Source organism: Vigna umbellata, chromosome 7 (assembly GCF_029865625.1).
Source record: "Vigna umbellata cultivar VRB3 chromosome 7, Vumbellata_1.0, whole genome shotgun sequence".
Classification (NCBI taxonomy): Eukaryota; Viridiplantae; Streptophyta; class Magnoliopsida; order Fabales; family Fabaceae; genus Vigna; species Vigna umbellata.
The window spans coordinates 26,956,641-27,018,421 of NC_142171.1; the positions used below are offsets into that span (position 1 = coordinate 26,956,641).

Genomic DNA, 61,781 nt, shown 5'->3' on the forward strand with positions numbered 1-61,781 from the left:
TATTTTTTTAATCTCTTCTATGGGTTTACTCATTATTTACTTCTATTATGGAGTACTCTTACCAAGTAAATTGGTAACAAAAAAATGTGATAATGATTTTATTAGAACATAAATAATTTAGAAAATTTTAGGTCCAAAACATTAATTACCTTCAATTATTGTCAAAAAGAGGTTGGTACCCATGTGTGAAACTTGACAAGAGAGACACTAATGACCATAATAAATAAAATATAAAAAAGGTTACCATCAATAGTAAATATTCAAACTGGAGAATAAATAACTATTCATGATAACCAAAAATAAAGAAGCCACATGTTCATGCTTAAACACAATATAATGAAATAATATTACTAATATATTAATAATAATCTCCGAACATTTTTAATAAACCAATTAAATATCTCCGAACACCTTTCATTTATTTCTAACATTTGTGAAGACTTCACATTTAAGATGAAACAAAATAAAGCTTTGATGATTACTAATAATATAATAATACATTGTAATACATAATAATAATAATAATAATAATAATAATAATAATAACAACAACTTAATAATCCTAATATAATAATAATAATAATAATAAAATATGACGTAAAAAAATGAATAATGACATGTTAATAAACTAAATAATAAAATATAAAAAATAATACTTAATTTAAAATTATAATACATTTATGTTAAATTTAAATAATAATTTAAAAGATAACTTTGATAACATACATAAGTGTAATAATAAAAAAAACAGTGAAAATTATAAATTTTACAAACTTTTAAAGATCTAAAAATAATTAAGGATTTTAATTGTGATATTTTTTTTGAAAGTAAGATTCATATCATCAAATTTTGAAATTTGAAACATATGATAATAAAGTTTAAATTTGAAATTCGAAATCACACAAAAGAAACTATAAAAATATAGTAACAAAATTTGAATTGAAAATTCAAAATTTAAAATAATTGTAAAAAAAATGATACGTTTTTAATAGACCATTTTAATGTTCGTAAACAAGTTTTACATATTTCTAATATTTGAGAATTTTTGTATTTAAAATAGAAACAAAATCTAGAAGCTAAAGAGCTCAACAGTATAATATTTAATAATAATATAAGAACGTGATAATACTAATATAACAGTAATAAAAATTAAAATATGATATAAAATAATAAATAAATAAATAGTTGAATAAATAAACTAAAAATAAATTAAAAATTAGAGAAACAAATTTCTTTTAATTTATTTCGTGTAATTTTCTTTCCAACTAAATTAACTATTAAACTATCTACATATTGTCATTTGAAGAGAAACATAATAAATAAGGTTTTGAAATAGGAATGTGTTAAATATGAAGACTCCATATTGGATGAGTCTACCAATAAATTATATTTTTAGGGGTGTATTCTTTATATTGTTTAGCATAATGTATTCGTGATTATAAATTATTTATTATTTATATTTGTTTTTCTTTAATTTTATATATTTAGAGAGCGTACTTTTATATATTTTTTATATAATTTAATTATTTTGTAGTTTTATATTGTCCACTTTTCAATTTTTTTTTAGCATTTTAACCTATGGGGATCATATATGATGGATTTCAAGGACCACGTGTCACTATTACGTAAGATTGTTATCTCTAATTGTAGTCCTGTGCGAAACTTGACAAGAGAGGCCCCAATGAACAGAAAAAAAGAAAAGAAAAAAACCTTACAAAGAAAAGTTGGTCCCATTTGAAGTTGATATTTTCTATATATGGGTGAATAAACAACGATTCATGATAAAGAACCACAGGTTCAAGCTTAATCACAAAGCATATCCATGGCGGAGCAGCGCGAGAAGCTTCACATCGTGGTGTTTCCATGGCTAGCATTTGGTCACATTGGTCCATTTTTTGAGCTTGCAAAACTCATAGCTCAAAAGGGTCACAAAATTTCTTTCATTTCCACACCTAGAAATATCCATCGCCTACCAAAAGTGCCTGAAAACTTGCAACCTTTGGTGGATCTGATAGAACTGCCACTGCCCCGTGTTGACAAACTGCCAGAAAATGCAGAGGCCACAATGGACATTCCTCATCACCTCATTCCATACCTGAAGCTGGCTTTTGATGGTCTTGAACAACCTTTGGCCAAGTTTCTGGAGAGATGCAAACCAGATTGGATAATATACGACTTTGCACCGTATTGGTTGCCGCCAACAACTTCTAAGCTAGGAATCCCATGCATCTCATTCTCTGTTTTTAGTGCATCTGGTATGACTACTTTTTTAGAGTCTATTAGAAGAACAACCAGTGGCAGTGAGTCTTCGTGGAGCAAAGATATTCCTGAAGAGCATAATGAGTCAAATGAATCGGGGGTTTCTGACGTGTTTCGAGTCCTTACAATTTCTGATGCTGCTCAAGTTATTGCTTCAAGAAGTTGCATGGAGATTGAAGGTGAGGCTCTCAAAGTTTGTAGAAGTATGTATAGTAAACCGGTGATTCCAGTTGGGTTATTGCCACCTTCATTACAGTTCAGTGAAGACAGGAATGATGAAAACTGGGATACCATACTTAAATGGTTAGACAAACAGGAAGAAGGGTCAGTGATGTATGTAGCTTTTGGAAGTGAAGTGACACTAAGCGATGAAGACTTTACTGAAATTACTAAGGGAATAGAAATGTCTGGTTTTCCCTTTTTCTGGGTTCTTAAAAGTCAAAACAGCTCTAACGTTGAGTTGCAGGATTCGCTTGTGAATAACTCAGGAAAGGGATTGGTGTGGAGAAGATGGGCACCACAGATGAGGATTTTAGCACACAAGTCTGTTGGGGGATTCCTGACTCACTGTGGTTGGAGTTCAGTTATAGAGAGTCTTCAAGTTGGTTGTCCACTTGTTATGTTGCCATTCCAAAATGAACAATTTATAGTTGCTAGGAATATGGAAGAGAAAAGGGTAGGGGTCAAAGTAGAGAGAAGTGAAGATGATGGGAAGTTCACCAGGGAATCATTGGCCAATGCATTAAGATCGGTGATGTTGGAAAAAACTTATAGAAGTGAAGCAGAGGAGATGAGTAAGATATTTGGGGACAAAGAACTGCACCAAAAATATATAGATGAGTTTGTGGAACATATGGAAATCCATAGGCCTGCCATAAAGGATTAGTCTTTCTGTCATTCGATTACATCATTCAAAATATATCACTCTGTGTTGTGTTATTTCTCTTTGTATCTCAGTAATCTCAGTCCATGGCATCTCAGATTTAAATTTGTTTCATCAATGAGGACAATCACTTGTTGGAAGAACAAGTCCTTTGGTGTTGTGTTTTTTCTTGTAATATGTCATCAGCTATGCAAAATTTATGTTGTGGGTTATTATTTGTAATTGATGCATAAGTTTGAAGGCTATTTGTTATTATATGTAATTGATCATAAGTTTTAAGGTTTGTGTGTCATTTCCACTAAAAATATATATTTGATTGAACTGATTTGTAACAGTAAACAATAATATATACTATAACATAATAATGTTAGTCTCCTGACCAAAAAACAAAGAAACTAAAGCATGTAAGGCTTTCCAATTCCATCACTTTGAATATAGATATCCAAATAGCTGATCCTATAAACAACAATAGCTAGTTTCAATCAAGAAAAAAAAAGATATTCAGCTTTTTTAAGTCAGATATGGGTAGCATGGCATTAAATAATGTATAAATCATAATAAATCTCCTTTTGACTTTATCTTCAGATTTCCCAGCCCACTTGCAATGACACATCCTTGTTGTGCTACACTAGACCACATGTTTGCAGTGCTATTTCTCATCTACAATTTAGTAATATTTTTGTTGGGTCATTTTGTTTAATCATTTTCCTTACGTGGGGACTTGTGTTGGAAATGGAGCAATGTCTTGTTTTATTTGTGTTTCTCTCTGTTATTCTGTTATGCTTCTAGAATGTATTCATCATGAGTGTTTCTCCCTCTATAATTTACCGATCTCCTGTATTTTTCTATTTTTCTATTATTTTGAACTGTGTTCATGTCAGAATCATATAACCAAAAAAAATCTTTTTACGACTGTTTGTATGTGGTATTTGTATGTGTTGGGATGCATTTTTGGATTAGATCATTTCTTGGTTGAATAAGATGAAGGTCGAGGCCTCAATCGTAGTGGTTGAGAGGCGCTGGTACTGAGTTGGATACATTTCTGGATTGGATAGGTCGAAGGTCTGGATTAAATGCATTTGTAGGTCAGATGAGAGGAAGGTAGAGTGAAAGCATAGTGATTGAAAGCACCCCAGCGAAAGAGCGGTTGCAGAGCATTTGAAGTGCGGTTGAACGTCCACCGTAAACGCAGTGGGAAGTGCGATTCACATTGCACCACATTTGGAAGCGCGGTTTGTACCATGCCGCAACTAGAACTGCGATAGCCGCACTTCAAAGTATAGCTAATTTGGAATTGAAACTGCGGTGAAGAAATTTTTTGAATTTGGAAATGTGCTCTTTCTTTAATTATTTATTTGTTTTGATTTACTATATTTAATGTTTTTTTAATTTGATTTGTTTTTATTTTTTTATTAGTTTATTTAAATATTTAATATTTTTTAATTTGCATTTTTTATATTTGATATTTATTTAAATATTATTTTTAATGTAGTTGATTTTTTTTTTAATTTCCAAATTTAAATTTGTTTGTTAATTTTTTAATCTATAATTATTTATTAATATTTTATTTTTCAATATGACTTATTATTTAATTATTTGTTGTACTTTTTTTTGGTTTTTTATTAGTTTATTAATTTAAATTTAATTTATTATCTTTTTGTGATTTTTAATTAAACCATTATTACACTTTTGTTATATTTTATTAGATGAAAGGTATAACTGTCAGTTGGAAGATGCAGGTGAAGTATAGGGAGAAGCACTCATTCATCATAAACTAAATTTAATATTTTAAAATATATCTAGAAAAAGTTGTAACCTATGAAAATTAAAATATTTAAAATGAAAATCCAACAGAGAATTTGAACATCGCTTTTATCAACTAATGTATAACTTTGAAAACAAAAATAGTAAACCATTGCACAATCTGCTATATATAACAACCGGGAAAAACAAAGGAAATAATAATCAGGAAAAAAAATAATAATATTTTCCTTTACAACGGCTAAGAAGGAAATTGGGGCATTCAAAAGATTTGTTGGCCACTTGTGTGAAACTCCAAGAGAGGCTCGTCAACAGAGGTGCGAAAAGCTAAAATACGTGCTCCACTTTGAACATAAATGAAAAAATAAATAAGTAAGTAAATAAGAAAAAAACTGTTGTATGAAATTTGTATTTTTATTGAACCGGACTTTAAATATAACTAAAACTCGATATAAAAAACAAGAAGATAGGCTCTACGTATAGGATATGATCCCATATTTACCAATTTTCTAACAATCTCTAACTAAGTTTATTTAAAACAGTTAAACAACTTTAATTAAATAAAAAAAATAAAACAACTAAAATATTTTAGCATGAATGATGAAACGACAGTACAACTTTAATACTCTCTTTGTTTTGGTTGCTACAAACTCTAACAAAAACCTAAAACTTCTTTTTGATAAAACTTTAACGAAGACAAATTTTATTGTTAGTAAATATATAAGCTTGCAAAAAGTAGAGTTGATTATTCCTTCCTTTTGCATTGAAGTGTTTGGTTTTTTCATAGAGTTGTTTGAAATAGAAATAGCAGATTGATTATCAACTACAACTTCAGTGCATCTCTCTTGCTTCATATTCAAATCTACTAACACTTTTATTAACCATAAAGCTTAATTCACACTAGTACTACTTGTAGTGAATTCATATTTTATTGTAAATTGAGCCATCATATTGTATTTTTTGCAACACCATGTCAATGCTCATGATCCGAATAAGAAACAGTAGTCCGAAGTGTTCTTTAGTTCATCATGAGAACCTTATCAATCAATGTCAGAATATCCTTACAATACATAATTTTGACTTTTTGCAAAATTTGATTCCAAAATTTAGTATCCCTTTTGTTGATAGGGGAGGCATGTAGCTAAACCCATATCTCACATATGAGTTTTTATGATGACAACATAAATATTTAATAGTTTCTTGCATAAGAATATGACAAAAATGTTGCTTGATTATATATGTGTATGTGTTTGAACTATATGTGATGTGTATTCCTTGTTTACAAATGAATCATTGCTTAAAATTCTTTGCACATTGCATATCTGTATGAATTAATCGATTACACTGTTTGAATATTCAGTAAAATTCATCAAATCTTAGTATATGCTTAAGAGTGGTAAGACATCAAGTTTTAACCGATTACATTATGAGTATAATAAATTAAAACTCATGGTTATGCCTGCACATGTTTACTGAGTCCATTGAGGTGTTTTTGAATGAAAAAAGTTTTCAAAATGCTTAACTATGGAACTCAACTGATTAAATTAATTCTAATTGGCTAAAATGCGTTTTGTATGAAAATCTTTTCATGAATAGCCATAACTTTCATAACGGTCATATTTTTAAATGTTGTGACTTGTATGTTTTTATTAATCAATTACATGCTCTTCTTAATTTGTTAAATGTTGTGAAATGTAAATCTGTTAATGCTGAAGGAATTCCTTAACCAATTACATTAATTGAAAAATCGATTAAAATACATTAGAGTTGAGAAAATCTATAAATAGACACATTGCTCACTGTATTCAACAATTTTATGATTCGTCTCTTTAATATTTGATTCTTTTGTTGATATCTTATTATAGGAGCATCCTGAAACTCTCCAAGAATCAAGATTACCACATTTGGAAGAAATTGTCAAAGATTCTTGAAGAATTGAAGTGTTGTCATAAGTTGATCATATCTACATAGGTGTATCTTTCCATATCAGAGTTATCTACAATTAAGGCTGATTGTATCCCTGTTGTTGTGGACCGGAAGAGGACTTGGTGAAGTTCTTTGACTTAGAGTAGGGTATCTCTAAGGGTGACAGAAAGAGGTTGTTCTTTCTAGATTGCTATAGTTGATTTGGAGTTCAGAAGCAGATTACATTGAGAGGATTGTTCTCTGTAAGTCTTGCTTTGTAAGAACTCAATTAATATAATGGAATCCTTTCAATCTAAGGTTGATTGAAAGAAGATTGAACGTAGACAGTGACTGAACCAGTATAAACAACTTTGTGAATCTTTCTTTCCCTACACTTTTACATTGTTTTCATTCTTTATTATAATTGCATTCCAATAAATATCAAAAGATTTCAAAAAAAAATTTCAAAAACATATTTTTATGAAGGGAACCAATTCACCCCCTCTTGGTTAAGGCACTTGGCCAAATTTTTTTCTACATCTTTCACATATACTTTAGGACTCTTTTAGCGACAAGAATATGTGTTTTTGCACAATTGGTAAATCTAATTGACTTACTGAATATAAGTTATCAAATATAGTAGTTGTTCAGTATATTAACCTATAAACTATATTTCTATAGAAAGTTTCATTCAACTTCATCTTTTTTTTCTCGGCTCTCCTTTTTACACATTAGATTATCTACTCTCTTGCATTCATCCATTTTGATTTTTGAAATTCCTTAACATACTTCTTTTGAGAAACAAATACTTTCTCTCGCTGACTCAATTTTTTTAGTGTACAGAGCAATGAGATTATGCCCAATCCCTACTTCTTCACAAAATCAATTAAATTGATTGGAGGTCTACTCCTTGCTGTTGTTAGATCTCAATTCTTGTTTCAATCCATTGCATTCCAAAATAAAAAAAAAACAGCAACAACTTCATAATTGAATTTAAGAAAATAGATCCAACACATTCCAGAGCATCAATAGATAAAAAATAAAAATAACTTGCTACATTGAGAAATGGAGTGTTGTAAAGTCCAGACACGTATAAGGTGTCAAGTGACATTTTTTTTTGGCGTTTGAGTTATTTACTTTGGCATATTATAGCTAAAATATTATTCTCGAAATTCCTTTAATACATAAAAAAACACAAAAAAATAGTTAAAACATTTGAATTAAAAAGACTAAATTCATTCATTTTTTAAATTGAAGAACCAAAATATATCATATATATATATATAGATATATATACATCTATATATATAAATATATATATATATATATATATATATACCTATATATATATATATATATATATATATATATATATATATATATTAAAGACTAGTTTAGACACTAATTTCTTTGATTATTGCTGTCAAAATGGGTTGTAATCCGGAAGTAATCCGACTCACCACGAGTTTGAGTCAAGTTGGGTTTGAAAAAATTATAATTTTTTTATGCGGATTAGTTTTCAACTCGGCTCACCGGGAACCCACCTAATTTAATTTAATTATTTATTATTTTGTGTTTCAATATTATTATTTTTTTATTATATTGTAGATAGTGATAAAGAAGAAGATGTTTCAAGTGAAAAAAATATTATAGATTTATCTATTTAAGACTCTAATATTATAAATGGACAAGTAAGACAAAAATTAACAATATTAAAAACTTATTTGTTCGCTTTTGTACATGTTTTTGGATTACGCTTGGATTGTATGATAACTTTTTTTTAATTGTCTTTGGAGTTTAACATTTTTTTAGAGTGATACTAATTTATATTTGAATTAAAAGAAAATAATTTTTTTATTTTAAAAAAAACTTATAATCAAATAAATCAGTGAGTCAACCCGTTTAACCCATCAACTTGTGGTGGATCGAATCGGGTTGGGTTGACTTACTAAGTGATCAACCCGTGGTGGACCAAACCGGATACCGTTTTGACATCTCTACCTTTAGTAGCTAAAACTATGATAGATCAATTCACAAACCAATTATATCTTTTTATTTATAATAAAGATAATTTGAAAAATACCAATAATATTTAATTTATAAATTAGTATCTAAATCATTATTATCGTGACTAATATTTTTCATCTCTAAAATTAATTTTTATTTAAGGATTTATTTGTACTGTTTTTCCCAAACTTGAAAGGAGGGTGTCCCAGTAGTGTTAGAAGATAAAATGAAGAAGGTAAGGACAAATTGGTCATTTCATGCCATGAGATGAAGGATAAAATTATGAAAGTACAAGAAGAAATGAACAACAAAATTACCATGGGTTTTTAATATTGATTAGGATAGAAAAAGTTCCTTAAGAATATTCTTTGAATTATGACTTCTTTTACTTCTTATACTATTGTAGCTACTCCAATTTGTTATACATGAAGTTTTAAACCATGATATTCAATTACACCCTAAAGGTTCTAATATATTTTTATCTGCTTTGAAATTGAGATCTTGTATAAATATATTGTCAAACTAAAACTAAAAAAAAGTTCATTTAATTAAAATGTAAAATATAAAATATATCAACATATATAGAATTTCAAATTACATAAAATTACATTAAAAAAATATACAGACTAAAAGTAATTATATAATTTTTAAAATTTATAAAAAGCACATTTTCTTGCAAAAATATTTGTAGAAAAATATACTTACAAACTCAATTTCGTAGGAAAAAACAGTTGCGAATTTTTTCCGCAAGAAATTACTTCCGAATTTGAATTTGCAAGAAAATTACTTGTAAATTTCAAATTTATAATAAAATTTACATTTGTAAGAAAATTTACCTGTTATTTTTTAATTGATTTTTTAGGAAAAAATGTTATGAATTTCTTTTGCATGAAAATTTCTTGCGGATATTTCTCAAAGAAAACTTTGTTAGAAATTATCTGCGAAATTTTAATTTTCACCGTAGTTAATTATTCACGAAGGAATTATCTACCAATCAAAATTCTTAGGAAATATTGCACAAAACACTTTTCTTGTAAATTTTTTTAAGAAATCTACAGACAATCTCTGGGAAATATAAAAAATTCTAATAGTGAATATATAAATAAAAGAATGAGATATTAAAGATGCTTCAACCCATGTACAATACCAATAAAAACAAAAGAGATGTGAAATTGAATTTATGAATACTATATTTCTTTTTGAACATACAAAATCCTCAGACTAACCGTCAAACCCTCTAGTAAACAAATAACAAATATATTTCTTTTTGAACACACAAAATCCACAAACTAACCGTCAAACCCTCTAGTAAACAAATAACAAATGAGATTCATCTTATGTCTTTACAAACCTAAAATATTAAAAAAAAAATTAATTATATAATAGTATCCTACGGTCATCTCCCATCAAGATAGATTTAATATTCTATATCTAACATACAATAAATTTGCAAAAGAACTAAGGTCCAACAAACTCCCATAAATAATCTTTTTCACAAGAATCAACAACAGATTTCAGATAATCCCAGCCACGTAAATCACCTTCCAAAACTTATTTCCTTTTATATTCAAACTAGGAATATAGAATTGATCAAAATATTGTCAAGTTTGGTTTTGTTGTGTTTTTAATACTCCAAACCATTTGAAGCAAAGATTTCAACCAAAGTTAGATACCATTGTAACATGCATAAAAAATACTCAAGAGAGATAAGGAAGAAAAAGTTGTTAGGCAGAAAATACACATGGCTAATGATATGCAAGATAAGGTCATGAGGAAAAGCGTGAGGAAACGAAGGAAGAATATTTTATTGAAGGACTTTGTGCAGTGAGAGAACGTGTGTGTGGTATGAACCTATCTGTTACTCTGTTATTTCCTATTCTCTCTGACAATTGTTGATTTACCTTTCCCTCTTCATATCAGGTTCTGCATAGCCACGGATGACGTGAAAAACTTTTGTTTATATACGTTGTTGTTCATCTCTAGAAATACTGGATATTGAAATTGTTCATTTGTTCATTTTGAGACACTTTCTATTGCGGAATATTTTCTGGTTGTTTTATATTATAACAGTTCAATAAAAGTACTATTACATTGGAGCATTTATGAGAGCAAACAGGTGACTTTGGGGTGCATTTAATGAAACATGACAGGACCAAATAATTAAATCTTTATGACAGGAAATTTCAAATGCAACAATAATCTGGAAATATATTTTCTGAAGCCACTCATCCCATCCTTATTTCAGATCAAAATTTCTGGAAACCTATGATGGGGTGCAGTAAAAAATTTGATGGGTGCAGAAAGAAACACCTAATTACATTGATGCAAACTCCCAACCCATTAATTGTTTACCAATTCTACAGTAACCGTAGCCATTCCACTTTATATTAATACACTATACTTTCTTTCGATTAGCTGTATATGATGTATAAAGTTTTGATATAACTACTAATTATAAACACAATATAACGAAATAATATTACTAATATATTAATTATAATCTCCGAACATTTTTAATAGACCAATTAAATATCTCCGAACACCTTTCATTTATTCTAACATTTGTGAAGACTTCACATTTAAGATGAAACAAAATAAAGCTTTGATGATTCCTAATAATATAATAATACATTGTGATACATGATAATAATAATAATAATAATAATAATAATAATAATAATAATAATAATAATATAACAATAATAATAATAATAACTTAATAATCCTAATATAATAATAATAAAAATAAAATATGACATAAAAACATAAATAAATAAATTAATAATGACATGTTAATAAACTAAATAATAAAATATAAGAAATAATACTTAATTTAAAATTATAATACATTTATGTTAAATTTAAATAATAATTTAAAAGATAACTTTGATAACATACATAAGTGTAATATTAAAAAAAAACAGTGAAAATTATAAAATTTTCAAACTTTTAAAGATCTAAAAATAACTAAGGATTTTAATTTTGATTTTTTTTAAAGTAAGATTCATATCATCAAATTTTGAAATTTGAAACATATGATAATAATGTTTAAATTTGAAATTCGAAATCACACAAAAGAAACTATAAAAATATAGTAACAAAATTTGAATTGAAAATTCAAAATGTAAAATAATTGTAAAAAAAAATGATACGTTTTTAATAGACCATTTTAATGTTCGTAAACAAGTTTTACATATTTCTAATATTTGAGAATTTTTGTATTTAAAATAGAAACAAAATCTAGAAGCTAAAGAGTTCAACAGTATAATATTTAATAATAATATAAGAACGTGATAATACTAATATAACAGTAATAAAAATTAAAATATGATATAAAATAATAAATAAATAGTTGAATAAATAAACTAAAAATAAATTAAAAATTAGAGAAACAAATTTCTTTTAATTTATTTCATGTAATTTTCTTTCCAACTAAATTAATTATTAAACTATCTACATATTGTCATTTGAAGAGAAACATAATAAATAAGGTTTTGAAATACGAATGTGTTAAATATGAAGACTCCATATTGGATGAGTCTACCAATAAATTATATTTTTACGGGGTGTATTCTTTATATTGCTTAGCATAATCTATTCATGATTATTTATTATTTATATTTGTTTTTCTTTAATTTTATATATTTAGAGAGCGTACTTTTATATATTTTTTATATAATTTAACTATTTTGTAGTTTTATATTGTCCACTTTTCAATTTTTTTTTAGCATTTTAACCTATGGGGATCATATATGATGGATTTCAAGGACCACGTGTCACGATTATTATCATTTCAGTATATGATATAAAAAGTATATAAACAAGATCATTTCAGTTAAGTTGATACTAACTATGTTAAATCCATGTGATTGTACTTTTTTTTCTTCTCTCTTCTGCTGTTTAATTTTTTTTCTTTCTTATTTAGCTTTTTTATTTCTTTTGTTCAGTTTTTTTTTTATGATTTGTTAAACTTATTATTTATCTGTGGATCTTATTCACAAATTTTTTATGATCTAATGTTTTTATTTTGGGGACGAAGTAAATATTTTAAAAAAAAAAAAACTTACAATGAAGTGATCCAAAATGGTCCCATTTAAAGTTGATATTTTCTATATATTGGAAAATAAATAACGATTCATGATAAAGAATCACAAGTTCGTGCTTAAACACAAAGCATATCCATGGCGGAGCAGCGCGAGAAGCTTCACATCGTGGTGTTTCCATGGCTAGCATTTGGTCACATTGGTCCATTTTTTGAGCTTGCAAAACTCATAGCTCAAAAGGGTCACAAAATTTCTTTCATTTCCACACCTAGAAATATCCATCGCCTACCAAAAGTGCCCGAAAACTTGCAACCTTTGGTGGATCTGATAGAACTGCCACTGCCCCGTGTTGACAAACTCCCAGAAAATGCAGAGGCCACGATGGACATTCCTCATCACCTCATTCCATACCTGAAGCTGGCTTTTGATGGTCTTCAACAACCTTTGGCCAAGTTTCTGGAGAGATGCAAACCCCATTGGATAATATACGACTTTGCACCGTATTGGTTGCCGCCAACAACTTCTAAGCTAGGAATCTCAAGCATCTTATTCGGTATTTTTAGTGCATCTGGTATGACTACTTTTTTTGAGTCTATTAGAAGAACAACCAGTGGCAGTGAGTCTTCGTGGAGCAAAGATATTCCTGAAGAGCATAATGAGTCAAATGAATCGGGGGTTTCTGACGTGTTTCGAGTCCTTACAATTTCTGATGCTGCTCAAGTTATTGCTTCAAGAAGTTGCATGGAGATTGAAGGTGAGGCTCTCAAAGTTTGTAAAAGTATGTATAGTAAACCGGTGATTCCAGTTGGGTTATTGCCACCTTCATTACAGTTCAGTGAAGACAGGAATGATGAAAACTTGGATACCATACTTAATTGGTTAGACAAACAGGAAGAAGGGTCAGTGATGTATGTAGCTTTTGGAAGTGAAGTGACACTAAGCGATGAAGACTTTACTGAAATTACTAAGGGAATAGAAATGTCTGGTTTTCCCTTTTTCTGGGTTCTTAAAAAGCAAAACAGCTCTAACGTTGAGTTGCAGGATTCGCTTGTGAATAATAACTCAGGAAAGGGATTGGTGTGGAGAAGATGGGCACCACAGATGAGGATTTTAGCACACAAGTCTGTTGGGGGATTCCTGACTCACTGTGGTTGGAGTTCAGTTATAGAGAGTCTGCAAGTTGGTTGTCCACTTGTTATGTTGCCATTCCAAAATGAACAATTTATAGTTGCTAGGAATATGGAAGAGAAAAGGGTAGGGGTCAAAGTAGAGAGAAGTGAAGATGATGGGAAGTTGACCAGGGAATCATTGGCCAATGCATTAAGATCGGTGATGTTGGGAAAAACTTATAGAAGTGAAGCAGAGGAGATGAGTAAGATATTTGGGGACAAAGAACTGCACCAAAAATATATAGATGAGTTTGTGGAACATATGGAAATCCATAGGCCTGCCATAAAGGATTAGTCTTTCTGTCATTCGATTACATCATTCAAAATATATCACTCTGTGTTGTGTTATTTCTCTTTGTCTCTCAGTAATCTCAGTCCATGGCATCTCAGATTTAAATTTGTTTCATCAATGAGGACAATCACTTGTTGGAAGAACAAGTCCTTTGGTGTTGTGTTTTTTCTTGTAATATGTCATCAGCTATGCAAAATTTATTTTGTTGGTTATTATTTGTAATTGATGCATAAGTTTGAAGGTTATTTGTTATTATATGTAAGGTTTAATAGGTTTGGAGGTCCCTATATTTGGGGGTTCGTTTCAGTTGGGTCCTCTAATTTTGAAATTGATCAATTAGGTCCTTAATTTGGTAAATGTGATTCAATAATAGGATCTCCATTAAATGCAGTTAACTCCGTTAACTTTGTTATGAAGTGGCAAGCTAAGGCATGGCTGGCATAGCAGTTCCTTGTCAGCAACCTTTCTCTGAATGTGGAGGCCAACTTGACCTCCTTCGCGGTCTCTGCCGCCCCATGCGGCTACTGCCGCCCCCTGCGGCTACTGCCGCCAATTCCTCCAGGAACTCTGCCGCCCCCTCGTTGTAATTGATCATAAGTTTTAAGGTTTGTGTGTGTGATTTCCACTAAAAATATATATTTGATTGAACTGATTTGTAACAGTAAACAATAATATATACTATAACATAATAATATTAGTCTCCTGACCAAAAAACAAAGAAACTAAAGCATGTAAGGCTTTCCAATTCCATCACTTTGAATATAGATATCCAAATAGCTGATCCTATAAACAATAGCTAGTTTCAATCAAGAAAAGAAAAAGATGTTCAGCTTTTTTAAGTCAGATATGGGTAGCATGGCATTAAATAATGTATAAATGATAATAAATCTCCTTTTGACTTTATCTTAAGATTTCCCAGCCCACTTGCAATGACACATCCTTGTTCTGCTACACTAGACCACAACCGGGAAAAAAATAATAATAATTGCCCGTACAAAAGAACAACAGGGAAAAAAAAAGCAAATAGTAAATAATTGTACAAAGTTTATATACAAGAAAAACAACAAACATCAAATATCACTAGATAGACTCTAACCATGATTCTGATACCATATTAGAAAATGAGTTTAGGCCTAACTCAATCCTACAAAACCAACTTGTAAAATGAGGTTTGCATCGCACTTATATATTATAATTTACCCTTATATCTAATCGATGTGATACTTCCAACAATGTAACAAAACAAGACTTGCAAACATATAGCTATAATTAATGTTTTCTTTTCAATCCATTAATTGTAAACATACAGCTTGTACTCCTTATCATTGTCAGATCTCAATTCTCAACGTTTGTTTTAATCCATTAATTGTAAAAAAAAAACACACTAGCAACTTCTCACATGAATATAAGAAAATAGATTCAACACATTCTAGAGTAGTCTATAAATAAAAAATAAAAATAACATGTTAGCGTTGAGAAATAAAGTGTTATAACACTAGTACAAAAATTACGTACAATATTGAATATTTTGGGCTTTTAGTGGCGAATTCGTGAATGACATCATATTAGAAGACGTTAAATTTAAAAAATTTGACGTTAAATTAACGTTAAATTTTGTTAATATACAACATTCACTTAACGTCAAATTTTGTTAATATACGATATTAATCAATTTATTTTATTTTTTTTAATTAATTGCGATCCTTTTTTACAACTCTACGAGACCTGAAAAGTAAAAAAAAAACAAATTTCAGTTTTTGGTATTTTATAAAGCTAGAACTATGAATGCAGTATCAACAACAAACAACAACAATAACCAAGGACAACAAGTTCAATCAAACAACAACAATAAAAATGTTCAACCAAAAACAACAAACAAGTTCAATAAAAAACAACAAACAAGTTCAACAAATAAGTTCTTCAAAATGAAAATGAAAATTAACCTTCAAAATGTGAGTTCGTCAGAATAAAGTATCGTTACCAGTGACAAAGAAAGCAGAATGTGCCTATGAAGGACAAAAATACGAAAATAATCAGTCAAAACAAACGAAAATCATACATAAAATCATTTGTATCAAATGAAAGAAAGATTAGATGTGATGGTCGTCAAACTTTGTTCGAGAAAAGTTTGAGAAGAGAAAAGAGTATTGCGCGCTAAGATAAAGTGAATGAATTTTTAATCTTCCACTCAAATTTTTATTGAATTCATTAACATTTTGACGTAATGTTGGGGCATTCGACGTTTTATATCATTTTACGTCGAATTACAATTCTAAACAACGTTTAATAATTGCATTTATTTACAAAAATGCCACCGATCATTTTTAAGAATGGCTATTCAATGGTTGGACGTTGAACGTTTGACGTTATACGCTGTTTTTGTACTAGTGTGGAGGGGCTAGGACCCCTCCAGGAAACCTTCGGAGGTTTTTCAGCTGGTCGCGAAGTCTGACCAACTTGAACCTGTTGGGCGACCTCCTTGAAAACGTTTCTCTTTGGATTCCAGGAAGAAATGATACCTAAAAGAAAACAAAAAATTTAGGTAACTTAAAATCAATTTGAACATCTACAAATAAATAAGAAACGCCATACCGAACACCTTAACATTAAGGTCTTCCCATCCAAGAATATTGATAAGTCTTCGGGACGGGAGTGATGGGGAGTTCATCAAGAATATTGATCGTCTCTAACTCAGACACATTAGTACAAAAACAGTGTATAACGTCACGCATTCAACGTCCAACCACTGAATAGCCAATGCTAAAAATGATCGGTGACATTTTTGTAAATAAATGCAATTATTAAACGTCGTTTAAAATTGTAATTCGACGTAAAAGGATATAAAACGTTGAATGCTTCAGCTTTAGACGTTAAAAGGTTAGTGAATGCAATAAAAATTTGAGCGGGAGATTGAAAATTCATTCACTCTATCTTAGCGCGCGAAACCCTCTTCTCCTCTCAAACTTTTCTCGAACGAAGTTTGACAACCATCACATGTAATATTTCTTTCATTTGATACAAATGCATATTAATTAATTACTTTATGTATGATTTCGTTTGTTTTGACCAATTACTTTCGTGTTCTTGTCCTTCATAGGCGCATTTTGCTTTCTCTGTCACTGGTGATGACACTTTATTCCGACGAACCCACCTTTTGAATGTTAGTTTTTGTTTTTGTTTTGAAGAACTTATTTGTTGAACTTGTTTGTTGTTTTTTTGTTCAACTTGTTAGTTGTTGTTTGGTTGAACTTGTTTGTTATTTTTTTTGTTTGATTAAACTTGTTTGTTGTTGGTTATTGTTGTTTGTTGATGATATTACACTACACATTCATAGTTCTTGCTTTATAAAATACCAAAAACTAAAATTTATTATTTTTCTACTTTCAGGTCTCTTAGAGTTGTAAAAAAGGATCACAATTAATTAAAAGAAAACAAAAAAAATTAACATCGTATATTGACAAAATTCGACATTAAGTTAACGTCATATATTGACAAAATTCGACGTTAAGTTAACGTCGTATATTGACAAAAATCTATTTTAAATTAACATTCTATATTGACAAAATTCGACCTTAAGTTAACGTCGTATATTGACAAAATTCGACATTAATTTAACGTCGAATTTTTTAAATTCGACGTCAATTTAACGTCGAATTTTATAAACCCAACGTCAATTTAATGTCTCTTGATATGACGTCGTTCGCGAATTTGCCGTCAACAGCCTAAAATATTCGACGTTCTACGCGAGTTTTGTACTAGTGACGGAGCCATCTATGCTCTCAACCAAGAGGTTAACTAGGCGGGATTTTGGGTCTAGTAGAGACGAAAAATTTATTGACCATTCTCGTAGAAAAGCACAAATCCACTTTAAAAAACTTATCCTTAAAGCCCTTGAAGGATAAGGCAAAAAGCTCGAAGAATATCTTGTCGTGTTCCGATGTCAAAGATACCTAACCATGCTTATCGACGGGCTGAGTGCAGAAATAGTGTAGGAAAGTTACAGGAGTGGGCACAAGGTCCAAGGCTTGACAAAGGACCAGGAAGGCTAGCATGTAAGCCCAATCATTTGGGTGTAGTTAGGATGGAGCGACATTGAGTTCTCTAAAACTCGCTAAACGTAAGGCGAGTGAACATCTAGTGGGAGAGGTGCACTTAGGCGAAGAAGAAGTCATTATAACTGTCTCCCTTCCCGTGGAAAACTCATTTGTTTCCTTTACACGCGACTATGTTAAATAAAGGGTTGAACTCTATCGACTTGAACACACAATTACGCTCGACCGAGTATTGTAATTAGGCCTTTGTCTAAAAGCATGTGACGAACTCTTTCACATCATGCGATGCCCAGTCATAGTCTACTATGACTGGAAGGGTCCCTCCATGTCCCTCATCCTCCTCAGCGCCGTTGACTATCACCTCGCCATAAATGAAGTTTAGATGGCAACTCTACACAACCTTATTTTCATTTACACTGGTCATACTGTCAACTGAACCCTCATCTCGCTTAGTTGACTCAGAAAAAGAGGAAGAAGACTCTGATGTCGCCAAGGATGAAGCAACATCTTCATAACCCTGTTCACCCCTCCTTGGAGAGTCCTCGAACGAAGACAAGTTCACAGTGGCCATTATTACTTGAAGAAGAATAAGTCGAACAGTAAAAGTGAGATTAAGCTAGAGAAGATGAAAATAACATGAAAGGCTCACCATATTTATAGGCAAAAAATTGTGGACCCTTATCCAACTCGCGTCATTAGATCAAACACGATCCAACGGGCCCATTTGAACGACTCTTTAACTTCCTCCTAGCGCGAGAAATGAAAACAGCCTTGCGTCAGCCTAATAACAGTCATATTTTCAAAAACTACCCGAACAAATGCTCATGCAAACCATAATTCACAAAACCCTTTCACCGATTATTCTCGGCTCAGGCTTGGGGGCCTGTGTAACATATAGACCGCTCGGTCAATGCATTCTCAAAAGTGAGCAGTCAATCAACTTTCTAGAACCTCTAGAATAATGTAGGTCGATTGGTCGAACCTCATTGGTAACCGTTCAGTACCTTACATATTAATGATACCATGATACCACAAACTCAACATGATCAGTAAGGTAAAACATACTTATGAGATATTGGACCGTAATTGAGTCACTCCTAACCAAAAGCTCACTCCGAAATTTATAAATACAGAGGTAAGGTAAGGAGGTATGTGATTACATTTATAGAACATTTAATACTTAACTATGCTAACTTATCGGTATAATTAAAACTTGAACGTCGGAGTACTTTTGACAAGTATCCACCCACTCGGTTTGAACTTTAAAGAAGAAAAATGGTAAGATATTGTATGAAGAGCGACAACTTGAATGAAGTGAAGTGACAAAGTGTGAAGGAGTTGTTCTAGACACTACAATCCGAAACAAATCTTATAAACTTGTATGGTAGTAAAACAAAACTATGATAAAGGAATAACTATCAAAATTTGTGTAATTAGGTGTGATTTTTACACAAGGATGGTCCAACTGGTCCCGACTTCCTTTACTTAATTTTTTTTTTTGTACGAAAAACGTGAGAAGAGGTACTATTATAGATAGAAATAATGTTATAATGAAGGCAATGAATTTAAAACGGTCCCTCTTTGAGTGAAAGGTCACAAGAGAGACACTAATGAATACAAAGGTTGTCATGAATGAATGGTAGGTATCAAATTTAGTAATTTTAAAAAAGTTCCGATGTTGCCCTTGAGTCACTCATTGCAAGATGTTACATACAGGAGACAACAAATTTAATCAAATCTCAACAAAGAAGAATAAATAACCATCCAGATAACCCAAGATAAAGAAGCCACAATTTATGCTTAAACACAAGCATATCCATGGCGGAGCAGCGTGAGAAACTTCACGTTGTGCTGTTTCCATGGCTAGCATTTGGTCACATTGGTCCATTTTTTGAGCTTGCAAGACTCATAGCTCAAAAGGGTCACAAAATTTCTTTCATTTCCACACCTAGAAATATCCATCGCCTACCAAAAGTGCCTGAAAACTTGCAACCTTTGGTGGATCTGATAGAACTGCCACTGCCCCGTGTTGACAAACTCCCAGAAAATGCAGAGGCCACAATGGACATTCCTCATCACCTCATTCCATACCTGAAGCTGGCTTTTGATGGTCTTCAACAACCTTTGGCCAAATTTCTGGAGAGATGCAAACCAGATTGGATAATATACGACTTTGCACCGTATTGGTTGCCGCCAATATCTTCTAAGCTAGGAATCTCAAACATCTTTTTCTGTATTTTTGGTGCATCTGCTATCTATTTTTTTCTCCTAAAGACCACAGATTTCCTTGAAGAACATTACGAGACAAATGAATCGGGGGTTTCAGACCTGTTTCGAGTCCTTGAAACTTGTAATGGTGCTCAAGTTACTGCTACAAGAACCTGCGTGGAGATTGAAGGTGAGCCTCTCAAATTGTTCGAAAGCATATATAGTAAACCAGTGATTCCAATTGGTTTATTGCCACCTTCACTACAGTTCAGTGAAGACAATAATGATGAAAACTGGGATAGCATTCTTAAATGGTTAGACAAACAGGAAGAAGCGTCAGTGATGTATGTAGCTTTTGGAAGTGAAGTGACACTAAGCGATGAAGACTTTACTGAAATTAGTATGGGAATAGAAATGTCTGGTTTTCCCTTTTTTTGGGTTCTTAAAAAGCAAAACACATCTAAGGTTGAGTTGCAGGATTTGGTTGTGAATAACTCAGGAAAGGGTTTGGTGTGGAGAAGATGGGCACCGCAGATGAGGATTTTAGCACACAAGTCTGTTGGGGCATTCCTTAGTCACTCTGGTTGGAGTTCAGTTATAGAGAGTCTTCAAGTTGGTTGTCCACTTGTTATGTTGCCCTTCCAAGCTGGTCAATTTGTAAGTGCTAGGCTTATGGAGGAGAAAAGGGTAGGTGTCAAAGTACAGAGAAGTGAGCGTGATGGAAAGTTCACCAGGGAATCGGTTGCCAATGCATTGAGATCAGTGATGTTGGAAAAAACTTATAGAAATGAAGCAGAGGAAATAAGTAAAATATTTGGGGACAAAGAACTTCACCAAAAATATGCAGATGAGTTTGTTGAATATATGGAAATCCATAGGCCTACCATAAAGGATTAGTCTTTCTGCTATTCTATTATATCATTCAAAAGCTAAAATACAAGTCGGCTATGGATTAGTCTTTCTGCTATTCTATTATGTCATCAGCTATGCAAAATTTATGTTGTGGTTTATTATTTGTAATTGATGCACAAGTTTTAAGGTTGTTTGTTATTTGTTATTATATGTAATTGATCCTTAAGTTTTAAGCTTTGTGTGAAAAACAGTATTATGACGTGAATTTTAAATTTAATCTCGTGTTAATATCATGAAATGATTTTGTAAAATGAAAATTACACTTATTTATAAATATAATTGATATAGGATTTTTTAACACAAATGAAAGCTAAAATACACAAGCTCTTGTGCTTACTCGTGTTCTCAGTGTCGAGGCCACCAAGGGAGGCTCGTCAAGAGAGGTGCAAAAGCTAAAATACAAGTCGGCTCCACATATAGGATATGATCCCATATTTACCAACTTCGTAACAATCTGACACTACTGCTAACTAAGTTTATTTAAAACAAACAACTTTAACTAAATAAAAAATAAATAAAACAACTAAAATATTTTAACATGAATGATGAAACGACACTAATTAAAGTACAACTTCAACATTCCTGTTTTGTTTTGAATGCTATAAACTCCAACAAGAAACTAAAACTTCTTTTTGGTAAAGACTTAGACTGTGTTCGTATGAAGCGATTATAATATGAAGTGAATTAATAAAGATAGATTTTATTGTTGAATGGTGTTCTTGAGGGAATTGAGAGTGACTCAAAGGGATGATTTGCAGGATGTATTATTTTTTGGATTAGCGATGATATGTTCCTATTTGAAACGATTTAAATGTAAATGTCAATTTTTCAATTTGTTAAAGCGTTGTAATTTATTCCACTTTTGTATTAGAATCTACGAATTATGTATTCGATTAATGAAGCATGTATTCAATTCCAGTTTCATTACAATATGCATGGAATGATAATAACCTTAAATAATAAATTAATAATAATAATATTAAATAATAGTAAAAGTAATGAATGGGTGAGTATATAAATCAGTATCCCATTCCCTTATCCCGGTCCAAAGTGACTTGTATTCAGTTCGATTATCTATGTATCTGATTCCAATCATTGCATTACAATGACCGTAACTGATTATGGGGATGAGTATGAGATTCCACCGTTTGAGTTTTGCTTGGTAAATTATATTATTAGAAAAATAAATTTTAAATGTAATTATTTTACTTTATTTAAATACAAATTTATTTTATTTTCAAAATTAATTTTGATTTTATTCCTCCTTATAATATTTTTTACTAATAAATATAATCTTATATTATTTTTACTATTAAAAGACATTTTGATAATCTTTATTTTTTATTAATTAATATTTTTTTATTTGTCACATCGATTAAATTCTATACAAAATTTTACTTGCTTTTAAATTTAGTTTCAATCACTTTTAAATTTTTCAAAAAAAAATAACATCCAATTTATTTTCAATCTACTCAAACTTATCCACTCCCTCTCCTCAAATTCATTCTTCAAAATAAACACACCCATAGTAAATATATAAGCAAGTTGCAAAAGGTAGAGTTGATTATTCCTTTCTTTTTCACTTTGCAGAGAAAATATTTGATATTGAAGTGTTTAGTTTTTCTACTAAAATAAGGTTCTTTGAAAGAAATAGCATATTGAATATCAACTACTACTTACGAGCATCTCTATTGCTTCATATTCAAATCTACTAACACTTTTATTAACCATAAAGCTTGATTCACATAGTACTAATTGTAGTGAATTCATATTTTTACCGACAGATTTTTATCAAATATATATTCATCGATAAATTTGACTTACCGAAGGATTTCAAAGTCTTTTATTACCAACGAATTTTATTAACGAATTTTTATCAACAAATATATTTTCGTTGGTAAATAAGACATGTATTATCCACGAAAAATTTGTCAATAGATCTGTCAGTAAAATGGGCAGGAACTTTTCTGTCCAATCCTTTATTTACTGACAGATTTTTTTGTCAGTAAATATGTCGATAAAATTGACAGAAACTTTTTGTTCATTATTTGACTTATCGACGGATTTGTCCGTCTTAAATCCATTGATAAATGAAATATACATTACCGATAGAAAATTCATTTATAATTTCGTTGGTAAAACGAGCGGGAATTTTCCCATCCATTTTTCCTTTCTGTCCGCGAGCAAATCTTGTTTTATATATATATATATATATATATATATATATATATATATATATATATATATATTTCTTTCTCACATTTTTTCCTCATTTGCGCAAGGAAGCTTTTTCTTCTCCTACTTCTTCATCTTTCACTCCGTCTTTTTCTTTTCTTCCATTCCAGCTACAAATCAACACTGTCTCCATCTCCATTCAGCAAAGTCGCCACTTCGTTCATTCAGACCGCCTCCATCTTGGTTCAGCCAAGCTACCCTTTCCACCACCGCGCATTGCCACCACCACACACTTCCACTACTGCGCACTGCCATCAGCCCATACTGCCACCATTGCGCATTGCCACCACCACACACTACCACCACCGCACGCTTTGCTCTAAGTTCGGCCAACACCAGTCTTCTATATTGGTAAAACTAAAAAAATTGAAGAAACAGAATGGAAGGAGGAGATAGGAGAAAGAAGATGAACCAAATTGAGATGTTTATCGATAAATTTATCGATAAATTTACTGATGAAAAAATTATGTCAGTAAAATTTACCGACAATAGTTTTACTGACAAATTTTTGACCGTCGATAATCCATCGGTAATTTTAATTTACCAACGAATTTTGAGCATTACGGACCGATTAGTCACTATCGAAATACATAGTTCTGACTTGTGCAAAATTTGATTCCAAAATTTAGTGTCCCTTTCACATATATACTTTAGACACTAGTTTAGTAGTTGTTAAGTACATTAAGCTATCAACTATATACTTCTATAGAAAGTTTTATCAATTAGTTCAACTTCATCTTTTTTGCTTGGCTCTCCTTCTTACACATTAGATTATCTTCTCATCCATTTTTTTTTTCCGAAAATTCCTAGCATATTTGACAAACGAACACTTTCTCTCACTAACTCAATTTTTTTAGTGTACGGAGGATGGGTTTATGATCAACCCCTACTTTTTCACAAAATCAATTAAATTAATTGGAGGTGTACTCTTTGCCGTTGTTAAATCTCAATTCTTGTTTCAATCCATTGCATGAATTGAAAAAAAAAAAAAAACACCGACAACTTCTGAATTGAATATAAGAAAATAGATCCACCACATTCTAGAGTACATCAATAGATAAAAAACAAAAATAACATGCTACCATTGAGAAATGAAGTGTTGTAAGGTCCAAACATGTATAACATGTCAAGTGACATTTTTTGGCGTTTGAGTTATTTACTTTCACATATTATAGTTCAAATGTTATTCTCGAAAGTCCTTTAATATATAAAAAAAGTTAAAACATTTGAATTATAAGGACTAAATTCATTTATTTTTAAAATCGAGAATCAAAATATATCAAAGTTTTAATCAGAGACCAATTTTAAGTTTACATCAAAATTTAACCTATATATATACATATATATACATATACATATATATACATATACATATATATATACATATACATATACATATACATATATATATATATATATATATATATATAAAAGACCAATTTAAGACGTAGCCAAAACTTAGGTAATTAGGTGTGATTTTTACACAAGGGCGATCCAATTGGTCCCCAATTTCTTGACTTAATTTTTGTTGTACGTGAAACGTGAGAAGAGGTACTATTATAGATAGAAATAATGTTAAAATGAATGCAATGAATTTAAAACGGTCCCTCTTTGAGTGAAAGGTCACAAGAGAGACACTAATGAATACAAATGTTGTCATGAATGAATGGTGGATATCAAATTTAGTAATTTTAAAGGGAGTTCCGATGTTGCCCCTGTGTCACTGATTGCATGATGTTACATGCAGGAGAGAACAAATTTAGTCAAATCCCAAAAAAGAAGAACAAATAACCATCCAGATAACCCAATATAAAGAAGCCACACATTTATTCTTAAACACAAGAATATCCATGGCGGAGCAGCGTGAGAAGCTTCACGTCGTGCTGTTTCCATGGCTAGCATTTGGTCACATAGGTCCATTTTTTGAGCTTTCAAAACTCATAGCTCAAAAGGGTCACAAAATTTCTTTCATTTCTACACCTAAAAATATCCATCGCTTACCCAAAGTGCCTGAAAACTTGCAACCTTTGGTGGATCTGATAGAACTGCCACTGCCCCGTGTTGACAAACTCCCAGAAAATGCAGAGGCGACAGTGGACATTCCTCACCACCTCATTCCATACCTCAAGCAGGCTTTTGATGGTCTTGAACAACCTTTGACCAAGTTTCTGGAGAGATGCAAACCAGATTGGATAATATACGACTTTGCACCGTATTGGTTGCCGCCAATATCTTCTAAGCTAGGAATCTCATGCATGTATTTCTGTATTTTTAGTGCATCTGCTATCTATTTTTTTCTCCTGAAAGACACAGATTTTGCTGAAGAACATTATGAGACAAATGAATCGGGGGTTTCAGACCTGTTTCGAGTCCTTGAAACTTGTAATGGTGCTCAAGTTACTGCTATAAGAACCTGCACGGATATTGAAGGTGAGCCTCTCAAATTGTTCGAAAGTATATATAGTAAACCGGTGATTCCAGTTGGGTTATTGCCACCTTCATTACAGTTTAGTGAAGACAGGAATGATGAAAACTGGGATACCATACTTAATTGGTTAGACAAACAGGAAGAAGGGTCAGTGATGTATGTAGCTTTTGGAAGTGAAGTGACACTGAGCGATGAAGACTTTACTGAAATTACTAAGGGAATAGAAATGTCTGGTTTTCCCTTTTTCTGGGTTCTTAAAAGTCAAAACAGCTCTAACGTTGAGTTGCAGGATTCGCTTGTGAATAACTCAGGAAAGGGATTGGTGTGGAGAAGATGGGCACCACAGATGAGGATTTTAGCACACAAGTCTGTTGGGGGATTCCTCACTCACTGTGGTTGGAGTTCAGTTATAGAGAGTCTTCAAGTTGGTTGTCCACTTGTTATGTTGCCCTTCCAAATTGATCAATTTGTAGTTGCTAGGCTTATGGAGGAGAAAAGGGTAGGGGTCAAAGTTAAGAGAAGTGAGCATGATGAGAAGTTCACCGGGGAATCGTTGGCCAATGCATTGAGATCAGTGATGTTGGAAAAAACTTATAGAAATGAAGCAAAGGAAATGAGCAAAATATTTGGGAACAAAGAACTGCACCAAAAATATGCAGATGAGTTTGTTGAATATATGGAAATCCATAGGCCTGCCATAAAGGATTAGCCTTTCTGCTATTCTATTATATCATACAAAATAGGTGAGCTTTTGTTGTGCTATTTCTTTTCTATTTCTGCTAATATCTTATAAATTTCATACTACATAGTCTGCGATGAAGGTGCTATACCTAATTATCATATTACATAGTCTGCTATTATCTTATATTATGGATTAACATTTTACCTAATTAAAAAACATGTAGGTTGAGGTATAAAGACCCTGGCATCCGAGATTAAATTCGTATTATCATTGAGGACAATGACTTGCTGAAAATAAAAGCCACTGGTTTGCTGTCTTGTTTTTTTTGTACTATGTCATCAGCCAGGATATTTCAAAGTTTATGCTATGGTTGATTATTTGTATTAGATGCTTAAGTTTTAAGTTTGTTGGTTATTGGTTGAGTTGATTAGTGGTGATGGAAACCTAGTGGAGATCCATGCATGGACCTACAACTTTAAGGACTTTTACCATTGTATTTTATGTTTTGTCTAACATTATAAATATATGTATATGTTTTTCTTTAGGCATTCTATTTGAACTAAGATTTTTATTTAAGGTTAGCTGATTTGGGGATTCTTTCTGCGATTTAGGGTTCTTCTGTCGTTTCTGGTTTTTCTACCTTTCAGGTTGCGAAGACAATGAAGATCGAATCACGATTGGTGGCGACCTAGCGAGTAGCTCGCAAAGAGGCGCTTGTGTGTTTGGGTGGTCTCTACGGCGGCATTGACGAGGTGGTCAGGTGAAGATGCTTCACAGTGACGATTGATTTGGGAATTTTCGCAGATTCAACTTTTTATTGTCAATTTTGCATCAGTTCACATGCATCCTTTTTTGGTTTTTGATTTAGGAATTTTTGCAGGTTCTGATTTTGTCTTGCAGTGGTGAAAATGTTAGGCGAACTCGCGATTGGGTTCCTGCAATTTGCAATTCTGTCTACGGTGACTGCCATGGAAGCGTGATTTGGTTACCGTAGAAGATGAAGGACGACATTCCAAGAGCAATGTTTGGTGCTAACAGTGTTTTTGGACCTTTCCATGTGTTATATGAAATGAGATGATCACTTTGCCCTTATTTAAATTTTATTTTCCCTCTTTGCACTCTATTTTTTAATTCAAAAATTAAAACAATACACTTCACACACCTTTTTAATGTCACATCATTTAAGAAGACACTGTCAGCATGCCACGTAACATCCTCCTTAACAACGTCTTCTCAATTTTGACGGAAAGCCCCTGTTTGATTCAATTTTACAAAAATAAGAACCCAATTGAGACGCCAAAAAAGAAAGAGACCAATTTCAGATTCCGGACGAAAATAAGGACCTACCGATACATTAAGCCTAACTTATAATTCTATATTTCTTGGTTTATACTGGTCTAATAATTATAATTTTTGAAATGTTGCCAAAAGAAAATGAACTTTACACCTTTGAGAATTTTGTATATTTACTTATAATTAGTTGTAAAAGTGGCTTTCAGATGGAAAACGAGATAAAATTAAATAATATTTTTTTATGATTTAAAAAATAATTTCACTATCGCAATTAAATTTTTTATTCTTAAAACTATGTATTTTATACAAAATCCAAATTTTAAATCTATATCAATATATTTGAATAAATAAATCTTATAAAATCTAGATTTTAACTTTAAGATTTGTGTAAAATACCTTAGAAATTCACTGGAAATAAAACTTACAATAGAATTGAACAAAATAATGCAATATAATAAAGTTCACTTAAAATAAAATAACACGAAAAAGGTTTTATAATACCTTGTACTGATCTAAAATTAGCTTATAGTAAGCACACAATTTCTTGAAATATTGAATGAAGTAATTTTAGTGAATGTACATAGCTATATACCAATTAAGTCAAAAAAATCAAGATGATAAATCATTAAATCACAATGGTGAATCCAATTTTTGGAAATATACATAATAAAGGGCAATTTATATCTAATACGGATCCTGTGTATTATTGTCATATCTCTTTCATGGAGACATGTGCAATAATGACACTGCAAACTTTTTATAAGGACAAAAAAACTGTTACAACTTGCTTTCTGTTACATTAAATTTTTTTTTCATAATTGATTCTCTATATATAGAAATTAATTTGTCGTTAACTATTTGCTCTACTAAGTAAAATTTTAATTTCTTTAAAATAGTCATGAAGTTTAGAATATATATATATATATATATATATATATATATATATATATATTAACATAGAAAATAGGGATTTATAAGACTTGAGAAGGTTTAAAAAAATGATCTGTAAATATTTTATTATTAAAAGGTTAAATTATATATAGGTTTTATTATAAAAAAATTAGATAAAAATTCTTGTTTATCTCTTAAAAATATTTTACTTTAATTTTATCTGATTTTTCTTTGTGTTACTTCATTCATTTTTTATTAGTTTTTTAATTAGATATTATCTCTTAGTTCACGATGAGAAGTCTATATAACATCCCATTTTAATAGTAAAATACTACTAAAATGAATATTACATATATGATAAATTAACTAATATAAGAAACAAACTTACGAAAGAAAATATTTATACATGTAGATTCGTCTGACTTCTTTACTGAATTCCCTCGATCACATATCGTTGAAGTAACTGAAACAGATGTCTCCCTAAGCTCACACCAATCAAGTAATCATCGCAAAAGAGAAAACATACAAGGACAGACAACAGAAAAGCAAGGGTAAGCTATATATAAAAGAGTTCATACAATTGTATCACAAAACACATTCACATAATTATTCAAACAAGATAAATTAAGACATCCTAACATGTTATGACCTAGACTTGACCGTCCGGACTTAGAATGAGTGTTGAGCTATGGCGGGTTATGCACTCGTGGTGGCCTCTACTGCTTTGCAAAGTCATTGCCAATGGGTTTCACCCTACCATACTCACGAGGTTAGTCTGTTCCGGGCCTTGAGGCATACTGGAAGCCCCCAAGACTAAGACATCCTGCTACTCCTCACGGCATGGTTCAATCCTCTCTACTTGAGAATGAAAAACCATTGGAGTTTCAGGATAACTCCCAAGACTGGGCTTCCTGCAATCATTCTAAACTTACACAGGGCACCACCATGTAACCTCTCCGTGAGGATCATGGAATTGCGTCCACCAACCATACTTTCACTTTAAAACTTAACTCAAGACATGAACAACCAAATACCATAATACATGATCATACAATATCATAGATACTTCTACACCATTCTAATAATCAAAACATAGCTCAAGGTTATCCGAAAACAGGGATAAAAAGAATAAAAATAGGTTCTGGACTAGACGCTCAGCGCACCAAAGTCGTTGTGCGAAAACAGAAACAATGGGTTCTGCTCACTGACCTCTCACTCAATGCACCAACTCTGTGCGCTCAGTTAAAGCCCATTCGCTCAGCGCACCAAGTCTGTGCGCTCAGCTAAACTGAAAATTTTGATATACAGTATCAGATCCTAACCCTTCGCATAACGCCCCAATTCGCTATGCGAGAGCCCCAAGCAGTGGCTCGAACTCCCTAAACACTCGCAAAGCGCACCTATTCGCTATTCGAATAAAATGACAATGGTTCCAAACCCCAACCAGGCGCTCAACGTCTTGATTCGCTGTGCAGATCAGCAAACAGAGAACAACCTCTGAAAACATTCGCACAGCGCATCTATTCGTTGTGAGAATGCCTTGGTAGAAAGCATCTCACTAGGGTGACTTGCTGTGCGAATTCATTCGCTCAACGAGTCTGCATAATCTGCAGCACCAAAATTCTGCAGAATTATGCAACTCAAACACCAATAACCAATTCTAACTATTTTTCCCAACTTCTAACCATCCTAATTTGTGTTATATACTTAATTAGACTTAAGTAAATGATTCTAAACCTTCCTACCATCAATCTAAAGTTTTTATGAACCAATTCCTACTCTAAAACATCAAATTTATCAAGTTAGGGACCCAAATGACAATTTACCACTTAGAACCTGTTTTTAACTATTTGAATGACTCAAACAAGTCACATTTGACTTACCTAAACTGTCCCAACAAACTAATTGAGCTTCTGACTCCTAATTCTCATTTTCACTACCTCCCTTCCTCCAAATCAACTATAAAATCAATAAAACAATCTTCAATTCACCAAGGTACATCTCCACAGCAGATTTATACAGTCTAATCATACCACATACAGATTTAATCAATCCAATACACCACAATCATCATTCAATTCAGATAAAAATCAAAGTTCATCCATGCACATTTACAACAGCCACATTACGCACATTCATTTTGGCATTTAACTTAACATTTCAGTTCCAGATATCTAATACTAACAAACTATTCACAAATCCATAAACTCATTCAATAAACAGCGACAAAATCCAACTTCCCTTACCTCACTCAAACTTAACACAGCTCACAAAACCCCGGTTGAAGCTTGCACCACAAGGAAACTCGACAGAAACCTACAACTCACCAATTGGTGATAGGAAACAACTCTTAAAACCTAGATGGAGCTATAAATTGAAGAGGAAAGCAACCCAATACATGCAAACAGAAAAAAGTTGCATGATCAAGGTTAAAGACGTACGGGAAAATAAGAGAAACGACTTACCGGCTGAAAACAAGAAACTGATCGGTCAAGATTGTAGCCCTCGACACCAGGATCGTCTAGACACTTCCTGATCGTCGAACAGATAACTCAAATGAGAAAAGATCTAGAGAGAAGGCAGTGAACTCTAGGTGAATAGTGTTATAGAGAGATAAAAGTGTTTTATATAATGAACCGAGCTTTAGAAAGTTCTATTTATATTATAAGATTATTTTAAAGTAACTTGCTCGTCTCATTATTTTAATACACCTATCTACTCTAATACTCTATTTTCTAGGTTCTTACCGTCTACATATATTTATTATATTGAAATATTCAGTAGAGTAATTTCTTCTTTTATTTCTTTTTAGAAATTTGAATTAGTCAATCTAAGTGTATATGTGGTTGTGATCCTTGTAATGGGTCAGATCATTGATATGAGATTGCTTTTGTGTAGATAGAATTGCTAGACGTGTGAACAATTAAGGAGAAATTTAAAGTTTTAGGTTTTCGACTTCAAGTTAAAGGAAAATTTATAGCATTGTGGTATCAATTTGATTTCATGTAATATTGTATATATGAGTGTATTAGGTTTGATAAAGTGTTCATTTGGGGATTTATGAACATGTAGTTGGCATTGGGCATCTGGGACTACTACTGCGCACTATTGGAGTTTTATTTAAGACAATGGACACTGGAGTTAGTGGCGTCAAGCAATGCAATTTTATCGTCAAACTTTGTCCAGTGTTGATAAATATACGTTAATTATGTCGAGAATGTATGAATTTATCTTGATTATATGATTTTCTAATAGAAATTTGAATTATGCAAAGTGAAGAAGTAATATATGATTGGTGTGTGAAATGTATTGATGAAATGACTTAAATTAGACTATCATAACTCTACTAAATTTTGGATTCATATACAGAAAAGTCTTTAAAATGAGAATCGAATTTCATGACTAAAAACTACTATGAATAATTTATGAATGATTTACTCTCTTATACAAGAATTTGGTATGAATGATTAAGTCATTTTGTGATGAAAGAAATATAGTATTAATAATTATATGATAAACTCTTTATGGCTATAATCTTCAAGTTTCTTCATATATTATAAGTTAAATAATTGTATTTTGTGATATATAGTTTATTCTTTTGCTAGGATCATGTTACTCAAGTATGTAGGAAAAAATAGAGTATAGACTTGGAGCAGCACTGAAGCTGCCTAAAGACAGACCAACGATGTGTAGTTTTATATGTATATAGAATACGTGATATTTATTTTGTACAAGCCTTATATCCTGTTTATGTTTTAAAAACCTATTGCTAGTTTGGAGAACGGTACTTAATATACCTATACTCGTTGTTCTATCTAATGCTTTAATAATGCATGCGATCAATCATAGTTTCAAATATAAATATATATATATATATATATATATATATATATATATATATATATATATATATATATATATATATATATATATATATATAATATTGTTATTTTAAGTTAATTATACATACATGTTACCATTAGGTTATATAGGATTGAATATCATTAACTAAGTATCTAATATGATTTTAGTCTATGTTGAAAAGAAAAAAAACTGTTATGTTGTGATTTAAATAAAAGAATATGTTTAACAACATCTCTAAAATTTGGTTAAATCTGATACTCATAAGTAGTTGATTGTTCTGTCTTTCCTATAATCTATTGAGAGATTAATCTGCATATATACTTATCTTCCAGCATTAGGGTTGTGAAAACTGGATTCTTTTTCTGCTGTTAGATGCTTTCATCAGCTAAGTGTTTTCTTGCACCAATGTCTTTTCAGCTTATATGTACAAAGGTATTACATCGCTGGTTTCCCTGTTCTTTTGATGTGTTTTGCCATTATCGCTTTCTCTGTTTCAAGGAATGGAATCCATACAAAATAATATGAAAAAATATGTATAAATGGAAATGGTTTTTTTTTACGTTGAATCCTATTTTTTAATGAATTTTTGTTTCAACGATTTTTTGAATTTTCGTTTGCGAACCTGGTGTGACACAAAAAGTATTGTGGAATCAAATGGTATACTAAGGAACACAGATCATGGTCACAAAAACTTCCTTTAAATGGTGTCTATATATGGAGAGGTCATAAACATTTGTTGCCCCTTACTGAAGAAGATGGTGAGTCGTTGGGTGGGGCCAATAAATCCTTGTGAGGTAGAGAATGATATCATTTATTTTCGTGGATGTATGTATGTTTTTAGGATTTGATGTAGGTGGATTGGAAGATGAAAATGTTTGTAGAGATCAATGAGTTACAGAAACACCAATAATATTGGTGTAGCCAACTAAGAATCGACACCACTTTACCCAAAATTTTAAGACAATGAATTAATAGATCTTTCATTTCTCATTTTTATCCAATGTGGGACTTAGACTCACTTGGATTTCCAACCCAATGTACCGGTTCTCTTGGATCTACAATACCTCCACGAACAATGTGTGAGCCTCTTCTCGCTGTATTCAACTTCTGGCAGTATACCAAACAGCTGCCACTGTAGTGATAGTTCTCTCTTTGAGATACAAAAAAATCTTTTTCCAAATAGATGGAGGTGCTGTTCTTGTTATATTTGTTAGATCATAGAAGTTTGAAACTTTAAAGTTTGAAACTAACGTTTATGAAATGTTGAAAAGGTTCGAAAACTATAATCACCATGAGAAGAATACAAAAGTTTCAACCACTATATATTTTTAGGTGGACTATTTCAGCCACACAATAGATATGTCTAATGCACCTTTCCTTTTAGATTCAATCTAGCCTAGTCTATAATTCAAAATAAATACACTAGTACACATGAAAATCTTTTTTTGTTATTTCATGGGTTGGACAAAGAATGATTTAAATTTTTTTTTAATGAGCATAATACATGAGAACGTGAGCAACCTCACTTTCTACCATTGTTATAGGAGCGAAAGGTATATAATTCACCTTCTTAATTATGCTAATTAAGTTTCACATATAATAAGATGAAATATCTATAGATATCCATATAAAATTAATGATTGGTGGTTTAGTGTTATGTAGGCCATAACATTGAGAAAATTCCTAGCAGAGATGTTGTTGGCCAATTAGGTTTGCTTTGTAGGAGCACTTCAAATATCAGTTGCTGGAATCTTTGGAGAATGCCACCAACCTCATGCTTGGCCCCTTGGTTGGGACACACAACTCTTTGCTCTTACTTACGTAGTCAATGATTTTGGATCGGATCGGATTCATATTTGGTCTAAAAATGATAGTATATAATTAACCTCACCTCTATGTGTTTTCAAGAAGTTAGATAATCTATTCTCTTGACTAATTAGACGTTGAACCATGACGTAGTTTGATGTCAAATCTTTCGTTGATAACAACACTGTAATTAATGTTTTCAACTTCTCTTTTCTACCGACCAATTCTACTGATCAATTAGACGTCGAACCATTGTCTAGTTCGACGTCCAACCCTTCATTGGTAACAACATTGTTATTAATGAATGTTCATAACCTTCTTCTTCACCTGACCAATTAAATGTCAGACAATTTCCTAATTCGACGTCAAAACTTTCATTTAACTCAATCATTAAATTATTGTTTATAACCTTCATCTTCACCTGACCGATTAGACGTTGAATTAGTGATCAGTTTGATGTCATTGTGTTTAAAAAGATTAACCATTGAATATATTGTGAAACATGATTTAATTTTTCTGAAGATTTTTATTTCAGTAAGATTTCATTACATTTCTATCTTCCAAAAAACATTTTTCGGTCTTCAAATTTCAAAGTGCACCTTCATTAATACATACATATTTCCTCAAGATGAATGTGCACTTTGAAATCCAAGACAACAAATTGCTATTTAAAGAAGACAAATGCTCATAAATCTGAAGGTATGGAATGAAAATGTTAATTGTATACGAATATTAGTCGTCGGACGATAACCCAGTTTGACGTCAAACCCTTCGTTGAAAGCATTGTAATTGATGCTCCCTCCATTGAGCAATTGGACGTCAAACAGTTTCTCATTTCCATGTCAAACACTTCATTCACAACACTTTAACTAATGCTCTCAACTACCCCTTTCTGTTGACCAATTAGACGTCGAATCGTTGCCTTGTTCGACATCAAACTCTTAGTTGATAGTTATCGCAACTAGGATCGCGACAGGGAACTGACGAAACATTAGAGAAAAATTAAAAAAAAATAAAAATTAGAGTTTGGAGTCGCCACTATAGTTTATTCTGAAAAACTACGAAAAAAAATCATAAAATAAGGCTTGGTCTACAAAAATCATAATTTTGAATTAAGGAGTCGGTTACGTGAAGGCATTAGCATCCTACAACATATGCTCGAGAACCGTACTTTTAAATAAATGTGCAAAGATGATGTGATTTTCAAAATGTCATTTTTTTTTTCGAAAATAACAATGTAATGTAACATGAAACAAACAATATTTTTTATCTTTAAAAAGTCTAACAATGATTGACCTCGCTCCTACGTATTCTTATTTAACATGAGAAATCATGGGTGAGTAGTTATTTTATCATCATCTGAAAAGTTTGTTTGGGAAATGAATTGGAAAATTTCTTTGAAAATGATTAGAGATGATTTTGAATTTTTAGAGAATGAACCAAAGAATATTCTTGCTCCTAAGTATCTCTACTCATAATGGAGAATTAAATATAATGTAGTTTTGGCTAATGATGAAATTTGGAAAAAAGATTGATATTTTTTTTGTATTTTCGTGATTTTATGATTTTTGATAATTTTGAATTATTTTAAAGAAAAACATTGTCAGGATGAAAGTTGGACATAAAACATATGGATGACAAAAATATTTTTGATGATTTTTAGAGATTTTTGCATTTTTTATGATTTTTGACTTGATTATAAGAAATTAAGACGAGACAAAGAATTGCAAGAATATTTATTTATTTACAGTAAAATTATTTTTAATTTTTTTATTTAATTATCAAGTAAATTCAAAACTTGACATGATAATTAATATTTTTTTAATTATTAAAAAACTCAATTATCAAACAAATTCAATACTGGACATCACAGTTGAAACTATTATGAAAAAATATTATTAAATAAATCTGAGACATAGACAATCAAAAAAGTCATATAAATATTTTATAGGAAAGCCTATCATCCTCGTTCTCTGTCTATAACAATCCAATGGATCGTTCCTGTTGAGTGCGCAACGCCAACAGCCGGATTCATCTCACTGTTAACCTCTCACCTAACCTCTCTTTTGCTGCCATAAAAAGAAAACTGAAAGCATATCTAATTGAATTTGGTTAATTATACAATTATAAGTTTGTTAAGAAAACCTTTAATAGAGTCTAGTTAAACCAAATTCACAAGACAATAATTTTTATAAAGTAGAGAACCACATTTTAGATTACAAACTAAAATGAAGACTGGGACAATCTTAAAGTAATCATTATTTCAAAACTTTGCAAACACGCCTGCGCCAACATACACATGTATTCAGTACAACGGTTTCAGAGACCCATGTAGAATAATATGGAATATATAAATGTTAAAAGATTTGACACTCTTCACTATCCTTTCAGTGCCATAACTCATATATGTTTCCCTACTTGAATGTATGTTACAAGGATCAAGACCAAAAAATGTGTCAACTTTTCATTTTCAATTTCTATATAAATGGCAGAAATCTAAGCACAAGAGTAAAGTTCACTTTTCATTTTTCTTTAAAATTCCTTTTCCAAGTTAGCCACTGTGTTTTTTTGTTTCAAAGTCTGTTAAGAGTAGACCACACTACTGTTTCTATTGTTCAGCAAAATGGAACTTTAAGATGAAGAAGAACACAGAGTTCAGAACCTGTTCCGATTTTACTATCTTGGATTATGACATTTGTTAGATTCACTAATATGAATTCCATAAGTTGGACCGATGGTCTGGTTGTACTTTGGGGCCCAGCTAGGTTGAGACACCCGTTGTGGAAGGTATTGGAGTAAGAGAGGGTAGGAAGAGGTTAACAGTGAGATGAACCTGACCCAACAGTTTGGCATGGCACACTCAGCAGGAACGACCCATTGAGTTGTTGTAGACGAAGAGAACGAGGATGAAAGGCTTTCCGAAGAGACGGCGAAGGGATCAAGGTGGAAGGTCGGGACGCAGGTGGTGGTGTCGGGGGTGGAGGCCGAGGTAGAGAGAGGGAGGAGGGCTATATGGGTGGGGAAGGCGTTGATGTGGATTTTGCAGAAGCAAAGTGTGGTGGAGGATGCACCCCGGAGAGGGGTTTGGTTGGAGAATAAAGTTTCAGAGCTAGAGATTTTGAATTTTCAACGTGGCATGAAAATTCACACACTGTTAACCAACCAGCTTACTGAAAAGTTAACGCATCGAAAACTAGAACACTTTCATAAAAGAAAAAAGATTAAAATGTAAAAGTTTGAGAGAGAGATTAAATAAAAAAAAAGTTTAATAGTTAAGAGACTAAAAATATATTTATATATATATATATATATATATATATATATATATATATTTTGTAATTTTATGATATTTTTGTGAATATTTAAAATAAAATAAAATTATGAAAATAGTTATGGGTTTAATATTATTTACCTGAGTATTTAAAATAGAACAATAAAATTATTTACGCAAAGTGTTTTTAAAGAAAAGTGAAATAGAAAATATATTAAAACTACATGTTCGAAATGTTAAAAACACGCTAGAACCATAATTTATTTATTTTATTTAAGAACAATATTTTAAAAATATGCTAAACACTAAAAATATTTTTTTTAGTTTTAATATTTTATATACTTTTATTTTTAATTTTCATTTTTTTATGACTTTTATATTTATATTTAAAAAAATATTGTAGAATGCAGCAAACAGACAATAATCAAACAAATACCAAAAAGTAAAGAAATAAAAGCAAAGAAAATGAAACAGCCAAATCTACAACCCATCGCCGGCACTGGAGATTGGGAGGAGGTTCGACTCTTTCCCTGTTCATTGTTATGAATCCTGGAGCTATGTTTCTTCACAGGCTTCCTTGTTGTTATTAAGCCATCAGTGATGTTCATAGACCCAGTTTTCATTAAAAGTTTTGTTGATGATAATACGGGGAAAGGTAGCTCTGTGTATGCAGGTACCGATAAAAAAACATCACACAGTAATAATGTTCCTCTTCAATTAATTGAGTTACTTTTTACTGAACATTTAATAAAATTTGTATCTAATACAAATAATAAAACCTTACAATAAAATATCAATTAATTTAAAATAAAATCTACTTAATCTATCTCAATTTTATATCAATAAAATAAAATAATATTCTTTTAAATAAATAAAAAATCAAAATTATTTACGTATCTGTTTTATTTCTATCGAAAACAAATCAAATATTATTCAATTCAAAATTAATAAAATAAAATTTTAGTGAATTTTTAAAATTTAAGTTGAGCCACGGCTCATGTTATATCTCCAGTGAAAGAAGGTGATGGCGTTAGAACGATGAAGGTGAACTTAAGATATTGGTCATGAAGCTGTATTGGGATAGCAATTTTGAGGAAAAAATTTGATTCTGAATATGTCTTTTGTGTGTTCTCTGCTATGGAGATTCAGCTTATTCTTCTTTTTTTGTGGGTGGTTAATTTCTGTTTTTGTGGTTTTGTTGAGTGCAGTGTCAGTAGCTGGATTATCACGGGTCGGTGGGAAACGGGAATTATGGAGCACAGTTGGAGGCAGAAAATTACGTACGGAGAGGGAGCTTTTAACAGTCCACTGGATATTGTCGGCCATTGCTGATCAGAGATACCAAAATTATTGCATGGGTTGGCAAAATAAACAAAGGGACAATAAAAAAATTATTTAAAGAAGCAAGAGGGAAGATTTATGCTCTGTTAGTTAAACGAAGGTGATTTCCTGTTTATAGGAATTAGAATGGATGGATTTATGAGAGGAATGACGTTCGCTTACTTTGATTTGTGATGATTTGCATGGAAAAGAGTGCAATCGATTAAAAAAAGTGTAATCGATCACAGAAAAATGAAGGTTTAGTCACACACGCGTAACACGCTATATATTTTTCAGGTTTTTTATAATTATTTTAATATTATAATTTAAAAACATCTATATCTTAATAAAATTAGATATATTATATTTTCTAATTTATTAAAAATAAATCGATTATTTAATTTTTATAATTTTTAAACATTAATTTTATAAATTTTTTTTAATTTTTTTTTTCTATAAACATTTTTACAATTAAATATAATATTTATAAATAACATTTTATATTACTTTTATAACTTGGGATATTTTGATAATTTTTAATTTCTACCAGTTAAACTAATTTTTAAAATCTATCACATCAATCAAATACTACACTAATTCTCACAAACTTTACTTTCAAATTCACTCTCAATCACCCACAAATCCACTGAAAAAACAACAAAAAAAAATTACCTTCAAATCCACTCAAATTCATTTAAATCATATCCCCAAAATCATCTTTCCCAGATCACTCTAAAAGAACAAAGCCTCCGTGTTTTTCATTCCATCTCCATGCATAGCCTTCATCACTGGTAAATTTATTCAAAATACAACATGTAAGATTGGTAATAGAAGCAATAACAAGCATAAAAGCATAAGGATTAGCGTGTGTCTCTGAGGCGTTTGAGGCGTGTGAGATGAGCAATGAGCGCAGTTAAATTATTGTAAGAGGACCCTCCATCCTGAAGAGCTTGTTTAGCCTTATCCGAAAACTCCTGTGCACGGCGTCTGATTTGGTCAGCTTCATCACCGCCGTCCATCAGCCTCCTCACAGCCTTCTCGATGCAATCTCTGGTGACCAGCTTCTCCCTCTCTCCGTAGCCGGTCTCTCTCCACTCGGTGGCACCCACCTCCACCGCAACCCCACGCACCTCAGTAACCAGTCTCTCGTTGTAGAACTGATCCCCTAACACCGGCCACGTCAGCATGGGAACTCCAACTGTAACGGCCTCTAAAGTAGAGTTCCAACCGCAGTGCGTGAGAAAGGCCCCGACAGCATTGTGGGCCAGGATAACAAGCTGCGGGGCCCACCCTCTGATGATAAGCCCTTTCTCTGCGTTCCTCTCTTCGAACCCCTTTGGCAGCCACTTCGTCTTCTCCTCTTCGCTCTCATCCTCTTTCCCCTTCTTTTCCGGAACCACCCATACGAAATTATGCGCCGCTTCTTCCAGCCCACACGCCATCTCGAAAAGCTGTCTATCCGGAAACCGACACATGCTACCGAAACATACATACACAACAGATTTCGCCTGCTTCGAGTTCAGCCAACTCACACATTCTTCCTCGCTCACCACACTCTTCTGGCCTCTCTCTTCGCCGCCTTTCGCAACTAGACATGCTGGCCCAAGATGCCAGGCTTTGTGGGCCTTGCCTTTCTCGTAGTGCTGGATGTACTCTTCTCCGTCAAGCTCCACGAAGTTGTTCACGATGAGACCATCGCTCTTCATCTCTGTTTCCAGAAGACTCTCCAAGAAGGCGGTAACCCTCTTGGGAGGTCTCGACCACATGGTGATGCAATGGGGAAAATCGGGGATCACGAAGGGGTCGGCATCAGAAACAAGTGCGGGGTTCAATCTCACGGACTCCATGGCGGCCACGGTGAAGAGGGAGAAGCCGTTGAAGGCGAGTCTGGCGATGCGGAGATTGTTCGCCACGTCATGCACCCACGGGTGGAAGAAGTCGGCGACGACGCAATCGGGTGGGTGCTGCTCTAGGAAACGGCTGATGGGGACGCGGAGGAGCATGCTGGCGTGGAAGAACTTTCGGGCGCTTTCAAGGTCATTGGCTGCGGACATGACTTCTGCGCCGTCGGAGAAGCCGGCTTCTTGGGCGGGGAAGTCGACAACATGGAGGAGGAGGGAGGGGCTGGATTTGCGAAGGATTTGGGCGTAGGAGGGAGTGGTGATGACAGTGACGCGGTGGCCACGTGCGGCGAATAGTGTGGCTATGTTGGAGAGAGGGATGAGATGGCCTGGTGCTAGGAAAGGAATGAAGTGAATGTTGAGCTGTGGGTGTTCATTATTCATGGCTCTGACGAAGTTCACGAGATGCTTTTCACCGCTTCCTTGATAACAGTGCTTTCGATATAAAGGAAGCTCCTCCACACTCATTGCATTCCTTTTCAGGGTCGTGGTTATTTTATACTAGATTCCAAGTTCATAAAATATTATTTTATTATAACACTGTCATTTGTTTTTTTCTTTAACTTTGATTAGAAAGATTACTTTAACTGATAACTATATTTTAATAGGCAATTTATTTTATAATAACTTTTTATTAAAATTCAAAATTTTAATAAAATATATGTATTGTACTTGAAAATGTTACGATAAAAATATTTAGGGTTAAATATGTTTTTAGTCCCTAAACTATTGGCCGTTTCTGGTTTTCGTCCCTCTTCCAAAGTAAGGTACGATTTGGTCCTCATTCTTTAGAAAAACGTTCGTTTTAGTCCTCAAAATTTTGTTTTTAGTCCTCGTTTTAGTCCTCAAAACGTTCGTTTTTTCGACTAAAACGAACGTTTTTTAAAGATTGAGGACCAAATCGTACTTTAGTTTGGAAGAGGGACGAAAACCAGAAACGGTCAATAGTTTAGGGACTAAAAACATATTTAACCCAAATATTTAAGGTGTGATGAACATACGAAGAATTATTCATTATGATATTTATTATGTAAAACGTATCTACAGTAAATTATAATTATTCATTTAACACTGTTACCGATTGCAAGGAATTTGCTCCAATGGAAACCGTTAGGTAGATTGCTTCATTCGTCCGAAGCTTGGTCAAAATATGAACCTTATTGAGATTAAGGGTTTGGGGTTGCTTCAGTTATTGACATGTATTTAAAGAATTAATTGTTTTTCAGTCACTTAAACGTCCGTGTGGAAGGGGACGTACGACGTCCGTGTCCCTCCTGCACGGACGTTTGATGGGCTGACAGGAGAGTTGAACGTTTATTTTTTCAGTCTCTTAGACGTCCGGGCCCCTCCCACGGACGTCTATAGTATTATAGACGTTCGTCTCCCCCTACAACGGACGTCTAGAGTTTCACTTATTTACGAATATGCCACCGATCAATTATTTACGTTGGGGCTTTTGTGGACGGACGTCTATGAGGAGACGTTAAAAGCCAATTCTGCACTAGTGTAATGTAATCAACTTCATGTATTTTGTCCAAATCTTTAACTTCATCCATAAGTTGAACTGATGGAGTATGATGATAACTAAAATGAATGTGAAATCCAATATGCAATGCACTTTGGTTGAACTTGTGGTGGCGATCCATGGCTTCCGCTGAAAGAGGAAGCATGCAAGCTACTAATAGAAGAATGATTATAATCGATATTTTTCTTCACAAGTGTTAGGATATATATATATATATATATATATATATATATATATATATATATATATATATATATATATATATATATATATATATATATTTATATATATATATATTTATATATATTGTATTTTCAAAACATTTTATCATTTGTCAATTCATTAATAAAAGCATCATTTAGTTAAAACATTCAACATATATGATCATCAGATGGTGTAAAAGATTAAATGCTTTATATTCCAAAGCTATTTGAGAATGTAGTGTTTAGTGATCTTTTGTTAGATGATACATGGGCTTGCTTGAATTATCACTATTTTGAATGAAACATATTTTAAGCTTCAGTATTAATAATTGAGATACACATTTTTGTTTATAAAATGCTTGTTTTGTAAGATGTTCATTTAGGTGTTTAGATGTTGTTTGTAAAATGGTGTTTGTTACATATACATCTATTAGATTATTCTTTAATAAATACACTTTTTTTCTTTAGACAATGTTTATAAAACTTTGTTCATCAAACATTATAATTTAGAAAATGTTATTGTAAGCTTGATTTCATTTATAAAATTTGTTCCAAAATACTTTTCTTTAGATGTTATTTCTTTAAAAAAAACAATCTTTCATTTAAAGCAATATTTTGTTTAATGTTTTTTGTTAAACTTCAAAAACTGAGTTGCTAGTCAGTTTAGTCTCTAGATGATCTTGTCTTAACAATATATTTTCGGTTTAGCAAGGATAAACTATACACACTAAACTTAATATGCACCATTTCTTTGAATAAGATACCCTAGTTACCACTATATTGAAAATCAAGAATTGTTTGCTAAATTCTAGTATGACCTATGGTTTAACACCGCTCTTGGAGACTTGACTATTATAGTATGCACCCAAGATCCTTCCCTTATTGACATGCCTTCCTCTTCCTCTTCCTCCCTCATTGCCTGCATTCGTGAGTAATCGGCATGGTGGGATGATTCTTCCATTTGTCTCCTCATTCTCTGATTCTCCTACCCCAAAGAGTTAATCTCTTGTTCATTTTTACACCTTATCTCCACCAAATGTCTCTACATTTCCTTATGCATCTCTTTTAACGCCACATTTTGATTTGCTATATTTGATGTTGATACCATCTCTTTCAAGTACATCGGTCCCATTTTGAATCGTTTAGAGAGTAGGAACCTATGAGTATTCCAATAATTAAATTAAGGACCGCGATATGTTGACAATGATTTGTTAACAACGTTTTGACAACGACAAGTGTCAGCGTTCTATTGGTTCAATTTCAATAAAAACTTTTAAAAGAAAAAAGATTAGAAAAAGGTTTGATGCTTTATAATGTGTTTATTCCGAAAGTACCCTTGTACGTGAAGCACCATCTTCATTTGAGGGTTTTCATTTTTACTCTTCTCTCTCATCTTTGTGCATATCTTCGTGGACGTTCTTCAACCTCCTTCGTCGGTGATTTCAAAGTGTGTCATTCTTCTCTCCATTTTAGGGTTATCCTCGATCTACGTTGAGGAATCAAGATCTGTGCTTTGTGTGCAATGGATTCCTCCGTTAACATTGGTTCTTCGAACAAGGTAAGAACTTGAATGCGTTCCGGTATTCTTATTTTGGGTTTGGTTATTGCTTTTGGCATTTGATGGTAATTTTTTTTTTGTTTTTTCGTAACAAGAAGTATATTTATTTGTCTGCAATTTTTTGTTCTTCATTCAATGAAAAGCGAGTTTGTTGGTACTTTGAATGAAGTATTGAGTGTGGAGCACAAATCAATCATTTCGAATACGCCATTTAGATGGTTTTTAGAACTTAAAGAAAATGTTAAAATTAGTAGGAATGTTTTGAACGAATTATTGATTAGATGGGTTGATGAGAGTGATTGTTTTCGTTTTGGTGAAAGAGTAGTGGAATTAAAGGCCATAGATGTTTGTTTGAGCTTAGGGTTGAGTTTAGTTGGCCAAAATATTAAATTAAATGAAAAACAACTTATAAAGAGTCATTGTCGTAAGTACTTTGGTAATGGAAAGCAAGATTTGCAGTTGATATATGATTTTCTTTTGAAAAAACACAAGAAGTCAATCGCCACTAATACTCAAGGAGTCAGCAATCACTCCAGACAGTATTTTCTTACTACATCTATTTAGACTATGCATAAGATATTTATGTACAACACTACCCCAATCATATTGAGACAACCTATCTAAATCATCTAATACTAAACAAGGCATGTTAGAAACAAACCTTGACTTCCTAGGAAAATAAAATACCACTAAACAAACTAATATATACAAACGACAAATCACATCTACCTCAATAGCATCATTAAGTACGACCTCATCAAACATATTCATCAGGTCTTTCAAAGTGGTTGTTTTTGCATTCAACATCTCACCTACTTTACCAACTACTGAATCATCGCACGGAACCTCAAAACCGCCTACTCCTAAACCTACAATCATCACAACATCAACCGTAGTGAATGGCAATAGATGTTGGCTAACTCTAAATGATTGATGGTGCCCAACCCATCTACAAACCATCGCCTTTATCAATTTTAAACTGGCCTCTAAAGGTTTAACAATGTCTAAACACCACCTAAATGGAGTCTTTCCAATGCGCGTTTGATGTCTGGTTCGTAGTAACGAATTCATATGGACAATGTACGATGTATCCATCCATGCTCGCATGCGTCACTATAATACAGTCCAAATTTCAAACATTACAATCAGTGTTCCAAAAGAACAACACAACACAAATACAGAAATTGTACTTACATTGCTATTACATGGTTCCATTTCGGTTTCCACTCAAGCCAAGACTTAAATAAAAAAATTACCTACAACAACAACCAACCAACGACAAAACCAATAATTTAAATTTTAATCTCCAAAAAAAAATCAAAGTTTATTACTAAAGTACTACATCCTGTTATTACACATTAAACCCAAATTTGAACAACATACAAAACCAACCTATAAATGGAGAAATGCATCAAGTATTAAGTGTAACGGTGTGTGCGAAAAACCAACCTCCACCTCCCCGGTGTGTTCGGAAAACAAACCTCCACCTCGCCGGTGTGTGCAGAAAACCAACTTCAACCTTGCCGGTCTGTGCGAAATAACAAAACGTTTCCAGAAATAGTGATTAATATAACCGATGAACCTCCAAATAGGGGGAAATGAGAGAACTCACCCAATGCGAAAAGACAAAACCAAGGTAGAACAAGTCGAAAATAGGGTCACAGAGAATACGGATATTTCTCAAGAGTGGCGGAGAGCGAGTTCGGAAAAGTCGAAAACTTTGAAAGAAGAAGACTCAAACCGCCAAAAAGGTTTTCTGAATAATCTTTCTTTCCAAAAACGCTCTCCTAGACAAGCGGTTCCATTTAAAAAATATAACTAATCATAACGCGACATGTTGTCAAATATTTGGTAAAAATATGTTGTCAAATAAACATTTTCCTTAAATTAATGATAATGAAATATGTGAGAACTTATAATAAATTATTCAAAATACCCTTGAAATATGAATCACCTTTATATATCTTGTATTAATTATACTATATCCATATTAGGGAATAGATTCTTTAATAAATTTTAATGATGATTCGTAGTAATTGTCATAAGTGATAATTACTAACTATTTATCACGTTATCAAAATCTGACGTGGTATCAACAAACTTGGTCGAGATGAGCTTGACCTTCAAGCTAGACTGAGATGACCTCATCATCCTTTATGTATATTATACAAGGAAGAGAAGGAGTAAAAAAATAAACAAAATATTTATAAAAAAAACTTTTTTTTATGCTAAAACTATAAATGACATATAAAGTATCAATTATTATGTTGTTGTCTAACATTTTTTATGTTGATTACTTGATATATGAAGGACGAAAAATACATCTTAGAAAACTATCCAATCCTTCTATCAAAAATATATCATCAAAATTATATCAACAAGTACTTATCATTTTCTATATCAATTATTTAATCAACATAGAAAATTTATATTTTTCTTTTTTCATCTAGATTAATGTTGGTTCTAAATCAAAATAATAAATCCAAACTAACCAACATATAAATATCAATTTGCATAAGATAATTTTGACTTAATAAGAAAATTAAGTTAAATTTACTATTTGTATAATTTGGTATATTTATTAAAGAGCTAACACGTTAATCCAATCATAATCCTTTTTTAAATATTTAATATGTTTTATAATTGCAGATTAGATAATGATGTGATACCTAATGTATTTCCCAATATGTAAACCAAAAGTATAAGCAAGTTACATAGCAGATGTGTCAAGTAACATGTTGATTGCCACATTATATATTGATATATGTTATCATTTAACATCATACCAGTAAAATATTATATGGAATATCAAGATAAAAACTCTTACTTTGAGCAGAAAAAATAATACCAAAAGCACTTACATAATGCTACATTATGTGGTGTATTTTCTTCTGGTGAAGTTTTTCATGGTTTACTTTAAAAAACATGGCTTTAAAGCTGTATAGAGACAACAAATTACTATGATTCTATGTATGAAAGCTTTAGTTTTCACTGTACTTTTTAAGCAATAACTTCTTATTCCTGAAGTATTCTTTTCATATGAAATTTTTTTCATATGAAATTTAGACAAGAGATAGTGCTTTGAAGGAGATATACACCACTTATATATTATTTTATTTTACCTTTTAAAATGCCTCTCTCTGCAAAGCAAGATCGGCAATAAACCAAGGTTTATCAAAATAACATAGAACAAGAAAAAAGATAAGGAAAAATGTAACAAAAACTTTGAGCATGTTGGAACAAAGAGAAAATATCCTCGTATCTAGGTTCTTCTGCTTATAATCCTGCAAATAAGTTGTCCAACTTCTTCACCACAATCTTCCTGCACATGATGACCAGCCTACAAAGTGCAAAGAAGTTAATTCTACCTTTTTCCTTTGAAAATAGACCTACGATTTGTCAGTAAAGAAAGTCTATATATTAAGAAAACTCACTAGTTAATACTCAAATAATTTTCATATTTACTTCCTTTGTACTGCACCTAGTAACTATGTTCTGTTTCCTACATGTTGATGCCATGAAGTTGCCTCAAGCATATATCAGACAATGAATCTACCTAATTACCGACAAAGTGATTTTATGTAGGTAAGAAAGGGAACCATAGCATCCCAATGAGTTTGCAACAAACAACATATCAAAGTGAGGAATGATGGTCACAAACAACACTCCTACAACTAACAGCACAATCTATGGTAATGTCCAAGTTCCTTTATTAGAAGGAGAAAATTATGATTTTTGGATTATAAAATTCGAAACGTTGTTCACCTCATTGGATGTCTCAAAGTCTGAACTCTAAGACATCCTTCATTTTCTTCCAATTCATGCTAAATGGACAACACAGAATGTATACATCAGCACAAACTTCAATACAACTCACTAATATTTTTCATGCAAAGATTACAGTCAAGCTAAAACTGAAATTAAATTGTTCACTTGCTGAAGTAAAATATCACTATATCATATGGAGATCTTAATGATGGGGGATTAAATAATTTTGAATATGAAGAGAATACAAGAATCCACAATAATCATTTCCCACTACTATGGATGCTCTAGAAGTATGATTTTACAAACATTTATGAATGGATGCTCCTTGTTTTTTAAACAAAATAATTTGTTATCAGGCAAAAATGTTACAAATATATGCTCACAACGAGTAGCTCAGTACAAGTAATCATGGAAAAAAATGTCATCCAGTGGCAACAAATGAAAAACAAAAACTAGACAATGTCAGATATGTGCAAATGAATAAAGTATTTACCGTAGGAACTTCAATGAGTTTGTGGTTGGAATCCTTGCTGAAATCCTCCACTCCATCAAAGGTCAACCAACGGTCTCTTTGGCCCCAACATATTGTGGTTCGAACTTCCCAATTTTTGTCCTTCAATATTCTATTCATATCCTCCACATATCTCTAAAGGAAAAAGTGAATCAAGCAAACACCACAATCTTACTAAATAGCAGAAAAGCAAAACATTATTTTATATTTATATTCTCTACACTAAGTATGTAACTTGCAACTTTCGAGTTACTAAGGCACTAGAAAAGCTTGGGAAAGTATTTTGGACAAAAAAACTAATGTAAAATCTCTGCCAGACACAAAGGTTTGAATCCAATTCATTTGGCTGGTTATTCATTGATAAATCATCTTAAGTATTAATTATCACAATACACACAATGAGGATGTGTTGAAATTCAAACATAAAATCTTAATGTTCAATGTTTATAGATTTTTCGTTTCTTATATCATATGTTACTCAACTTTATTATATCCACTTAATGTGAGACTTTTAACTCATACTTAGATTTTTAATAATTTTTTTTTCGAGTGAGTTTGGTTTTGCCATGGGTTTCTACTAGGACTTACTTGTCCACCCATTTATCTCAACACACTTCTCATACTCGGATTCCTAAGAGGCTAGTGGTGAGGCTTTGAACTCAATGTGAAAAATCGAGACCTGTTGTTAGAAATGAGTCAAGCTTGGTTCAACTTGATTCAATTTAAGCTTGTGAATGACTCACTCAAAGTTGTTCATCATTTATTCTTTTAATTAATAAATGGACATGAAATCAGTTATCAAGGGTAATAATATAAAATGTACTAATATATACAAAGAGCTAGTTCATAAACCTTTCCATTGATCAAGTTTACCTCACCAGGAGCTTAATTTTTAACTCACATTTAGCTCATTTGGTTCATGAATTTATGAGGTAATCATGGAATTGAGTTTCAAACTTGTTTGAGTTTGATAGGAATCCAGAATTACTAGAGAAAACCAAGACAGATTCTTGGATGATTTATTAGAAAACAGAACATAATTGTTCTACCAATGTGGTAAGGACAGGAACAAGTACAACACTCAAGGTCTTTCAAATCCTGACTTTTCACTTTACACAACACTCCAAAAAACTCCTTACACAAACCAAACATAGACTATATATAATAGTATGTTATACAGCACAACTGCAGGAGGTTATAACTAGCTGCTACCTTTATTTCTTCTAACATAGACCTTGCCACTAAACCTATCAATACCCCCTCCATGAAGTTTCACCTTGTCCTCAAGGTGAAATGCAGGGAACTCCTTACTAGTGGTAGTTGCTGCTTCCTTCTCTTGGCCCCATTTAATCACAAAAACATGATCCTTCTTACTTAAAATCATTCAACAACGTTTTCAAGGAAGATTCTGATTTGTACAGTGTGGGATCACCTACAAGGATGTGCTCCTTTTCCCCCGTACCAATTGCCAGCCTTAATTTCCAAAGTCAGCCCTTACCTCCCCAAGAGATGCTAACCATTCCAACCCCAACATAATATCAGCACCCCAAGGTGAAAACAAAAAATTCCTGTTGAATTTTTAGGCCTTGTAATTCAAGAATAAACCCTTGACAATGCACCTTGTGTCCATCCCCCACCTCTACCACATATGGAAGAGTTACCTCCTGTTGTAGCCCACACACACCTAGCATCAAGTCTTGTGAAATAAAATTGTATGAGGCTCCACAGTCCAACAAAACCACCATGTGCTTGTTTCAATTGTCCCCCAATGTTTCCATGACTTCTTGGTAGTAAGCCCAGCCATGGTACATTGGGATAATTGCAAAACCAGTCCTGCTTCTTCCACTTCCTCTTGATTATGATTGTTGTTCTGTAAGTCACATATTCCAGATGCTTCCTCCTCAGACATAAGCAGCATGTGCAGTTGTTTATTTCTACAAACATGATTAGGGCCAAACTTCTCATCACACTCGAAACATTATCCTTCTTGATTTTATCTTGGAATTCTTCTTGTGACAATTTTCGAAAAGGCACCCCTCTTTGCTAGTACACTGCAGAAACACTACTCAAGGTACTCGAAGAGTCACTATTCTCCCCTCTCCCTTTGTTGGAATTGATAACACCCATTGAATTTCCCCCTTCTTTTGAATAACTTAAGAGTCACAGAAAATGGTTTGTAGGCATTACTGTTGAGCTGCATAGTGGGAGACCCTCCTTTTGATGTTACTTTAACCTTTTCTTCCACCCTTTGAGCCTTCATCATTAACTCAACAAGATTTCTAGGTTCATATACCTTAGCCTTGATATCCTCCTTCAACCCATTCAAGAAGATGCCAATCAAATAATCCTTCTGAATCCCCTTCAAGAACCTAGCGTATTATTCAAATTGCTCAATATAATCTTCCACTAAACCTGTTTGTATCAAGCCAATCAGAATTTCAAAGGGGTTTTGAAGCATCATTGGTTGAAACTTGGGGACAACAGCCACCTCGAATGCCTCCCACTTAGGATTTGGATTGCAGGTTTCCCACCACTAAACCAATTCAAGGCTTTCCCTTCTAAAGCAACTATGACAGGATGCATTCTTTCCTCCTCACTCACTGTTTTGAATCGAAAATATCTTTTAGTCTGTTAATCCAACCATAGGCCTCCTCTCCTGCAAAAACCGGGATGTCCAATTTTCTCCATTTTGAGGAAGATAGTGTCGTACTTTTCTCTTCCTCCCAAGGTGACCCATTGCCTGTATTCATCAATGAAACAGTTTCACCCTTGTTAGCACTGCAAGACATCGTTTCTACCACCACGGTGAGCCCTCTAATCATGTCTTCTAAGCTGGAATTGCTAATGATTATGATTTTCCTGTCTTTCATGATCTTGCATGAATTCTTCCATCATCTTTTTCACCACATCTAATATGGATTCCATTCTTGTATTCACCATGCTCCACACTGCTTCCATAAGACCAAGAAAGAGGCTCTGAATACCATTTAATAGGTATCCAAAATTACTAGAGAATTCCGAGACAGATTCTTGGATGATTTATTAGAAAACAGAACAGAATTGTTCTACCAATGTGGTAAGAACAGGAACAACCACGTATAACACTCAAGGTCTTTCGAGAGGACCTGTCTCTCCTGACTTTTCCCTTTACAAAACATTCCAAAAAACTACTTACAAAAACCTAACATAGATTATATATAATAGCCTGTTACACAACACAACTGTAGGAGATTATACATACTACCTTTATTTCTTCTAACAGAATAACTGCAGAAGGTTATAACTACCTGCCACCTTTATTTCTTCTAACATAGACCTTGCCACTAAACCTATCAAAGTTGTTTGGTTCATTGTTAGCCCTAGTTGTGGCATATGCTGACCATAGAAAAGGGGAACATAACCTCTCCCTAATCTTCCCTCTGCCTAAGAAAAACAAAGAAATGTCTCCATTCAATAGAGAGAAAAATACTGCCATATGCATTCAGAGGCAGAGGTCTGCTATATCAGACAACGCAAGCATAAAGTTTTTAACTTTATTTTGAGAAGGTTTATGATCCCTTTCTGGACAAGGTTAAGTAAAGGGTATCAAGAAGATGAGCCTGCCAAAAAAAATTGCTTCCATATATAGGGTATTCAAATTCTGAACTCCTGAGAAAAACCAAACCGAAGAACATTTTTTTTTAAAAAGCCAGTGATAGAGTAAATTTTAAGTGTTAACAAATTTTTACCAGGTTACAAAATTTAGATCTAATCAAAGCTAATGAATACATAAAGTTATTTCTATGAAAAAGTAGTTATAGCAATGACCTATACTTTTCTAGTACTTTATTTAGGAAACTGTCGGTAAAAACTATAAGAAATTATGGTCAATGGAATAAAATAAAGCTATACACACTAATATAGAAGAAATTTTTCATTCAATTTGGTGTCAACTAGTTTTCAAACACACCCTCATTGACCATTTTTTCAATATGTTAGTGAAAATACATGTGAATCAGTAAAACCGCTTCAATAAATGTAAATTTTCACCTTGAGGTCTTTCGACATGTTCCTGCTAATTGCATTTAGTGCAAAGCCTGAGGAACCAGATGTAAGATAGGGACGTCTATAGACCATTGCATCTTCTTCTTTCATTTTATAGGGACCACAGCTTGTTAGAGCTTTGTCACTGGCCCTTAATGGATCCTGATTATGCACAGATTATGTCAGTAAAACTTTTAGGGACCAACCACACTATTAATTCAAGTAAAAGACACTTATTAAAACTTCAGCAAGATTTATACAAATTTTATACCTGTGAAAATATTTCACCTAGCAGAAAGTTGCTGAATATGGACAATGTTGATGGGAGCTTGGCATGTTGAGCTGTTAGCTTATAGAATAAGAAGGAATTCAAGATGATAACTGTTAAGAAGTACTTAGGAAGGTACTTCAGAAAGATACTGATATTAAAAAAGAATGAAACTTTAAAGTCAAGAAACAAGTTCCTTTCACAAGAAAAAACTAGAACAATGATGTGAATTTACATGCAGAAGAAGATGTGAAGTTTCTAGAATATGAAGAAAAATGAGGCAGTATGACACTAAAATAAGGGAAACTTCTCCTTTGATTGATGATATCATGGTAGAATGAGTTTTGTAGTAAGACAAAATTGAATTTGACAGTTAAAACAAACATACAGGTGGATTAAGGAGTATTAAGTTGCTGAGCTTGTCCTGGTGAATGCTGGCATACTTAACTACAACAGGCGAAAAATATCCCTGTGAGCAAAGAAGATTAAAGAACTTCCTATCACATGTCAAAGAACAGCTAATTTTGGCAAAAAGAGTTATACTTTTTTTCAACTAAGGCAAACTGACCTGGACAACAAGAGAGACTTTAGTAGCAGCTAGTTCATCAATAAGTGACTCCAATGATGACACATATTCTGCAGGACAGAAAAAAAACAACACATTCTAGACACCTTTTTTGTCAAAATATGAATTTTCATAAACCACCAGTTACTATTTATTATTGTTTAAGAAACTAAAGAAATTACCATCTAGAGTGTAGTCAAACCCATATCTGGGTTGAGGCTTATCAGAAAACCCGAATCCTGAGAGAAAATAATTAAGGGAGTGATCATTTCCGATTCTGCAGTGCTGAATTAGTAAGCTAAGGAAATTTTGGTAAAAGTGTTAAAAAAGAGTGAGAAAAACATGAATCCGTCTAGTGGATAAATTGGTTGAATAATAATTGTAAATGAGACCAGTCATTACGCAAAGATTGAAGCACAAGTCTTTTAATTTAGAGATAAAATAAAAGGCTCCTCTTCATGGATAATGACATAATTGAATAAGGAACACATACCAAACAAAATGTGGCCCTCAATACATCTTGTTCTGAAAGAGATTGTATTAGTTGCAATGAAGAGGAGATTTATACAGGTACAATGTAGTACTAAAAGGTTGTTCCAGTGTACAAGACTAAAGGAATTCTTGTGAAATCCTTTCATGAGTCATGATGCTTCTAGCATCAATCAACTCAGTATGTGATTAAAAATCCATGAAGTAATCAATGACAAAGCATAGCTCAGAAAGAACCCAACAAATAAAGTAAGAGCAATTTTAAATTCAATAAAAAGAAATTGTGATCTTACCTAGCCAGTCAAAGGCTATGGCATGATAGTCCTTGGAGAGTACTGGAAGAACTTTTCGATAAGAATATGCCTGACAGCATCATCAATTTACCAGTAAAAAATGTGGTTTTTCAATATATATATAACATGTTTGGATAATATGACTCATGACACGGTTATTAACATTTATAGCCATATGAAATTAATATAAACCCATTCACTTGTATTGAAAAACACAGTCCCACAAGTACAAAAAACCCCATTTTCTGTGCAATATTGCAACATGTTTTAATGAATCCAAACTACTATGCTAATGAATCAGATTATTATTCTGACAATCACCTTCAAGATGATACTTATGAAGCTTTCAGGATGTTACAACCAACCTGAGACACAACCACCTCTATGAATCTCTCTCACTAAAAATCTTATAACACCTAATGGCAGAAGTTTTATCTCAGAACCTGGGAAAACAAGAAAGAAATAATGGAAAGGAATAATGGTTTGCACTTCAACACCAATATAGCGAAGAAGGAGTGACACAACATCCCTGTTTGTTGCCATTGCAGCAAATTGCAGTAAGTGTCACAATATTACCTCAACATCATGAGATAACAGTGTTCAGTTCATCTCCTTTAATCCATCTCAGAAGAAACCACAAGTTTAAATATCATATCATAGTCTGAGTTTTGAAACCACACAAACAAAAAGAGCAAGTGACTTTTACCAGATAAATACAAAGACTAAGACGAGAAAAACATTTTGCAATTCTGGAAGCAATCATAATGCACAAACAGCTATTAACTCAATCATAACTGTGGTTTACTGATATGCTAAAATTTGCTAATGTATCAAGCTTTGTCTTCTCATGAATAGACTTTTATTATAACCACTATTTAATAGCATAAAACAAATTCAGGAAGAATTTATCTCTAGCTTTTAATGTCTGCATCTTCTCTTTACAATTGTTTCACACATCTCTAGATACATGAACAAGCATTTAATTTCTCATAGAATTCAAATCAGATTATAGTTTGCGGACAAAACACAAGCATGCCTTGATTACAATTATCATTTAGAAATAAGAAAGAAAAGAAAGCAAACTAATCTGATTCTCGTATCATCATAATTTAAAACTAAGAAAGCATGGATTGAAATTTCATATAATAACACAATTCTAGAGGTCCTCTGTTACATTAGTGGTAATTAATGATGCTCACCTGTGAAGGAAAACCATGGATTAGTATCACTGGTGGATTATCAGCGCTCCCACTTTCAACACAAAACCATCTATCATGTAAAATCATATTGACAAAATATGGTTCAATTAGTATTCCAGAAAATGATACAACTTCTCATTCTTATTTGCAACAAAGTCCTACAAATTCAAATAAGTCTTTAGCATGTATTTATCGATATATATATTCATGTTACATATCATTTATCAGCCCTCTGTTTTCCCATTTGTTTTCCTTTTCTGAATTCTCCTGGTTCTGCAACAAGAAGTGGAAATCATTGGACATGTAAAGATAAATCTAGTTTACCTAAACCGATCGCCAGTAGCTTGAGAACCAGCTCCCATAGCAAGTCCAAATATTGGATCTTTTGCCTTTTCACCGGTGCCAGGAATTGAATAGGCTTTAACCTGATAATATATCAGAAAACTGATGGTAAATCCTAAAGAGTGGCTTTAAAATAACAACATTCCAACCTCAAGGAAGTCAAGCTGAAATAGCATAACAAGAATTTCCTCCATATCAGCTTGTGTTAACTCAATCAATGTAATCATGTTTCAATTAATGTATTCTCGAAAGTAATTGACAATATACTTTGTTAGAGCCAAATGTGAGTTAAATGTCTCATATTGAATGAAATTGAGCAATAAGAGCAAGATATAAGAAGAAAAGACCCATAAATTCAATGCCTTAAGATTTTGATCTAAAGGTGGTGTCATGGTCTCTTGTATGAGGTTTTTCACAACTCATGTTTCAAATTTCCCGGTATTTCTTCTCGAAAGAACGTTGGAAAGATTGTTGGACTCAAGTGTGAGTTAAATATTCAACATTTTAATAAAAAAGACTAAACCCTTATTTTCATCCAAATATACAAACACAATCACTTGGGTGCTCAAAAGATTTTGTCACCAATTGGTGTAATAGCTTATGTCTTCACTTTGGTTCTCCAAACATTTTCTCATCAATTTAGTCCCAAAAACAAGAAAAATGTAATCAAATCAATTCCTAAATTAGGGTTTCATTACACTCATTGCTTTCAGTCCAGCAAAGAGTGAAGAAATCATGAGACTTCACATAACTAAAGGATTGAATAGATAACATTTTTTTTCAAGAAACAAACTAATGATCCTTGAGGTAGGAGATCATTATGCATAACATTGCTGTAGATATTATTGGAACGCTTTATGAGAAATTGAGAAATATAAAAGAAAAGGGTGAAAAATAATTCCTAATTACCATTTTCCCCTGCTTAAACCATTCATCACTTGGACTTGGTCCTTCTGAATACTTTCCTGTCAGAATAGAAGAAACCACAAAATTCAAACAAAATTTTCAAAACCACAAAAAGTACAAGCCTGTGATCTAAGCGGTTTTCCACACATCCATACCCCCACCCCTTTTTTTTTACCTCCACTGAAAGAGAATCCATCTCCAACAGAAACTGGAGCGTCCAGAAGATAATCCTGCACTAGAGCTAACAAACAGTTTGAAACAAAGTTTCAAGAGGCAAAATTGGGAAACCCCATTAACACAAAAAGCATACTTGGTCATCATTATTGCCACTTGAGCTACAATTCAATTTGAGAGATTTTCTTGAAGGACATGATTGGAACCTCCTTGCAGCAAGGAATGGTGGAGATGCAGTGGTGGAAGAAGAAGTGTGAAGAAGGTGGGAATGGAAACAGCATGCAGAGCCATAAAAAGCTTGAAGGGCCATGAGAATGATAGCATGAAGTAGGTGCTGCAGTGGTTGGTCTTGGTTGGAGAACGAAGAAAGAAAAAATAACTAACTCAAAGACAGTTAGTAGTTTTGATGCAAACATAAAAATGAAACATTTTGCTTTTTGTTTTGTTTTGTCCATAAATTTGGAAAGAGATAGGGATTCTCTGGTCCTCACTCCACCATACTTCTTTCTGACCTTAAATAATGTTCACTAACAGCAACTAATTTCTTCAATAGATTAGTAAAAAAAATCACAATATTATATTCGAAGCGTTCTTACAAATGTGCCGGAACTAGAATAGAATATGCTAGAAAACTCAGAACAATGCGGGTGCAAGGACATAGTTTAAGAGATCTCAATATTATATTCCCAACAATGATGCTTTTCTCCTTTAAACAAATGTCTTATATTTATTTATTAATAAAGTAATAGAGACTAAATAAAAATATAATTAAAAATTAATTGTTATAATTACTACTAGTGGAAATATATGTATAACCTCCTTTTTTTATGATAAATAATTGATTTAATTTGAAAGAACAGCTAGATTTAAATAAATAGTTATTTTACAAAATAAAATAGTAAAGTATTTACTTTAGTTTAAATGTAAGACTTTAAATAATCGTGTTTAAAAATGATAATGAGTTTAACTTGAGATTCGATTATTTTAATATTAAAAATCTAAAATATAAATAGAATTATTATAAACAAGTTTCATTATTTTAAAACACGTTTTTTTTTCTATAAATTATTTTCTTAGAACTCTTTCTTCTCTATAAGATATTTTACAATTTGTTCATTCTTTTGAAGATCGGAGACCATATGTTTTCTTCAAGTGGTGAACTTATCAAAATCAATTTATCAGTTTCTTCAATAGGGTAAGTTAGTTTTATGTTTCTTTTTTGGTCTATTGGTTATTCTTCTTCATGTGGCTTTTTTTCGGCTCGCATGTGATATTTGTGTTTCTCTTTCTAGTCTCTGTTGATTAGTAGTCTTAATTATGTGCTTTGATCATGTTTGTGGTGTTCATAGGGACAGTTTGAGCTACTTGTGCGTTTAAAAGTGCTTTAGGGGTCTTTGAGCTATTTGGTCATCTTTCAGGTAAGAGAAGTTAGTTGTTTTAGTGTCTGTTAGTTGGATATTTTTATTGAAAATGTTATGTGTTGAATCTGATTGATGTTGTGTTTGATAATTGAATTGAGTTTTTGATTCTGGTTTGGCCATTGTGATTCAGATAACTAAAGAGTTGAGCAATTATTCAAATTGGTATAAGTTTAAGGTATACAAACTATGTTGAACCATTTCTCTGGAAAAGAAACACCAATTTAAGTAATTCATCAGGTCTCATTTCACTTAAATCATAAATCTAAGTATGTTGAAAGCTGGTATGGCACTAAGTGGTACTGATGTGGTATTGAGCACAAGCTTGGTTGTGCAAGTCTGAAAGCATTTTTTTCTCTAGACCATTGAATGCCCCTTTTCACCATCGAGCACCCAGTTTTGCAAATGCTTTGGCGTTGAGTGGTGGTAGGATATCACTGAGCGCCACCCTACACTATAGGCCTGGAGCAATTTAGTTCCAAGACGTTGAGTGGAAGAGATGTGTCGCTAAGCGCAACATTTTGCAAGAAGAATGGCGTTGAGCACCTGGACTGTCACTAAGCGCCACCTTTTTGCGAAAGGTCTGATGTGGAACGCCACCTCTGAACGTTAGTCTATATACTAGTTTTGTCTCTTCTTTTTGGTTGTTTGGTACTGATTTATATAACCATGGATTATGCTTGTGAATATGATAAATGTATGTATGGAGATTATGATATTTGTTATGATTATGTGTGGTCTTGTTGCTAAGAGAATTTCAAGGAGAAATTATGTGTGGTGGTGACGTTTAGTGTATGCTTTGAAATATTGTAGTTAAAAAAGGAAGTATCCTACGATACTACCTATCGTTCAACTCATATAAAGATGAATGGGAGTGGGGAGAGAATGGTAAAAGGTCTTAGCCTTGGGCTTTTGGTCTTAGACGTGAAGAGACTAATCTTGTGAGTAGTAAGCTGATAACCCTAGTGTTTATGACTCTATAGAGCATAAATACTACTACAAGTTCACACCTACATTGAAACCCTATGTTAAAAGCATGTATCCAGATAATTAAGTATAGAGTCAATTGTTATGTATGCTTTTATGAGTTTTACTACTTTATAAATGTGGAACTAATATTGGATATGATTCAACTTTCTTATGATGTTTCTTTTGCACACTAGCTTACCCTTTCTTTTTCTTATTGTTTTTGTTGTTCTTGTTGCAATGACCACCTCATGGTGTGAGTAGATGGTGAGTTAGGTGATTATATGCCTTTAGCGAATGGCGAGGATGCAATAGACTAATTGTTTAGTTTTAGCTACCTAGTTATATAGAAGTTTCTTTTCGTTTGGAAAAACTTGTGTAGCTTTTCAACGTTTGTACTTATACTATGTTATTATAATTATTAAAATAGACAATTGTATTAATGTTATATATGACTTTTATCTATTTGTTGTTGTGTATTATCAAGATTTATAATGTTTTATTTAGTAGCTATTAAATGGGATGTTACATTTTGGTATCAGAGTAGTAGTTCCTTTAGGAGACATATAGATATAGGCTTGCTTAGCCTCCATTGTGTGTTCTCTATGCTATGTTAGTAAGTCGTGTGATTGTCTGGTGATAGATTGATGGTTTCTTTTCTCGGTGTAGGTAGAGTTATAGCACTTAGGTCACCCCTCCTCCTTTTATAAATTCGTATATGGCTAACCTAGTAAGGGTGTGATAGAATCTTTTGTATCATCAATACAACAACATAATGCTTCAATGGCGTAGTAGCACAATATAACCATGTAAGAAATGGAGTTTGTTAGGCTATCAACTAAAGTAACACAACAACAATGTCGGGCTATCGTGCAATAGGTGAGAGAGGCTTGTGTATCAACTGGACCTTTTCAAGCTTCACAGCCTCAAGTCTAAGAGTGAAGTTTAGAGAATTTCCTACAACACCATCTGGCTAAGTTTAATGGGAGAACAAGCCCGGATTAAGCATATCAACGAATTAGATATATGGAGATGATTTATGATGCTAAGAGGTGTCCGATGGAGAACAGGTTAACATATTCAGAGTATATGCTTTTCAGGGAAGTGATACATTGGTGGAGCAGGATGAAGATGATTTGGAAGAATTTGGAGAGATTGTCACTTGGGAGTTGTTCAAGAAGTTGTATGCTGAGTACTTTCTAAATAATGGAAGTATGCAAAGGAGTAAAGTTTCTATAGTTGGTACAGGGAGATATATCATCAGTATTTGAGTATGCTAAGTGGTTTAAGCATCTAGGAAGGTTTCATACTCTGTTGAGAATGGTTTAAGGGAAGATCTTAAGTTAACAATAACTCCTCTCTATATTAAAGAATTTTCTGCTTTAGTATAGATGACAAAAGTGATGGAGAAGCTAAAGGTTTAAGTGAAAAGTGAGCAAAGACATCAACAAAAGGTGGGAGGACAATCTAAGTCCAAACCTAGACAAGAGGAGAGGAAAAAACCATATTCTAGGAACAATCTAAAGGGACTAGAAGGTTTTCTTCTCAATATTAGTCCCACTTATCTCAAGTTTAGTTCTTCTAATATGGAGAACCACATTTGAGGAATGTGTATCCTCAATTTACCATTTTTCTTACCTTTAAAATAATTTTTTTCTATCATAATAATTTTTTTCTATCATAGGTATCTTCATTGACATCTCAAGTCAATGAAACAAGGTAATGATAACATTTATGTTGCAAAATTATCAAGGTCAATTGATTTAGAGTTTACCATATTTCAACCATTATCGATAATAATTGTTAAATCTATGAAATAACTTTCTTAAAATATATTCCTAACTAACTATTATTTTATATTGTAGGTAAACGTACTTTGAATATAATAAAAAAGAACAAAATTAATCATTGTGATTAAACATGCTTTTCTTTAATTTTTGTTTTGTTAAATAATATTATTATTTTATGTTAAACAAATTATTAGTTGTTTCAAGTTTATCTTTATTTTATATAATATTTAATTTTAGTTTCAAATTTTTTATTGAGTGTTTTGTTATTTAAGTATTTTTATAATAATTAAATAAATTAAATAATAGAAAAAAGAAAATTAATCTAACTTGTAGTTACGGTGGTTTTGGAACCTCAGTGAATAGTGATGATTTTCGAAACCTTAGCTAGTAGCAACGATTTTCGAAACTCCTGTAAATAACAACGATCCAAAAACCCCAATTAATCTCAAAAGTGTTTTAAACTTCAGAAACTAGTGATGGTTTTAAAAACCCAGAAAACTAGCGACGATTAAAAAGAATACCTAAACAAACGCTTACAGAACACAAAATTAAATTGTATGGAAATGAGAAGACAAAGAAAAAAAATCAATTAGAGAGATAA

General features: G+C 32.3%; 2 protein-coding genes and 4 pseudogenes across 4 annotated transcripts; 4 read left to right on the plus strand and 2 right to left on the minus strand.

Annotated features, from left to right (window-relative positions):
• Positions 1-1,756: 1,756 nt before the first annotated feature.
• On the plus strand, positions 1,757-3,421 carry LOC124840379 (putative UDP-rhamnose:rhamnosyltransferase 1 pseudogene; annotated as a pseudogene).
• Positions 3,422-12,963: 9,542 nt separating this feature from the next.
• Positions 12,964-14,590, plus strand: LOC124840366 (putative UDP-rhamnose:rhamnosyltransferase 1 pseudogene; annotated as a pseudogene).
• A 5,514-nt stretch (positions 14,591-20,104) lies between these two features.
• Positions 20,105-21,664, plus strand: LOC124840381 (putative UDP-rhamnose:rhamnosyltransferase 1). The gene has a single exon (XM_047316426.2). The coding sequence runs from the start codon at positions 20,190-20,192 to the stop codon at positions 21,474-21,476; it is 1,287 nt and encodes a 428-aa protein (XP_047172382.1). The 5' UTR covers positions 20,105-20,189; the 3' UTR covers positions 21,477-21,664.
• A 3,853-nt stretch (positions 21,665-25,517) lies between these two features.
• On the plus strand, positions 25,518-27,380 carry LOC124840371 (putative UDP-rhamnose:rhamnosyltransferase 1 pseudogene; annotated as a pseudogene). Its single transcript, XR_015780547.1, has 2 exons — positions 25,518-26,897; positions 27,060-27,380. The product of XR_015780547.1 is annotated as a putative UDP-rhamnose:rhamnosyltransferase 1 pseudogene (transcript).
• Positions 27,381-39,867: 12,487 nt separating this feature from the next.
• On the minus strand, positions 39,868-41,782 carry LOC124840369 (UDP-glucosyl transferase 73CC6 pseudogene; annotated as a pseudogene).
• A 5,779-nt stretch (positions 41,783-47,561) lies between these two features.
• On the minus strand, positions 47,562-57,425 carry LOC124840374 (alpha/beta-Hydrolases superfamily protein). Of its 2 annotated transcripts, none has more exons than XM_047316420.2 (13): positions 57,143-57,425; positions 57,008-57,062; positions 56,836-56,891; positions 55,909-56,009; positions 55,585-55,654; positions 54,386-54,455; positions 53,786-53,842; positions 53,607-53,674; positions 53,427-53,507; positions 53,042-53,119; positions 52,777-52,932; positions 48,730-48,882; positions 47,562-47,808 (listed from the first exon to the last, which is right to left on the minus strand). In XM_047316420.2, exons 1-13 carry the CDS (start codon positions 57,314-57,316, stop codon positions 47,731-47,733), a joined length of 1,197 nt encoding a protein of 398 aa, XP_047172376.2. In that variant the 5' UTR covers positions 57,317-57,425; the 3' UTR covers positions 47,562-47,730. The 2 variants fall into 2 exon arrangements, with proteins under 2 accessions (XP_047172376.2, XP_087950438.1); XM_088094312.1 differs by having other exon boundaries at positions 57,008-57,067; positions 57,143-57,246.
• Positions 57,426-61,781: the final 4,356 nt, after the last annotated feature.

Bases quoted from the DNA above. Each gene is read 5' to 3' on its own strand.
- LOC124840381 (XM_047316426.2), top strand. From the start codon at position 20,190: ATGGCGGAGCAGCGTGAGAAACTTCACGTTGTGCTGTTTCCATGGCTA.
- LOC124840374 (XM_047316420.2), bottom strand. From the start codon at position 57,316: ATGGCCCTTCAAGCTTTTTATGGCTCTGCATGCTGTTTCCATTCCCAC. The intron at 53,508-53,606 runs GTCAGTTTGCCT...CTTTGCTCACAG, and splicing joins AAGTCTCTCTTGTTGTCCAG to GGATATTTTTCGCCTGTTGT. The intron at 53,120-53,426 runs GTATGTTTGTTT...TTATTCTATAAG, and splicing joins TAATACTCCTTAATCCACCT to CTAACAGCTCAACATGCCAA.